Below are 72,089 nucleotides of genomic sequence, written 5' to 3' on the forward strand. Positions count from 1 at the left end.
AATGCGGGGAAGAAACAAAAAACAAAAACTACATGGAATTCAGAGGTAGAAAGCTCAACTTCCATTTGATCCTTACTGTGTGACGTTAGAATAGTTATTGAAACTCACTGAGCTTCCTTAGTTTTAAGGTGGGAATGATATTACCACCCCGAGGGAGGATTAAAGCGCTCCATATATAAATAAAGCCATGCACAATTGTCAGGCATTACCATTATTTATTAAAAAATCACTTAAGGAGAATCTGTTATAAACCAACCAAGCATTATTAAGATGCTCTCAGCAATAGTAAGATGTGTGGGTCCCCACTCTCAAAGAACCTAGGGACACTCTAGTGGGAATTATAAATGAGAAAGTAGACAATGTTGATAGAATGGAATATACAAAATACAAAAGTTATTACCTAAATCATTTAAGGTGGTAACTATCTTTGTTTAGAAAAAATACCTTGAAAGGCACATAAGTCAGCAGGGGACTTTTCATGTAGCAAATACTTACTGGGAGCCGGCTATGTGCTAGATTCCCTTGGCTCTGGGGATCCATCAGTAAACAAAACCCAAGACTCTCATTCCCATGGAGTTTACAGTCTATTGAGAAGAGACAGACCACCATAAGCAATGATTTAAAGGGCAAAGTGCTGGAAGAGGGTGAGGAAATCAGCTATGTAACCATTTGGGAAACAGTGTTCAGGGTGGAAGCAGCAGCCACCACAAATGCCTAAGATGGGAACATGCCTGCATCTCCTAAGAGCAGCAAAAAGGCCTGAATGAGCAGAGTGGAGGGAACGTCTGAGAGAGTGGTGGGAGATGAGGTTGAGACTTGACCTCATAGGTTTCTACAGGCTTATCCAAGGCCAATAAGGACTTGATTGTTATGCCGAGTGAGACTTTTGCAGGCCTATCAGGGGCTAACGAAGGACTTGACTGTTGAGACGTTGAGTTTTGAGTAGATGGAACCATGACTTGTGTGTGGAAAGGATTACACTGGCGACCAAATCATCCTGAAAAGAAAAGAAAAAGAAAGAAAAGAAAAGAAAAGAAAAGAAAAGAAAAGAAAAGAAAAGAAAAGAAAAGAAGGAAGGGAAAGGAAGGAAATGGAGGAAGGGAAGAAAGAAAGAGAGAAAGAGGAAGGAAGGAAGGAAGGAAGGAAGGAAAGAAGGAAGAGAGAGAGAAGGAAGGAAAGAAAGGGAGAGAGAAGAAAAGGAAAGGAAAGAAATAGAGAAAGAAAGAAAGAAAGAAAGAAAGAAAGAAAGAAAGAAAGAAAGAAAGAGAAAGAAAGAAAGAAAGAAAGAAAGAAAGAAAGAAAGAAACGGAGAGAGGAAGGGATAGAGAGAGAGGTAGGAAAGAAGGAAAGGGAAGAAAATAAAAGATGGAACGGTGGACTTGGGAGGGGAAAGAAGCACAATGTGGAGAGGGCAGGGTGAGTGAAAGCAGACAGACTCCATGGAAGGAAGCTGGAACTGCCAAGAAAAGTGAGAAATTCCCAGCAGGGGGCTGGGTGCCAAAGGACATTTAATCCGGGGATGTTCAATGTTTGGTTCCACAGGTGGTTTCTGTGGCCGTGATATAAATTTCTAACACCTCTGCAAATCCTCAGTAAATTCAGGTACTCATACACCCTAATATGATAGTTTCGTGAGGAATAAAGACTTATGCCTTACCTTATGATCCCTCCCATCTCGGTGCCAGTGCAAGGGAGAGGCATCTTGTCATAGGGAAGAGTGGTCCAGGGTTTCAGGAGATGAACAGCAGCGGAGCTAAGCATGGAACAGAGAAACAGCTATAGAGGGAGGCAGCCTGAGAAGGAGGGGATGTGGCCCACTAACAGGTACTACAACTGACAGAGTCTCAGGGTGCGGAGGGAGCACCACATGATGGTTACCTCCTCGCATAGTCAGGAAAAACATCTGATGAGAAGTGACTTCTAAGGGAAGACCTAAGAGAAGGTAGAGTGGGGGCTGAGCTATGACACTGTAGGGTTCATGCGGAGGGGCTAGCCTGCACTCGGACCTAGGTATAACTACAAACATGGACATAGGAGAGCCCCTGGTAGTTCACAGTGTGGCTGGGGACTAAAGGTGAGGGAAAGTAACAGGAGAGAGGACCTGGGCCAACTGAGATGGATTCTTTAACCATGCCCGAGCTTCTACTGTATCCTCATGACCGAAGGAAGCCACTGACATGATTAAGCAGGGTGTTGACAATCATTTAGAAAGTTCACCCTGGCTAAAAACAGTGTCTTATTGAGGTTTGAGATCAACAGAAACACTATGTACCTTAGAAGGCAACTTGGCATTATTCTAGTAGGCTCAGGGGGGAGGTACTCTTAATTCTGATAATTATTTAAAAAAAAAAAAGAAAAAGACAGATGGTATTGCACAAGTTATTCTAATGGCATAAAAAAAAAAAAGCCTGAAAAACTAATAAGTGCTTCCCCAGTGCACTCCCTTCTATGGCTAAAAGAATGGTCTAGTAACAGCTTTTACCACTTGATTAATCTGTAATATTGCTACTTATATCTACCAAATTATCGAGTATATGCTAGGTGGCAATAAATACAAACGATTCCAGCTTATTCCAGGTCATCATTGGGAGTGAGACAAATTCATCAAATTCTCAATATGATCTTCAGATGTCTTAATGTGACAGTGACACTGAATAAATTGCTAATGTCAATAACTGACACATTTCCTCCTATTCCAAATAAAATATTATGTCATAGTAATCATTCTTTTGAATTAACTCAAAATCCATTCCTGGACCACTGGGCTTCTTTAAAACCTATCAGCCTCCGTAATATTTCTTTAACTGTGGCACCTGGAGGGGACTGTTGGAGAACTTGGTCTGGTGGCCAGAAAGGGAAAGAACAGAAAAGAGAGACAATCTGAGGTAGGAATTGAGAAAAGATCAAGTGGGAAAAGAGATACATTCATCTGCAAAGGGAATTTTGCTCAGGACAGAGAGAATTTAATTTGGTCCAAGCCAGGGAGAATAGTTGCTCTGTGATTGTTATTACATCTGATTGTGGAGTTATTCTTCACAGGTCATACATTCATTTTCCAATGGAAAAAAAATATTTATTTCACCAGTCGCTCCATGGGACATGACTAATAAATAATAAATGGAAACAATAACTCCATTTGGTGCAATTTATTTCAGTGGGTCAAGGCACATTTTTATTGCTTGCTGTCAGGGACCTTGCGTTGGGACTGTGTTCATGTGTCTATTTATCAAGAGACAGGTACTGATATTGGCGGAAGACGGGGACCAACAGGAACTAATCAATTCCAACCTCGTGGTTTCTCTCGAGTTCTTCAGCTGCCAGTGCACAGGCTGTATTCAACATTCTAAGAGCCTAGGAAACCACAAGCCAGTAAAACCTGCTTTCCCCTCACAGTTATACATCCTGTAGAAGGACAGATTTCCCTGGTTTGGGGTGCACCGTGACATTCGGTGGTGAGAAGGAGGTGGGGGCCGACACTGGCCTTCACAGAAGGCCTGGCACTGTTGACTGTTGAGCCAGCTGTCTGGCGTCACATTACTTGGAAAACAACCCTTCATTTTTCACTCCCCTGAAGCTGGAGGGCGGTAATTCTTGGGCTCATTACCCTTGTCTGTAAAATAGAGGAATGTGAGAATGTGCTGGAGTAGGTTTCAAAGCCGTCGGACTTTGTGGTCTTGATATCTACTTGGGTGCCCAGCTTTGCATTTTATAAAACCATCGCCTTGTGTGCGTTGTGGGCATCATGCTGGATAAGCACTTTTCTGCTGCCAGCACTCGGAGGACCTGGAGTGAGAAGACCAGTGTACTGCCTGTCATTAAAACACTTATTGCATAGCAGTATTTCTAGGCTACGGATTGTGAAATTAAAAAACAAACGGTCACCAAAGATAGACAGATCCGTATGTGTAATACATCTGATATGTAATATCCCGAGGGGAAAACCTGGAAAGCTCTAAACAGCGATGTTACAAACAGTTCCTTCTGAGTAGTGAGATTTGGGTTCGTTTTTCAAGGGTTCGTTGCCTATATTCCGTACCATTTTAAGAGAGAAGACTCTATCTAGGCTTGCTTTCTGCCTCCACTACTCCAGAGCCAGGTGATTACAGATGCTATCAACTCCTCTAAATTTCCGCGTCTCCATTTGTACAAATGAAAAGAATAAGTGTCCACTATTAAATGAAATGAGGTTTGATATATGCAAAGCTTAGTTCAGGTCCGGGCTCACAGGAAGCACCCAATAAATGTTACTTATTGCTCATACAATACTCTTCTAGTACCGCTGTTATTGACGTACTATATGTATTTGGTGAAACTAACAGAAGCATTTCCAGACCTGTGATTACCTGCTCATGTGAGTGTCACTCATAGACCCTAACGGTCAGGGTTGTCTCAGCAGCACTTTCCAAGAAGGGTGGGACTGGTGAGTTCCAAGCCCACCCACACCACTCACCAAACTGCTTTGGTCCATACTTTAAGAAAATCACATATTCATGTTTGTGCCTTAACTAAAAAGGAAATAATGCTCAGACCATGGCTTCTCACGGGGATCCTTTGAGCTCTCTGAAACCATTAGGGTTGTACTGAATGCCACAGGCAAAGTAATTAAGAGTCTCGTGAGAGAATTCCAGAGTGAGCATCCCACTCTTGTCATCAAGTCTCTCATCTTTGTGAGGCAAGAAGAAATAGACTCTAGTGCATGGTCCTTGTAGACTCAAAGACCCTGAAAAGAATTAGATGACACGTTAAGAATTGCATACTCGGAAATTGTGTTTAGTTAGGATGCTGAATCCTTATGCTTTCATATGCATCAAAGCTGAGACCTTTGGTGGGGGGGGGGTGTTGAAAATTTGGACTGGCCTCCAAGTATTTTAAGTGTCTCTGCTGGTTTAAGATATTTTACCTGATTCTCCTTTCTATAAAGCCATGTAGATGAAACTATGTGTATGTGCATTTTTAAATGAAATTTATTGTCAAATTGTTTCCATACAACACCCAGTGCTCATTCCAACAGGTGTCCCCCTCAATGCCCATCACCCACTTTCCCCTCCCCCCACTCCCCATCAACCCTCAGTTTGTTCTCAGTATTTAAGAGTCTCTTATGGTTTGCCTCCTTCCCTCTCTGTAACTTTTTCCCCCTTCCCCTCTCCCATGGTCTTCTGTTAAGTTTTTCAGCATCCACATATGAGTGAAAACATATGGTATCTGTCTTTCTCTGCCTGACTTATTTCACTTAGCATAACACTCTCCAGTTCCATCCACATTGCTACAAAAGGCCATATTTCATTCTTTCTCCTTGCCAAGTAGTATTCCATTATATATATAAACCACATCTTCTTTATCCATTTGTCAGTCAATGGACATTTAGGCTCTTTCCATAATTTGGCTATTGTTGAAAGTGCTGCTATAAACATTGGGTACAAGTTCCCCTATGCATCAGTACTCCTGTATCCCTTGGGTAAATTCCTTGCAGGCTACTGCCGGGTCATAGGGTAGATCTATCTTTAATTTTTTGAGGAACCTCCACACTGTTTTCCAGAGTGGCTGCACCAATTTGCATTCCCACCAACAGTGCAAGAGGGTTCCCATTTCTCCACATCCTCTCCAGCATCTTTAGTCTCCTGATTTGATCATTTTAGCCACTCTGACTGGCATGAGGTGGTATCTCAGTGTGGTTTTGATTTGTATTTCCCTGATGAGGAGCGACGTTGAGCATCTTTTCATGTGCCTGTTGGCCATCTGGATGTCTTCTTTAGAGAAGTGTCTATTCATGTCTTCTGCCCATTTCTTCACTGGATTATTTGTTTTTCAGGTGTGGAGTTTGGTGAGTTCTTTATGGATTTTGGATACTAGCCCTTTATCCAATATGTCATTTGCAAATATCTTTTCCCATTCCATCGGTTGCCTTTTAGTTTTGTTGATTGTTTCCTTTGCAGTGCAGAAGCTTTTTATCTCAATGAGGTTCCAATAGTTCATTGTTGCTTTTAATTCCCTTGCCTTTGGAGATATGTCAAGTAAGAAATTGCTGCGGCTGAGATCAGAGAGGTTTTTTCCTGCTTTCTCCTCTAGGGTTTTGATGGTTTCCTGTCTCACATTCAGGTCCTTCATCCATTTTGAGTTTATCTTTGAGAATGGTGTATGAAAGTGGTCTAGTTTCATCCTTCTGCATGTTGCTGTCCAGTTCTCCCAGCACCATTTGTTAAAGAGACTGTCTTTTTTCCATCACATATTCTTTCCTGCTTTGTCAAAGATTAGTTGGCCATATGTGCATTTTTTTACAAAGAGAACCTATCTTATGCAGGAGCACCCGCCTACTGATGGGATTTCAAAAACCTCAAAAAGTCATGGCTTCCAAAAAATAGTTGCCCTACACATCTGCCAGGATGTTGCCCTCCCCACCTCTAAATGGTTCTGAAACTCCCCAGTGGAATTGTTTGCCTGGATGAGCCATTGACACTAGAAAACTGGCATTTTGATGGTAATGGGTTAGGATTCTAGCTTGAAAAGCACCCTCAGCTTATCCTCTCCCCACAGGCCTTCTGGCCTAGGTAAGCCTGCTCGATGAGCACCTTCTATCTGCATAACACTCCGTGCTTTCCAAAATGCTTTTAGCAAGCTGAGCCCTGCACACATTGACAGATGCAGAGAGCAGGAGGAAGTAAGTGCAGCCAAGGCTGATTAGGTTTAGTGAAGGCAGAAAAAGTGAACTTGGCTTGGCTTAGGCAGTGAGAGTGTGAGTGAGGAGTTGTAGGGGAGGAGCAGAGGAAAAAATAGGCTGGGACTGTCATGGGGGAAGTACCCCAAAGGGATTGGGGAGCACCAAAGTGTGTCCAAGGTGACTGTCCTATTTTTGTCTCAGTCGATTCTGCACTGTAATTATGTTACTAGCACAGGAAACTTTAGAGATCATCCCGTCCAATGGCTCTTGATGTATTGTGTGCATCAAGAAAGGCCTGGGGAGCCAGTAAAAATTCAGTCTCCCAGCCCACTCCTGGATCCTCTGATTGGCATATCAGAGTGAAGGCCAGAAATCGGCCTTATAACAAACATTGTGAAACTTCTGATGCAGGTTATTTGTGAAGCATGCTTTGAAAAACTCTTCGAACCATCTCATTTTATGAATGAGGAGATGGGAGCCCAGAGAGGTCACATGACTTAGCTCTGTAACACATTGATAATCTGCAGTCAGACTAAGCTGGAATCTAGGTATCACTTATTCACAAACCTGCTGTGTGCCAGAGACTTTTCTAGTTTCATGCCAGGCTTCCCCCCTCCCATGAAAGTAATGGTCTCCATTTCCTAGAATGTGAATTTTCTTCCCGGCACCTGGAGAGTTCTTGGAATCCCTTGTATGTTAATGGCAGGTCAAAACTTTGTGTCCAACAAAATATGTCAGAACTGACATTCAAAGGACACTGGACACCAACTGGCCACATAGCTACAGACTGTGTAACTATAGATTCCCCAGCTCCAATCCTGCATAATCAATGCCACATAAACAGAAGGCCCAGATGCTCTGAAATTCAGTCTCACAGACCCAATCCAGGACCGGGTGGAGACAGGGAAATAATTCTCCAATTGTACAACCATAAGAGCAAGAATCCACAGTCACCTCTCGTCCTGTGTCCTTTTCTCCTGGGACAGCCACCTTTATTTACCACGGAGGTGACCTGAGCATCCTGTTCTCAGGGAACAAGTCATGACAAGATCACTTCTCAAAGTCACCCATCATCCAACTCAGAAACCTCATTTTCAGCTTCTCTCTGGGATAGAAGCTTAGATGATATAACTCTACAGATCCTCTATTTAAAACTAAATTATGGTGGAAAACACCATAATCTTTGGATAAAGCCATTTGGACATTAGTTTTAAGTTCTCAGATACTCCCAAACCTCCCAGTGTGACCTTCCATCAGGTTGGTCGGTGCATTGGCCTTGGTTCCACTGATGCCACCCAGCAACTTCAAGGCCTGAGCTGTCCTGTGGGAAAGGGCCTCAAGATCCACAGGGAGGGCAAGATGTGATGCTCAATGACTGATGGTAGAGGGCTCAACTGAGCCTCAACTCAGAACAACTGAGTTGTTCTTCAACTGAGAGGTCTTGAGGGTACAGTTGAGCAACCTGTACTGTTCTGGGATCTTGACCTCCCCAAAGCCAGCAACATCCTGTGTCTGTGGTCATTGTTCAGTTCAATCCTTTCAATCTTCAGATCCTTAGATTTGACTCAGTAGAGGTCAGGGTGGCAGGACATGGTTGGAAGCTTCATTTTTTCACTTCTCTGGCTCTTGAATGAAAACCCACAGTGATAATTATGCAAATTAGAGGCTGACATAATAAGACAAATGTGATTTAACAAATATTTTACATGGAGAAACTTGCTCTGATAATGAATCAAGCAGTTAAATGAAGCACTCCACATGAAGTCTCTCTCTCACACACAAACACACACTCACACACAAATGCACAGAGAATTGCATCATATCAGAACATCAGACTTTTGAAAAAAGGCCATATACTGGAAAAAGAACAAGTAAGCCCAGAGCAGCTGAATTGTGATTTGAACATTGGAAAAATATTGGAAGATGTTATAAAAACACAAAGTGAGTATTTCTGCTCGCATATTTTGACATCTTGGCAGCCAATGCTATCATTCTGAACTTTGCCATATAGGTCTATACAGTTAAAACTGAGCTCCTAATCTGGCTTTTCTTCGTCGTTTGCCCTTCATTACAAAAATGTTCCAGAATATAGAGAAACCACGTCGCTCAGAGAGATTTAATCATAAAGCACCACTACAAATAGAAGATGGAGGTATCTGACTCATGGAGGGTGGCAAAGTTCCTCCATCCATTCCTTCATGCACTGCATTCTTTCGTTCTTAGGCAAGTATTCTTTCACTTGTTACCCGAGATTTACGTGCTGAGTTCCACCCCAAGACGATCTCATCCTCCTTCTTTACACTAGCCTCTTCTCCAATGTTGACTCTCTCTGGTAATGGCATTTTTATGCTCTCCTCCTCTTGTTTCCTCACTTCCCACACCTTTCTCACCACTATGACAAACATCCTTGAAAATCTAAGCGATGACAAAATTATCTTCCCCCTCACCTCCAATCAGGGATTCTCTGATTTCTCTTTGAGTTCCCCATATGCGGCAGGTACCTAGTCAGAGCAGGTGTTTAATAAAACTGGAATGAATGAATGAGTGAATGATTCATCCTATAATTTCTCTGACATCCATATTCTCTTTCTGCCACGAAAGTTATAACTCAGGTATATTCAGAGGTAACGCCTCTGAATAAACCATGGAAGTCACTTGCTCACACAGGCTCCCATTCCTATTTTCTCCCTACCTCCGTTTCCTGAAGTGTTCCCTCAAGCAAGTTCTGATCTCATAACTCCTCGCAAAGTCTAAAGTCCTTAACCTGGTGTTCAAAGCCCTCCACACTCTAGCTCCGATTTCTTTTCAGTGCTACCTCATGCTGTACCCCATCCTGAAATCCCCATTCTAACCAGTCCAGACCGCACATGTGGTCTTGCCAATTTCTGAACCCTTCTCTCCAAAACGTTCCTGCTTGTATGCCATGCTCCTACATCTCATCTTAATCAAATTCTACCCACTTTGAAGGCTCATCTGTACAGAGACTCCATTGGTATTTTTCTCCGTACCCTCAGGGTAAATTTTACTTCTAGCACTCATCACATTCTTTCTTATATTTTGGATATTTATAAGCATATCTTATCTTCCACTACCAGGTAACAGTCTCATGATGGGGAGAATTTGTGTCTCATTTATCTTTCCCGCACAGTAGCTAACAAATGCCTTCTACATTTTAGGCACCCTATAAATGACTTGCATGGAATTGAGTTGAAGACAAAAATACACTATCGTCCTTACTATTGAAAAAACCAGGGAGAAAAATACATCAAAGAACATGATAAAGAGAGTCATCAGCTTTTTTGCCTCAGAGATATTTTACTACCAGCCAGATAATGTCGATTTATGCCATGTGCGATCACTGTCTCTTATGTGCCTGGCACTAATTCTATAGGAATCTCTCCACCCCAATACCCCCGGCCAAATCAGGAGATTAGCAACAAAAAGTTAGACACACATACAAATTGGCCTTTTCAATTGATAGCAGACTTAGTGATCTCTTCTAAATCTCCCATTTCAAATATGAGGAAGTTGAACGAAGTCCAAGGAGGTTAATAATGTCCTTGTACATTTTTTATGTGCCAGATGCTGCGCTAGATACTTTATATGCAATTCACCTTGAATCCCTAGCACCCTATGAAGTGGGCACAGTTATTAGGTCCACATTTCATAGGCAAGGAATCCGAGGCTTGGATGCAGAATCAGGGATACAACCCACATTACTATGACCCGACCGTGTTCTTTATTATGCAGTTAAGTAAAGGTTTTCATGATCTTTCAGTAAGTTAGAGATGGGTTTGAGATGACAACTCCAAACTTCTGACATCTTTTCCAGGTCTCCTTCATTCGCCATGTTCATTCAGATTTTGCTAATAGGACAAGTTAGCAAGTGCTTAGAAATAATGCAAATTAAATCTAATAGAATTTGCTCCATACAGCCAAGTGGTGGGTACTTTTCTTTATCTCTTCCAATGTCTCCCGTGCTTTTCTCTATGTTTGAAATTTGCTATAATTTTAAAAAAGGCCTACATCAAGAAAAAAAATGAAACAAAACAGGATTTGTTATTCTGTAATAAGAGAATGATTCTCCGGGGAAGGGCCATGTCCAGAGCTCCCTGGAAGACTTCATTTTACCAAAATTACTTCTTTTCAAGAAGATTGTCTACCAAGACTCATCTAACACCACAATTTGACACTTTGGTAATGAATTTTCGGAAAAGATGTATCAGAAAGAAGACGGAAAAAGATCAGAGTATTTTTGAGATCTCCGAAGGGGGGGCATCGGAGTCTTATTAAGAATCTTATTCCTTTTACAGGCGTAGGCTGCCCTCTGCTGGAAAAAATAAGCTTCTACAGCCTCCCGTCTGATTCAACAGCACAATTCTTGCATCAGATGTGCTACACAAAAGGGGACTGTGAGGGGCAACATTTATGCTCATTATGTGATAAGCTTATTGCCTTGAATCTGAAAAGCAGAATCTGGAGATTCAGGCAGGTGAGTTAAGTCAGTAAGATGATTTTCATGTGAGCCTCAAAAATGACCGTTTTGGTTTTATAATGATAGCTTGAATGACCAAATCTTATGTAACGAGAGGTCAGAGCCACTAGCCAGAGCATCGCTCTTACTCTCCTGTCAGAAGAAAGAACCAACCGGCGAGACAAGCACCCACCACAGGACTCAGATCCCAATTAAATGACACCTGCAAAGCACCAAAACCTGGCACGTAGTAATTGTTCCGCAAATAGTTTTCCTCATTCGCTTTTTCTTCATCACAACCATATCAAGAAGAGTATATTAATCTGGTAGCGTTGTCACCACAGAATATCACAGACTGGGCAGCTTACGCAACAGGACTTTATTTTCTCACATTTCTGGAGTCTGGAAGTCCAAGAACAAGGTGCCAGTAGGTTTGGTTTTTGGAAAGGCCTCTCTTCTTGGCTATGTCCTCACACGGACTTTCCTCCATGTGTACATGAAGAGAGAACACTCTGGTGTGTCTGTTCTTCTTGTAAAGACACCAGCCCTATTGGATTAGGTCCCACCCTGTGACCTCATGTAACTCTAATTACCCCCAGAAAGTCCTTATCTCCAAGTGTAGTCACATTGAGGGTTAGGGTTTTAACATCTGAACTCTGGGGGGACACAAGTTCACTCCATAACAGGGAGAAGAACCATCTCCCGGCACATCTTGAATTGCACAGACAGCCGATTGCCTTCCTTTCACCACGTAGGTCTGCAACTCGGTAAAATGAGCATCCGGGTGTGATCAGATGACTCTCAAGCACTGTGCAATTCGTCTATACCTCCTAACATGGATTTCACAAGGCTGGCCCTGCACATTTCAGGAAGATTTTTAATGAGGGCTAAAACAATTTATATTTAACGCAGAGCCTTAGTTTAAGCCGGAAATTTAACAAGAAAACCCTGTCCTCAAAGCCATCCCATTAACAAAAGTTTTACTCTTATTTTTCAATGATTTCATCTCACATCTCAAAGCCAGAACAGATTCCAGGGCTGATAAACAAGATGAATAATGAGTCTGTCCTTGCTGATGCCAACACCCCAGGAGAATCAGTGGCTCATGGTCCTTGGTGGGAGGTCACTTTGTATGGGCAACTAATATTATGCTGCGCTCACAGGAGTACTTTTTAGCCTGCAAAATTGTGATTTCATTTGCAAGCTATTTAGGATCCAATGCACTCTCTGGTATAAGGTAGTAACTACAGTAGAAACAGTGCCAGTGCTAAAATCTTTGTGGGTTTAGTGATGATAATAATAATAATAATAGTTTAACAAAATAAAAAAAAAAATATGAGGGATTGGGCCGGAACATCAACTCTCACCAGGCTGGCCGCAATATCCCTTTCCAAGGAACAATTCAGGAAAACAAGATGACACATCAACATCGTTCCTACTTGGCTTGCTTGACGTATAAATTTTTCTTGTATTTCTTAGGGGTGAGAAGTCAAATAGGGAAAGAGAACAAATTCATACAGAGAAGAATACGATGAATCTACCCCATTTAGAACAATGAGTGTCTGGACTTCCACGTCCTCCTTCCTTTACTATGGAAAATATGTCATCCTTTGACAAGTAGTCAAAACTTGTTGCCAGAGAGCGCTTTCCTTTCGGAAAATAATAATCTTTGTGGTTTTAGAAATCTTCTCTGTTAACCCAAAACTATTCCCATCAGTGTTCCGACATGTAGCAGACACTTTTGTAACTTCATTCACTCTGGGATCACTCTGGGATCCGAAACTCCTTGACAACACTTCCCCGGGCTAATCAGACAAGAATGAAACTTCTTAGCAAGGCCCCATAAAACTTTTGAGGATCCAGCCTCAGGCCCCCTTTCCAGACACAACTTTTCCTCACTTTCTCCTCCTTCCAACCAACCAATTCACTGATCCCTAAACACACTTTAATTATTCCCTTCAATCTCCATGCCTTTGTAGAAGCCGTTGGTCCTGTCCAGAATACATCTCCAATGGCATCTTGCCTGCCTGTCAAACTTGCAATCATTTATGTTTTAGAACAAACCTTCTGACACAGGAATGTCTTCATGATCATGACAGAATTCACTTTCCTAAAACTTACCTCTGTTAGAGCACTTCTTATAATGAAAAGCAACCATTTCTTTATATAATAATAATAGCTGACATGTTTTGAGTACCTATAACATGGTAGGAGTTCTGTTGTATATTTTTGTGCATTATTTTTACTCCTATTAGCCACGAAATTGCATAGATGTGGGAAGTGAGGGTTAGGGGAATTAAATGGTTTGCCCATCATGACACAGCTTGTGTGTTTGGAGCTCCTATATAAATCCATTTCTTTTCAGGCCATACCCATACTATCTGTTGCCACCTTACACTGCCATTCCATCCACCATGCCCACTAGATGATGAGTTCCTTTATGCCATGTACATGGTCAGTTTCTTTCGGTATTCCTAATGTCAAGCATGGTACCCTACATCTAACTATTATGTCAAAATGCATGATGAATGAAGAAATCAGTGACTCATTGCAAAACTTTCTTGAAATAAAGATCAAATAGTAAGAACTCCATTTTCAAAGATTGAGAGAGGAGGTCCTCAGAAGGAGTCAACATGATTACTCTTGGTCCAGCCCCATAACCTCCCCTCCCATTTACTTCCCTGATTTTCTCTGTCCCCTGTACTGTGGTCTAATAGGGATGTTTAATGGACATTCACAAAATCACAAGTGCAGCTGCCCAGGAGGCAGCAAACATTCTCACTCGTCTCTCTCCTTACTTGCCAAGCCCTTTCTCTTTTTCATCCATGCAGCTTGTGAAATCCAAACTACTTGACAATACTTCCCTGGGCTAATCAGACAAGGGGTAATTACAAATAAGAAATGCTGTAGAGTGCCAACCCATGAGGGGCAGCAGTGTGGAATGGTCAGCCCAGAGGGCTCTGGAGTCAGACCACTTGAGTTCATTCCATGGTGCTGCCACTTACTTGCTTCATCACTTTGGGAAAGTCTCTACACAGCCATCTTTTCAAGTGCACCCATCTCCTGAGAACTCATGCCTCCAAAGCTCAGGATTTGGTACAACATAACTCTCAAGGAATGTTAGCGAATACTATTAACAAAACAGAAAATATAAAGAAAATTTAACTTTTGTAGATGAGTTATCAAGCAAAATGAGAAGGGAGGAATGGCTTCCAACCTCTCTCCAGATTTCAAACCCAACTTTCAGTGATCTTACAAAAAAACAAAAACAAAACATAATGCCTAAGCTACATACATGGCTGCAGCCATTGTCTGTGAGTCTTCCTGTGAAAACACATTGGATGGGGATGGTAGTCCTCCATCCATTAAATCACGTAACAACTACATACTCTGTGATTTGGGGCAAGGAGATTGATTGAAGGGCAACCATTCAGAGAAAACAAGCCATTTCCTATTTCTTTGGAAATTGCTCATAAACACTTGGGATGTAGTCTTTGAACTAAAGCATGGCAGGTCTCCAGTGACTAACGTTCATAAAATTATTAATTGCAAAGCAGGGACACTTAACAAGTGTTGAGTCCCAAAATTGATGATTTCTTCAGTGGTGCAAAGAGGGAGCAAGGGGAGAGGCAAGAGGAAGCAGGCTCCAATAAGCAGCAGGGATCCATAGAGAGACAAGTGGGAAGACACATTGCCCCGCTGACTTGCTTCTTTTTCTAGTGAGCCACGGACTTCCTTTACCCCTTTGGCCATAGATTTCCCTACAACTTCTTTGACAAGTAAATGTGACATTTTCTCTTCCCTAATGTTCCTTTGAACTAAAGGCTATGCACAAAAACAAAGCTTCCTAAGGGAGAAAATCTTTGAAGAAATCAATAGAATGTGGTAGTCAAAGCATGGGTTTGAAAGTAAGGTAGTCCCGGGTTTAAATCCCAACTGTGTCACTCAGTAGTTATGTGACCTTGGACATTTTATTTAACTTTTCTGAATCTTGGATCTTTTCACTGTAATAATGAGGATAACTAATTCCACTTCAGAAAATTATTGCAAGGATTCAATGAAAATACTTATGAAACATCCCTAGCACAAAGCTAGCATGCAGTATTTGCTAACCATTATTATTTTAATCATTATATATGTGTGTATATGCTTGACAAAATATTCGTAAACAACCAAAATTATATTTGTAGTATACTGTCAAGGCCCTATGATAATATATCTATTTAAAATGCTAAACAGAATGTCCATTTGGACATTCTATAGATCAGAGAAAGTCCATTTCTGGTCCATCCATTTCCAAAGTCATTTTGCCACTCTAGGAAACCATGAAAGCTGTACCGATGTGTCAGGTCATGCCATATTTTTCACCTTAGGGTGTGTTCCAGTTTGGTTATAAAAATGGGAAAATCCACCTCATTTTTCCTGGGTTCAAGCCATTTAACCAGGTTAAAGCTGAGTACGATTTGCTCAATGAGCAATTTAAGCTACATCTGAAGAGTAAAGGCGCCCGTGTAGAATTTCTAGAGGTAGCGTCACACTTCAGATTCCCACCCTCCCTGATGTGGAAACATTGCAGGTCACACACTCGTCATCGGGCAAGCACCTGACTGCACTTGAGAACTATCCAACTATCCTGTTATAAGAGTTGGCATTGGCTTCTCAGTCATAATCTGAGGTAAGGAGGGAAGGTATTGACAAAAACAACAACAACAAGAATAAAATCAGTTCAATTCAGCATTTCTGCCTTATAGGAATTACTGTATGATTTATAAGTTTGCTTATATTAAAATTCAAAACTTCTAATCATCAAAAGGTACGAATCCTAAAAGCAGAAAGAGCAATCTTCAGATGGGGATGAGATATTTGTAAAACTCAAAACTAAGAAAGAATCATCATCTAGAAACTAGACTCACAATTTATGTCAGATTACGACTTGAATCCACAGCACTCACTTTTCAGGCTGCAGCCTATGATGCTCCAGATGATGATGTCATCAGCATTGGATCTGCACAGCCTTCCTGTCACTATATAGTTGCTCAGTAACGTGAACAGATCAGACACTGAGATCAAGTTCAGATAGTTTGTTTGGAGACCACCCAGAAAATGTGTTGTCTGTGCGAAGAAATCTGACGTCTCCAACCACAGCCAGATTAGGCAAGCTGGATGATACGAAGAAAAGAAAAACTGTGGGGTAACTTCTGGTGACTGATGACCTTATAAAGGAAGCTTAAAGGTAAGATTAAAAAGCCAACTGAAGTAACAACGAGAGTTCTTGGTATCATAGAACTTGAGGGCAGAGGATGGCCCAGTGTCACGGGTTCAGTGGTGCCACCCCCAAAGATATGTCCATATTCTACTCCCTGGAACCTGCAAATGTGACCTTATTTGAGAGAAGGGTCTTTGCAGACGTAACTAAAGATCTCGAGATGAAAGCATCCTGGATTATCCAGGTGGGCCCTAAATCCAATTATAAGTACCCCAGAAGAGACAAAAGAGAAGCCATAGAAGAGAAGAAATCATGTATGTGTTAATGGAGGCAGAGACAGGAAGATATGGCCGCAAGCCAAGGATTGCCTGGAGCCACTGGAAACTTGAAGAGACAAGGAAGTATTCACCTATGAGGCCTTCAGGGGAAGCACGGCCCCACTGACACCTTGAGTTTGAATTCTAGCCGGTAGAGCTGTGACAGATGAATCGATTTTTGTTTTTTGAGGCCACTAAGTTTGTCATCTGTAATAGCCCTGGGAAACTCAAATACCCTTATTCTATCAAAAAGCCATCTAGGGGTACCTGGGTGGCTAAGGCTATTAAGCATCCAACTCTTGGTTTCAGCTTAGGTCACGATCTCAGTTTGTGATTTTGAGAACCATATCGGGCTCTGCACCGACAGTGCAAAGCCTGCTTGGGATTCTCTCTCTCCCTCTCTCTCTGCCCCTCCTCTGCTTGCTTGTATGCTCTCTCTCTCAAAAGAAACAAAAAAAAATTTTTTAAGCCAACTATATTCTCATTGCCTAGCTTTTTTTTTTTTTTTTTTTTTTTTTTTTAAGTAGGCCATTTCAAATATTTAAAGTATTGTATACTTGGCCTCCTCTGTTCTCTGTTAATCTTTAGACCGGCTGAGCTATCTGAGTCTTTCATGGGAACATTGTCTTTCAGTCTCCCAAATAGGGAAACAAATTCAAGAAATTAATAAAATCTCATACCCAACGACTGGATACTCCAACACCAATCTATTTAGGGCCCACAACTGAATAACTTACAAGCTAATTTTAATTTCGCTAGTTTAATGTTAAAGGGATACACATGCAGAGTTATGAATTAAGGATAAGAAGATACAACTGTACAGGTAGAGATTAAACAGGTTATCAGTAGAACATGTGAAAAACAATGAAGCTAAATCAGTAACAATGGAAAGCCATGCGCTCGTCTGCAGAAACAATCCTGGGCTGCCTTAATGAACAGAGCAGACAAGACAGCGGGCTTGGGTCTACCCTGCCTGATACCATTCCTGGAACCCACTGCACGCTGACAGCAACATATGCGAACTTGAACCCACCCAAGGGAGGAAAACTATGACTCCAGACTGTGGGTGTGATGACAAATAAAGGGCAAATGAAAGGCTTAATGATTCTTAGCTTAGTGAAAACCTTTAGAATGAATGTGATGAACTCTTCATGCCTTCCAGTGCTCATTATAGGAATTAAATTGGGCTCCTGGTAGCAGCAGGGAGAAAAAGGTAGGAGACGGTGAGCCTGCAAAACAGATGAACAGGAAGTGGCCAAGGGGGAGGGAGAAATGCCAGGAGCACGTTGTGTCTTAGAAGTCCAAGGAGAACTATGGCCTGGCGATGTTGTGGGAAAGATACCCACAGCGCCCTGCGGTCTGCTCATCACCACGATGGTGCAAACTGAGGTATAAAGAGGGAGAAACCTTTGAATACTCCCACATTTACACTCTGGATGCTGCCACATATCCATGTGCTCTTAATTTTGGCAAGCGTGGAAAATAACCCAATTCACCTGGTCTCTGCCTTCACTCAGTGGTTTCTAAATGGTCACCCACGGCTGCGGACCACCTGAGGGGAAAGTTCCTGATGGCCATCAAAGTGAGAGGAAAATACAAACAGGGCAGTAAGTTTTCCCAACTGGCAGCACTGCCCTTCCCTTTGAATTAATATCCTTGATACATGTTTCCTGAGCGTTAAAATGCTCTTGCTGTTTTTATTTATTTATTTTTTAAATGTTTATTTATTGATGTGTTTGTTTTTGCCCTTGCTGTTTTGCAGTCATGACGACAGTTCAAAACTGGCTTTTTAAAATGTCTGATCAGGTGAAATTAAAATTGGCAATCCCATTTGTGAATTTAAAAAACAACATCTGTGAAGTCCAAAATCTGGGAAGTCCAAAAATCTGTGAGCCGGCACTCCAGATTACAATAGAAGGAAAAATAAAATTATTTTTTTTTAATTCAAAGACAGAAACCTCAATATTATTATTGAAGAATTCTTTTTCCTAAGAAATCAGCAATAAGAAAACACAATGTTTAGATGTGTTACTTCTGGCTTCAAAGGGCCTTAAAATCCACAGGATGTGTGCGTTTTCGCATAGCATCAGGTAAATTAGAATACGGTTTGGACTAATTCAGTTACAAGCTTTGACGTTTAGTGTTTTAGTTGAGGCTACTACGGGCTGGCAGATGAGGGCATTGACTCCTTTGTGCTTACCTCCAGCCAGGCACGGGGCACTTTTCCTGCTTCATCCGCTCACAGCAACTCTCTCAGGGAAACCCTCACATTCCGTTTTATGGGAGTGGAATCTGAAAGTGTAGAGACCAGAAGCCACAACGAAAGAATTAAATGCTGTGCCACTGTAGTCACAACCAGAGCACAAGCAGATTCCCCAAACAAATTGCATTTCTTTGCCTCCGGCTCACCCGCATTCCTGTGACAACTCCCATTGACCACCAGGGGGAAGTATAGACTCAGATTTGAAAGGGTGTTCATTTTCGGAGACCACAATTTCACCTAGTCCCATGGAACAGTTCAAAGTGTAATACTGTACGTTAACAATTTTCTCTGTGCTTCTTTTTTCATCTATAATATTATTATCTGGCCTGAGGGAAGAGCCAAGCTGAAAAAAGCGGACAGAACTCAGAATTGCTGTAGAATGTGTGTTCTCTGAAAACAGAAAACTGGAGATAATGATCATTTTTCCCACTTACCTCACACAGGCCAGTTGGAGATTCCAATGAAATGATCAGCTTTGGCTCTTCCTTGAACTAACTACTTCCCCCCTAAAGTCTTTTAAGAATTGTAACGTTGCTTGCAAATATGAGACAGTGAATGACAAGGCACCGGAGCTAGCTATACATTTGATAAATAAAACAGTTGTGGCTCACTTCCCAGAGCTACTTTCTAGAATAGCTGTAGCGGTGATAGTGTTGTTGCAGAATTGCTACAAGGGATCCGAGAATCCATAGATGGCCCACAGACAGAAGAAGTGGCGGCCCTGGTGGGCGGGGGAGGCGGGGGTTGCCTGACGTTGATACGTGCACAGGTAAACTTGGGATTCCTTTCCGCAAGGTTATGTCTCTAGAAAGACCTCTTTGCACCAGCTGCTTTCTTGAAGGCTGCAGAGAAAAAGGCTCCATCTCCAAGGAAGTGAATTTTTGCACTGGACCCTGAGGCCAGGAGGGAATCACAGCGTAAGGGGCGGGAGCGCGACGTTTTCTAGGCTGGCGGGGACCGCAGAGGAGGGCTGGGGTCGCCCCCCAGGTGGTGCCTAATGCACGCGTAGAGAAGACTCTTCATGGGGGCCCCGCTCTAAGGAAAAGGAGACGGGGAAGGCGGGGAATTCTCTCTGCCGCTCCCCAGGACACCCCTCCCCCCCGCCGGGCACCACCACCACCACCACCACCACGTAGGAACCCTGCAATTCCTGCCGCCTCTCTGAGGCCGTCCTGCTGGTCGCAAAGCTGTGGCCAGCGTGGGCAAGCGCCCCCTGATGTTTGCTCTCGCTCCTTCCCTGCCTCCACCACCCATTTCCCTCTAATAGGGTGTTAGCCGGAAAGCTTTCTGCTTCTCCTCGGGCACGTCAAATAAGGCAGAGTTATTTGTTATTTTAGAACTTGAGGTCTTCAAGAAAGCGTTAACCTTGATCCTTGTATTCATGACCAGTGACCACAAGCACCTGAGCTTAAAGAAAAGGCAGAAATTAACCTCAAGGGTTAATATGCACAGGCTCAGGGCTTGCTGCCACTTGTATGCTGACCACCAGATGGCGCGCTAGTCACGTTCTTTCAGGACTGGGACGGGTTGCCTGGAGCTGAGACCATTGGCCTCCCTCCAATCGATTATTTTTATGATTGAATCCTGTGGTAAGAACTGGAGCCGCAGAAACTTCCCCAAATAGCAGAAATAGTGGTTATGTAAGCAAATAATATAGCGTGGAAACGTCCATTGACAAATGTATTTACTGCCCTTAGCGGTGGGTTTCAAATCACTCTGCTTTTCTTATAGTGGGTAACATATATTACTGTCTCTTTTAAATCATTTTTTGAGGTGAAATTCACATGATATAAAATGACCCATTTTCAAATGAATAATTTAATGGCATTTAGTACATTGGCAACGTTTTGCAACCACCATTGCTACCTCCTTCCGAAACATTTCCATCATTCCAAACGAAAACCCCTCTTAAGAAGTTTCTCCAATTTCTCCTCTCCCCAGCCCCTGGCAACCAACCAATCTGCTTTTCGTCCTGATGGATTTATCTCTTCTGGATATTTCGTATAAATTGAATCATGCAGTATGTGTGTTTGTGTGTGTGCCTGGTTTCTTTCACTTAGCGTAATGTTTTCGTGGTTCATACACATTGGGACATTCACTCCTTTTTACGGTTGAATAATATTCTGCTGGATGGACATACTACAATTAGTTTATTCACTGAGGACATTTGGGGTGTTCCCATCTTTGGGATATTGTGACTAGTGCTGCTATAAACATTTGTCTTCAATTCCTAGTGGAATTGGTGGGTCCTGTGGTAATTCTATGTTTAATTTTTTAAGAAATCGCAAAACTATTTTCTACAGAAGCTGAACCATTTCACATTCTCAGCAGCAGTGTGAGGACGTTACAATTTCTTCACTTTCTTGCCAATACTTGTATAGCTATTATTATTATCACTATTATTATTACCATCCTAGTGGGTGCGAAGTGATACCTCATTGTGGTTTTGATTTGGATTTTCCTAATAACTTAATGATGTTGAGCATCCGTTCATGTGCTCGTTGGTCATTTGTATATCATCTTGGTAGAAATGTCTATTCAAAAGCTTTGCCCATTCTTAAAAATATTTTCTCCCGTTCTGTAGGTTATCTTTTCACTTTCTTAATAATATCGCTTGATGTACAAAAGTTCGTAATTTTGATGAAGCTGAATATATCTATTTTATCTTTTTTGCCCTTGCTTTAGATGTTACATTCTCTGTCAAATCCAATGTCATGAAGATTTACCCTTATGTTCTCTTCTAAGAGTTTAACAGTTTTCCCTCTTATATTTAAGTCATTCACATATTTGAGTTAATTTTTATATATGGTGGAAGGTAGGGGTCCAACTTCATTTTTTTGCATGTGAATATCCAGTTGTCCGTTGGGACATTCTTCCGCATTGAATGGTCTTGGCATCCTTGTCAAAATCAATCGGCTATAGAGTATAGGCTTATTTCTGGATTGTCAATTCTAATCCATTGGTCCATAAGTTTGTCCTCATACCAATACTATACTGATTGCTGTATCTTTGTGGTAAGTTTTGAAATTGGAAAATGTAAATCCTCCCACTTTGTTCTTCTTTTGAAGATTGTTTGGCCAGTCAGGGTCCCTTGCAATTTCATGTGAACTTAAGGATTGGCTTTCCGATATTTGCAAATGTCATATCCAATTAAGGGTTAGTACCTAAAATATATAAAGAACTTATACAACTCAATACCCGAAAACAAATAACCCAATTAAAAAATGAGCAGAAGGTATAAACAGGCATTTCTCCAAAGAAGATATACAGATGGCCAACAAACACATGAAAATATATTCAACATCATTATCAGGCAAATAGAAATCAAAACTACAGCGAGATGCCACCTCACACCTGTCAGAATGGCTAAAATCAACACAAGAAACAACAAGTGTTGGAGAGGACGTGGAGAAAAAGTAACCCTCGTGCACTGTTGGTGGGAATGCCAACTGGTGCAGTCACTGAGGAAAACGGTGTGGTGGTTCCTCAAAAAGTTAGTAATAGAACTACCCTATGACTCAGCAGCTCCACTACTGGGTATTTACCCAAAGAATATTAAGATACTGATGCAAAGGGATATATGCACTCCTAGGTTTATAGCAGCATTATTTACAATAGCCAAGATGTGGTTTTAGCCCAAGTGTCTGTCCATCGATTGATGAATGGATAAGAAGAGGTGGTGTATATATACATGGAATATGACTCAGCCATAAAAAGAATGAAATCTTGCCATTTGCAACAGCATGGACGGAGCTACAGAGTATTATGCTAAGTGAAATAGGTCAGAGAAAGACAAATACCATATGATTTCACCCATATGTGGAATTTAAGAAACAAAACAAAGGAGCAAAGGGGAAAAAAAGAAGCAAATCAAGAAACAGACTCTTCATTGTAGGGAATGCACTGATGGTTATCAGAGGGGAAGGAGGTGGGAAGGATGGGTTAAATAGGTGTCAGGGATTAAGGAGTGCACTTGTTGTAATGAGGACTGGGTGTTCTATGGAAGTGTTGAATCACTATATTGTACACCTGAAACTAACACTGTATGTTAACTGTACTGAAATTAAAATAACAACTTAAAAAAATACAAAAATAAAAATAAAAAAGGATTGGCCTTTCCATTTCTGCACCAAAGTTCACTGGAATTTTTATGTAGATCACATTGAATTTGTAGATTACTTCATGTTGTACTGATAGCTTAACAGTATTAAGTCTTGTAGTCCATGGACACAGGATGTCTTTCCATTTATTTAGTTGTTCTTTAATTGCTTTATGCGATGTTTTATAGTTTTCAGCTTACACGTCTTTCTCCTTAGTTGAATTTATTCCTAGGTGTTTCACACTTTTAGACAATATTGTAAACGGAAAGCAGAAAAACAGGTTTCTTGATTCTCTTTTCAGAGTATTCATTGCTCGTGTACAGAAACACAACCGATGTTTGCGTGTTGATCTTGTGCCTTGCAACTTTGCTGAATTCACTTATTAGCTCTTGTAGCTTTTTGTGGATTCTTGTTGATTCTTTCATCTACATAGGTATATAGAATCATGTAATCTACAAATAGAGATAGTGTTAATTCTTCTTCATTAATTTAAATGCTTTTTACGTGCTTTTCTTATCTAATTCCTCTAGCTAGAACTTTCAGTACAATGGTGCATAGCAGAGGTAAAAGTGGCAACTTTGTCCCTTCCTGATCTCAGGGGGAAACTCAGAAAGCTCGGTCTTTCATCATTAAATTTGAGGTTTGCTATGGATTCTTCATAAATACCCTTCATGACGTTGTGGTAGTTCCCTTCTTTTCTAGTTTTCTGAATGTTGTTGCGTTTTGTTTTGTTTTTATCATGAAAGGGTATTGGCTTTTGTCAATGGCTTTTTCAGTGTTAATTGAGATGATCATGTGAATTTTTGCCCTTGATTCTTATACTGTAATGTATTACATTAATTGATTTGCTTATGTGAAAATCACTTTCCATTCCTAGGCATCTATTTTTAACACTTTTTTTTTAATGAAGACATATATAAAGTTCTGTAAGAACGTAAATGAAGTAGAATTGATTCTGCAGGTCAGAAAAGAAGGCATTGGGAGGGTGAAAGGGACGAGGAGGAAGATAAGCCAGCAAATGACAGATAGCAAATGACCTTGAATGATAAGGATGAAAGCCAAACTTACAAGCAGTCTTTTTCTAATCCTTGATAGATGAGAAGCCATATCCAATTTCCAAAGATCCACCTTCACTTTCCTTATGTGTATAACGAATATATTATCTTGGTTTTGACTCTCGTTATTCTAATTTTTTATCATGCTCATATCATAAACCTTTCCAGTGGAGTTATGCAGTTTGCAGGCTATAAATTTTAATTGTCGCATAGCAGCCCATAGACAGGTAATCACAGTATGCATTTAGATTCGTCTTTCTTTTTCATTATTATTAGCATACTCTGATGAGAACAAAGTAGATTATTTATGAGACGCCTTCTAGATCTAACATGTTGTGGCTTTCTAAATCTATGAAATCTATGCCACTGGTTCCTTCTTAATTCTACAAAGTCCTAGTCCCTAATCCCGGGTCGTGAGGAAAACTCCCTATCAGGCAATTTCATTAAACATACCTTAATTCTTGTATGACTGAATTCATACTGTCTCTTGCTCTGTCCTTGCAGAGATGGAAAATAGTGAATTACCTGTTCCTAGTGCAAAGTTGTGTCTTTCTCAACTCACTCACACAAGTATCCATTATGCACATCTAAAACTGATTGGCTATTCCAGTCAGAGGAGGGAAACCACGGCAGGACACTTGTGAGAAAGTGCCACAGTCACAGCTTTTCGGGTTCTCCCCACCTCAGTTTTTCCCCTTCAGCTTTTTTTTTCTCTGATCTTCACAATGGCCGCTTCCTGCCTCCATTGCAGGGCCCTCCCAGAGTGTGTAATCCTGTGAGCTAAAAATCCCAGGTGAGGGTAGATCTAGCCTCTTTTCAGCTCAGCATACATACATTCGACATTCTGCAAATCATCTTCATTAGAAGCTAAAGAGGAAAACAAGACCAAAAAGAAAAGATCTCTTTATAGATGAGTGCCTCTCTCTGGGTGGTTTTTGGCTAGCATTGCTGGCCAGGTATGCAGAGCCCGGCCCCTTTCTTCACTCCCATACTATTTTAAGCACTCAGAACTGGGTATAACTCTGTGGTTCATCTACTGTCCCAAGTTAACACCCGAAGCTAAAGTAACCTTGTTGGTGAGCACCATTTTCCCACCAGCTTCCTTTCCATCTGGGAGAAGTATTTGGGGAGGCAATAGGATACGATTGGTTAAGGGATCAGATTCTGAGCTAGAGAGAACCAGGTTTAAACTCTGACTCTACCAATTATTCCCCATGTGGCTCTCCGCAAGTTATTAAAGCTTTGCGAGCCTGTGTTTCTTTCTGTAAATTAAAAGAATAACATACTACTGATGGTCTAACGAGAAATTTAAAGGGGGCACCTGGGTGGCTCTGTCGGTTAAACATCTGGCTCTTGATTTCAGCTCAGGTCACGATGTCATGGTTCGAGAGTTCAAGCCTGGCTTTGGGCTCTGCACTGACAGTGTGGAGCCTGCTTGGGATTCTCTCTCTCTCTCTTCTCTCTCTCTCTGCTCCTTCCTGCCTCAAAATAAATAAATAAACTTAAAAAGAAGAATATTATCTGTAAAGTATACAGCACGAGATTTAGCATGTTGACGGTATTAATTCGTCTCTTTCGATTTTAAAGCTTTTGCCTTTTATTGTACTCATTCAAGTTTCCTTCCCGTCTGAGGGATCCTGAGAACCACCAGATCATGTACAGAGCTGGTGTGTTTCATGAGGAGCAGGAATTAGCATAACTCATAAAGCAGTAATGACTAATGATACCAGTGTCCTGGTTGTCCGTGATGACTATGCATCTCAGGTGGCTCCAGAGAATGGACTTTCCCAAATCGTCATCCTTTCACAACAGAAAAATGAGTTCAGCCAAAGAGTAGCAGGAACTATTTTCTGTTGCGAATAATGTATTAAATGTTTACTGAGTACTCGCTTTTGTACCAGACAGATGGGGGTTATACTTTCATAAAGATACAAAATGAAAACCCGTGATTCCTGTTCTGAAGACATTTACAATCCAGTGACAGAAAAAAAAAAAAAAAGAAAATCCTGCTCATGTAGAACCCAGGCAAGGGCATAGTTTCCTGACTTTGTGTCTCTGTAGTCAAATCGTCCTTGTCTCTCTTTAAGCTTTTAGTTGTTGGTGTTCCCCCCTTCGAATCTGAATCCCTACAACAGGACCAAATTTGATAAGAACCCCCTTAGGCCAAAGGGCAGTGTTCCCAAATGAATGGCATGGTTTCTAAATTCTGTACTCTTTTAAACTCGCCCTTTTAAACTTTCATGATATATGATGACTCACGATGACTTTGCTGTTCACTGTCTGGCCCAAGTTAGAAACCCTGTAGTCAACGTTAATTTCTTCCTGTCTCTCCCCACCCACATCCAGTGTATAAACCAGTCAATTTGATTCTAGCAGTAAAGTGTCTCTAGAATGCACCCCTTGGGTCCCCACCTCCACTCTCAACCTGGGATCTCTGTCTGTCTTGCATGTCCTGTCTAGTTCCTACTTCCTTCAGTCCATCCCACACACAACCAGCCAGTGAGTCTTCTAAAAACCTTCTAAAAACCTAGGCTCAGATGAATCACTTCTCAAAGTATGAAAAAGGCATAAAGGTGTGAGTCTAAGGTACCAACAGTATTTCTGAGAAGTCGTGGAGAAAGGTAATGAGTGCCGCAGGACAGTGGTGGGAAAACATCCTACCGAAAAGAGGGAAAAACTTGCTAGATTCTTGAAACAATAGACCGCATTTTGGTATTTCCCAGGCTTCTAGGCATTTAAAAAAAGTCATCTTTTTTTTTTTCTGAAGATTCTTTTAGTTGCATGTGATGTTTTCCAACTATAATCTTTATTTGGGTCAAATCAAACACGATCGTAGAATGCTTACTAAAAGTTCTGACAAATCTCGTTTTATCATTTTTTAATACTAGTGAATATCTGCCTTTAGAAGGAAATAGCTTAAATACCACAACTGCTGTGCTTATTTGATTTCTCTAGCATACTGAAGAAGCCTTTTTGTACACTGGTGAGATGAGTACTTATAATAGAAATGGAGGGTCTGTAAGTCTGTAGTGAAGTTTATGGTCAACACTCGAATCACATAGAAACAGCACAGTTCTGTGTAATAAGTCATAGGACACCTGAGGGGCTTGAGCTCATCTCAGACGCTTAAAAGCAGGTTGACTTTGTCCATCTGCTCAGGCTTTAAGCCTCCGTATTTGTAACATACACTGCGGGCGTCCGAATCGATGCTGTTCAAAAGGCCCATAAGAAAGAGAACATTTTAGCAATGTAAAGGACTTAAGGCTCCATCTAGCTCAGGTGGCTCGTTTTCGGTGAGAAACTGAAGCTGGAAAAGCAAGTGATTGCCCAGGGCCACCCAACAAGTCAGGTCCTCAGAACAGTCTACTTGTCACCCCAGGCAGACTCCCCAGTGCTTGGCTGGGGCGCATCGAAAGCAGCTGCAGAAAATAGCTGTCATAGTGCCAAATTCTTATCTGCTGGTGTCCTTCAGATTGGGTGGGCTGCATGCCAAGGGGAAACTCAGAGTCTATGAATTCTAATCCTGGACAGTTCTGGTCACAGGGTCTTAAATTTCCCTCCAGAGCAGAAGTTCTGGGACAGATCACAGGGGAATGAAAAGCATGAATGCATCCTGTGGATGCATCTGAATCAGTGCATGCTGTGGGTGCTAGTTTTAACCCCGACTTCTTATTGTGGCCATATCATCAATCTGCACATCTTCCATCCAGCTGTCCTGACCACGCGGATACATATTTTACCAATCTATTCTCACACTCCAATAGGAGCTAGATGTATGGCTTGTCGTTTACTTCAGTACCTTGAAGATTTAAAAATTCTGAGCTTGCCTAACTTTAGAAGACAACTGAAACAGAATCGTAGGTAAAGTCTCAGATTTAAGGAAGAGGAAGGGACTCTGCATCATCAGGGCTATGTTCCCACCTTCTCAAAGCATGCCAAGGGGACACGCAGATCACCTCAATGTGATGCCCATGTGGATGCTGATACTAACAGAGCAGCATTTGTTGGCTAATTACTATGCCAGACCCTGGGCTAAGCGTTTGACATCCACCATCACCTATAATCTTTACCAGCCCATCAGGTAGGTTCTATTATATCTTCATTCTACAAGTGAGGAAGCTGAGGCTCAGTGATTTTAAGTCATTTATGAAAGTCCACGCTCTTGACCACCATACTAGACATTAGCCCCGGTCGCCAGACTGGTGTCACTTATGCTTTCTTTCTGGTAAGCCCTAGTCTTGTCTTGACCAGTGCCCACCTCACCTGTCAGCATCATGGGAAACCTTCTATGCCTCTCCAAGGAGGTGTATTTTGTGCCCCTCTGCCCAGAACACCACCTTCTGTCATAGCACTTGGCACATTGTATTTCAATTATTGGTGCATTTGTCCATTTCCTCCTTTAGAGCACTTTGAGGCAAGATGACTTCATTTTATCCAACACTGTGCTGGCTCATAGCGGATGATCAGTGTGTTCCTTGGATAAATAGCTGAGGTGAAAATTTACCTGATAAGATGTTTTTGTTATTTATTGCTGAGGAACGACAACAACAACAACAGCAAGCTAAATTCAGTAGCTTAAAACAACAAAAATGTTATCATCTCTCAAGATTCTGAGGGTCAGGAATTAGGACAGGGCCTAGTGAGGATGGCTCACCCTTGCTAGCTGTCCTCAGTAGCTTCTTCACTCTCCACTAAGACACCTCCACAGTTGGCTGTAATGGCTCCCCTGCGATCAGCCCAGCCATCTGGGGCCTCAGGCCTCACTGTCAGCTGGGATCCCAGTTCCCCTGAGCGTAGTCTCAGGGCTTTCCTCTCATGTGGTATCTTCTGGGTTATTGGACTTCTTACATGGAAGCTCAGAGTCTCAAATAAGTAAAAACAGAAGCTTCTAGTCCTTAAGGCTTAGACCTGGACCCATCAGTCCTGCCAGTCACTTCTGCCACCTACCATTAGTTGGAGCAAATCACTGGATGGGCAATACACACACGTGTGGATAATGGAAGCCTTGTTCCTCGAAGGCCATCTTTGATATCTAAGTCCCTCTACTTCAGTAGAGGCAACTCCATCCCTGCCCATGTCTGCAAAGAAATGGATGGCTCGGAGGATGACTGAGTCAGGAAAGAGAATAGCTCAGCCTATGCCTTCACCACAATTTGAGGGAAAACTTGTAATTAAAGCATATAAAAGTTGGAGATTCCCAGGGATGTTTGTGCACATAAACAGCCAGTGATCTAGGGGCAGGTAAGAGACACCTAAACCGTTCTTTTTAGAAAATTACATATAGCCGATGTCTAGCAACACACGGGAATCAATATGTATTATAACTAGGGTCTTTCCTCCCTGTACAGCTCTCTCTGTTCTCTGCATGTGTGGTTTAACCACCTTGTCCCCTCAAGCCCCTGATGCCTTGGCTTCCAACTCTTAGAGCACTGCTCTTTGTGATTTAGATGTTCCTTAATTGGATTTAGCTAGAAGAGTTTCTGTTATTTTTTTATTTTTATTTTTTTTACATTTATTCATTTTTGAGAGACACAGAGAGACAGAGCGTGAATGAGGAAGGGAAGAGAGACAGGGAGACACAGAATCTGAAGTAGGATCCAGGCTCTGAGCTGTCAGCACAGAGCGCCATGTGGGGTTTGAACTCACCAACGGTGAGATCATGACCTGAGCTGATGTCGGAGGCTTAACCGACTGAGCCACCCAGGTGCCCTGAGTTTCTGTTATTTTTGCACAATGATAGATAGTCCCTCCCTACTCCTTGGCTCTTGGAACAGTTTTCCTTAAGGATCATCCAAATCCCTTGGACCTCATGTGGCTGAGCTTTTTATTTTATGGGATCCTTTGCACTTGAAGAAGTTTGCTTCCAAAGCCTTTGAGTTTTTGTTATTGTGTGTTTGCTTGTTTTTGTTTCTCTTGTACTCAGGTTTTGCATGTCAAGGCATTTAGTTACTTCAGTGATGCGTCCTGTATAAGCTAGTCAATATCACAAATAAATATATTTGCCTGCCACTTGGCAAACTTACAGATAGAAAAAAAAAAAACCTCTTTGTTGAGGATCAGTGGAAATGATTCCCACGTTTCCTTAAATAAATTTCTTCATCAGGACAACACAATGCTACGATTCTAACATAGCCCTCAGAGAATATTAATATATGGGCAAAAGAAATGGGATTTTGCAGTCACGAGTTTGGGGCATCACTTTCCCTCTCAGCTGAAAGCCAGATCCAGCCCTGAGACTAGAAAGGCTTAAAACACAAAGACCTAAAGAGCTGGGAATGGGGCAGATAGTGGGAAACATTTCAGAAATCCTTCAGAAAGCAACCTATATGACACAGGCTCAGGCACCGGCCCTGCTCTGCTGATTTGCCTGGCAAGATTAAGGCAGTATTGCACAGGGAAAGTCTGCCCCATCTAAGTGTACAACTTACCTGCTCTAACAAATCTTTCTGATCCCGTGTTTGCTCCTATATCTAACCTAGACGTGGTCTACTTGTTCTTATCCTGCTAAGATTGCCTCACCGTCAAGAAAACATGGAATCCTATCTACGAAAAGGGCCTTAGGAATTACCTAGGTCAGTGGTTCCCAATTTTTTCATGTCTCTGGTCTCCTCACATTTTTAAAAATTATTAAAGACCCTGAAAAGCTTTTGTTTATGTGGTTTGTATCTGCTGATATTTACTGGGTTTGGAATCAAAGCTGAGAGAAAAATTTTTTCATTCATTTGAAAATAATGATAAGCTAATTACACGTAAACATGACAAACATATTTTTATAAGCTTATTTATTTGTTTTGAGAGAGAGAGAGAGAGAGAGAGAGAGAGTGAGCAGGGGAGGGGCAGAGAGGGAGGGAGAGAGAGAATCCCAAGCAGGCTCTGTGCTGTCAGCGTGGAGCTGAACACCAGGCTCAAACTCACAAACATGAGACCTGAGCGGAGACCAAGAGCCGGATGCTTAACCAACAGCCGCCCAGTTTGTTATAGGCACCAATTTGTTATAGGTGCTCCGTAACAAACACATTTTTAATGAAAAATAACTATATCTTCCAACACATTTTCATGGGAAGAGTGGCATAGTGTTATATTTTTGCAGATGTCTTTAACATCTGACTTAAAAGAAGACGGCTGGATTCCCATTTCTGCCTTCTACATGATTCAGCTGTGATACACTGTCTTGGTCAAAGTATATGAAGCCTCACACAGATACGTAGTTGTAAAGAGAAGACGTATATTAATGGTCATTTCAGGTTAACGTGGATATTCTTTGACACCACACCAAGACTCCACCAGTGTAGTTTCTGAAAGGTGGGATGCAGTGTGAAATCTGAAGTCGTATCAATGAGCTTTTTGTATTCTATTGCATCAAATCCATTGGTCTACCTTGCACAACTACCTGAGTCTGTTTCTTACACCACTGGTGATTTTTGACGCTGAGTGTGAGCATCTTTATTTTTCAAGAGGAAACTAAAGAAAAATTTCTTCTTAGTGGCCAAAAAAGAAAGATCCATTAGTTTAGGAAAATTACATGTGGACTAAAACAAGCAAGGTGATAACAGTGGCAAAGGGATGATGGGAAATTTTTCAGATGAGGAATAAGGACACCTGAACTACTGTTAGAGGAAAGAAAATGAAGAATACAATTTTTTTTAAATTAGCATTTATGGAGCATTTCTCAAGTGCCTTATAGAATTATCTCATTTAATCCATTTTCTGTGGGGTAAGATATATTGTTCTTGCCTCAGGAAGTGGCAAAGTACCCAAAGAAGCAGAGCTACAAAATTGTGGGATTAGACTGGAACCAGCTACATTTAATACGGTGGTTTGTAATCTTTTAAAAATATTTTAAAAGAAAAAAAAGATCCAAAAAGTATATAAATCTTTTAACAAACTAGGAATGGTCAAAGACAAAAAAGCCTCTTGCTTCTTGCTCCCCACCCCTCCCCATTTCTACTGCTAATAGTAATAGTCAATGCAAGATACCGTATTTTTACCAAACGGAAAGTCACTGCTCTTAACTGCTCCATGATCCTCTTTACCACAAGCAATGAAGGACCCCAAAGTTGGTCCATAACCTATCTTGATAATAGAACTAACAAGGGCTGAGATCATTGGAGATAACCACTACAGTAGTGCTAATTGTGTTTACACAATTACATGTGGATTTCAGGTTTCTGGCGACTTTCTAGACCTTCTTAGTGTCATAGACTCACCTTTCACTGTTGTGGGAGAGAGAAGAAAGATAATACAGAGGGCAGATGGAATATAAAAGGAGATTAATGGTGAGTGCAAACAAGTAACCAGTGGCATCGTGGGGGGCCAGGCGCATGGGAGGGGGGGGAACCGCCCTCAGGGGGTAAGCAGAACTGCCCAGTGAAAGGAAAGTAGCCAGGTTCTCTGTTATAAAGGGATGCAATCCATACATTCTAGTGAATTTTCCCAGAAGTTAGGTCTTTGGCAGTGAGAAGACAATTATTAAATTATCTATTTTTTGCTCTTCCAAACATAACTAAAATGACTTTCTCAGTTATTGTTTTTTCAAAATCAGTAGCCAAGCTATTTACCTATTGCCTATTAAAATAGGATGTGTATTAGTTCTTTTTATGGAGGGGAATATCTTTTAAAAAAACTTATTAAGCATTTATCAAACGTGGGGGGAAACTGTACCTATAAAAAAATCTCCTTTGTAAATTGCGATGGTCAATGTCACTATCTGTTGAAGGAGCCATCAGACTAAAGTGAAGTTGTAACTTGAAGTCCAGGGCAAAAGAATACGCATAAAATCAATTCAACATCCACAACCAAGAGAGACGCCTAGGTGTTTCAAGATTACAGTGCCGAAAGCATTTCTTTTAAAATATTCATCTTAGGAAGAGCCTGTGAAAGGGGATTTTTTGTTCTCTTTGATTGAGTCAGTATCACTAATAATAATGCTTTGGTCTCTCAAAAAGCCCCCTGAAGACTATTTTTCAATTTACTCATTTTTATTTGCTATTCAGTACTTTTTGCATTATAGTCTTTACAGCTTTTTCTCTCAACTCTTCTCACACAGCAGCAGAATCGAATTGAAATAATCCTTCAGAGAGACGTTCTTCTTTTTTTCTTAATCTTCTCCATAGCCAGCCTCAACTCCTATTTCTTCAACCCAAATTCCTAAAGGAAAATAAAGGGAAAAGAGAATAAGGAAGGCTTTGGGCTCCCTTTTTACTACTCAGAGTGCACAATGGTCATGGTCCATCAATAAAAGACTGTTCCAAGGTGCTTAAGGCCTCTCCTACAGCCACTGTTGTCCAAGAAGCTTGAGCAATTGATACAGATTCACTGAGACTTACTAGAAATTGGTCTCTTTCCTTCTTCTTCTTTTTAAATAACATAATTCTTGGCATTGGACTTTTTAAAGAAACCGTGGAGCAAAAATAATTCTTTTTTTTTTTAACGTTTATTTATTTTTGAGGTGGGGTGAGAGGGGCAGAGAGAGAGGGAGACACAGAATCTGAAGCAGGCTCTAGACTCTGAGTTGTCAGCACAGAGCCCAAAGCAGGGCTAGAACTTACAAATTTGAGATCATGACCCAAGCAGAAGTTGGATGCTTAACCAACGGAGCCCCCAAAAATAATTCTGAAGATTTTTTTTCTTCCCTGTAAAGTGGCAACAGAAATGAGTTTGCATGGTATGACAGTCTGGACACATGAATCAGTGAAGAAGGCCACTTCAGTGTGGGGAGTGGTGATAGAGGAAGGGCAGGAAATCTGTGAGTTTACCCCTGAACTGCCCAGAGAGAATATAATTATAGACACAAATATTTAAATTTTGTTTATGAAAATTTGCCCAAATATTTTGTTTATTCAAATGCTTCTTCTTTTCTGTATTTACTACAAACACACCCTTTCTTTCTTTCTTTCTTTCTTTTTCTTTTCTTTTTTTTTTTTTTTTTAACTTTTTCTGTTTCTGCTTTTGTGGGACACTTCTGTTTTATGGTTGTAATCCAGGCATTTTAAAGCTGGGCCACGAATATTAAAGACTGGAATCCTGAAATGCCCCACCTGTTTAAAGTGTCCCCTTTGCCAAAGCATGTCTCCCCACTTTTTTAAGGAGTCATTTAGGGTGCTGCTCACTGCTTATTAGAAGGGTTGTGTAAATATTTTCACATTTATTTCTGATGGCACTCTTCCTAGGTAGGCACTGTTATTATCACCATTTTGTAGGTGATAAAACGGAGGCTTAGAGGGGTTGCATATGGTCACTATTCTGTGGGTGGCAGAGCTTCAATTTCTACTTGGGTTCTGTGGACATTCAAGGTCACCTCAACAACATACCACACTGCCCCCTTCCCTTAAAACGGATCGAATGTGATGGAAACTTTGGAAAAGACACTAACAGCTGGCCTCCAGGAGACACCCCACCCCCAAGAAGCAGGCCACCCAGAACTTATCAGGGGGCCTAAGTGCCTTTAAACCACGATACTAGGGTTTCCCGTCACTAGTTAGCAAACCTGAGTTTGCTTTTACCAGAGAGCCCTAATGCCACAGAAACCAAGTAGTGTAATCCTGTGCCAACTTCTGGTGTTGTGACAGATTAGATCCTGAGGGCCAGGTCCCTCTCCCTGTGAATAAAACCCAAGAAAATCGTCTCCGAAAGCGGTTATCCAGAGTTTTGGTTTAGTTTAGTTCAAAACAGGAAATCATGCTCCCCAGCTCCCTCTCACCTCCTAAACCCCAGCTGTATTTTCTCTTTCTGGTCAAGAAAACTGCCTTTCGATTTTATTAAATAACGAACATACTCCAAATCAGGTAGTTGTTTAGGTAGTTTTCTCCTTCACACTTTTCCAAATTTTCTAAATGTTCTACAACGAGAATGCAGCTTTAAAACAGACGAGCGTTAAAAAATAAATAAAATAGAATAAAATAAAATAAAATAAAAAGACTGGCGTTTGAAAAACCATATGATGGTATTCCAGGTTATTACTTCTTGAGAATATTGCAGTGAATATGAAAGAAAATAACACGGAAAATGAGGTGGTGTACATTAAAAGCACTGTATAAACATTATTTAGGGGAAGAAAGAAAAGCTCTAACTGAAACACAACTTGGCGCCTTGTATTATGGTTTTATTCTGCCAATTAGACCTGAGACCTACTCCCCACTCCAGTGTGTGGGCTGTAGGGGTTTAAGCTGGAGAAAGCATCCTGTGTGTGTGTGTGTGTGTGTGTGTGTGTAAGTGTAAGAAGTGTACCTATATTACCCTGTTTGTATACCTTTCAAAGTGGCCCTGGCCCCAAAGACTCTTCTGGTGTAACGAGCCTCTGGTTCTTGTCTTCCAGTAACCTCGGCCTCCAGAAGAATCAAATCATAGAAAGTAATGAGAGTTCCATTTGTAAGCGCAGTAATTTAAATGTGATCACCACCCGTTCTGCAGAGAAAGAACCAATCCCAGCGCAGGGAGCCAAGAAAGCACCTTTAAATGAACTTCCGGACCAACCTAGGTAAAAGGCAACAAAGACCACATTCTGCCGCGCCCACGGCCACTCGGTTTTCACAACGCGTTTTATTATTCATAAAAAAATAAATTTATTTACATTTGCTAGTTGCTGTGGTAGTGCAGCCTCGAGACAGCGGCGCATTTCCCCTGAGCGGGGTCACTGGGTACGTACAGCCTCAGCGGACCACCCAGCGCACTCCTCCCGCGAGGCAGAGCCTGGACGGTGGGCCGGGGGAGGCGACCAGAGCCCGGAGGCGGCAGGCCCGCTGGGGATGGTCAGGGGCCGGAGGAGGGGTGCTGCAAGGAGGCGTGGGAGGAAGGACTGGACGGAGGCCTGAAGGGGACGCGAGCCTGGTGGGGTGTGGGGTGCGGGGTGCGGGGTGCGGGGTGCGGGGGTGGGAGGCTCTAGTTTAGACGGGAGGCGGGTGGAGACAGAAGCCTGGCTGGGAAGCAGCTGGAGCCTGGGGGGAGTGAAGGGCTTGACTGCAGCCCGGAGGCAGAAGCGCCGGGAGCGCCCCGGGCCAACCCGGGTCAGGTGGTCTGGGAAAGGGCGCCTCCGTCTTTCCCTAGGCGGAGCGGGCGTGCCCCTGCCTCCCGGAGGCTGGGGTCCCGTGGGGGTACAAACCTGGCCCAGGTGTGCCACTCCCCTCTCTTTGCAACTTAAAAACATGCCCCGATGTTGGTCTCGCGTGAAGACTGCTGTCTGTAAAGCCACTCATCCAGAGCACGTTCTAACCACTGCCTCACCGTAACAAGCTTGTGCTGGGCAGGGCCCCGCCATCGTATACGTCTATCTGGCTCAGTCGGGAAACTAACTCGTAGGCGGTTTGGCACGACAGCGCGGGGGTCACTCTACACTGCTAAAGCCCGAGGCTGGATCTGGTTGCGCGTTGTAGAGACAGAAGGAAGGTCTTTGGAAAAGAAAACTGTCGTCGCCAGGATCCCCAGCAGCCGCAGCCCTTGGCGCCCTGCGATGACGGCCACACGGCCAGCCCTCAGGCTCTGTCCCCAACGCCCGCCTCACGTCCTGCTCACAGTTCGGGTGGGTGGGGGGTGTCGAGGAGGATTTAGCAGAGTCCGATGGCACTTTTCCCCATTCTCTGGGGGTTCTCATGCTCCCTTCTCTCCGTGGCCCCCAAACACACGCGCTTGAACAGTAACTCCAGCAAGTGACTTCGATCTAAGCGGTGGTCCCACATAATCTGTTGGCTGCGGAAACTTCTTTGGTGTCGGTGTCAGGTCGTCCTGAGACCACGAACGGCCATGTCTGTAAAGTCAAAAGAGAATCAGACATCGAAGGAAAAAAAAATACCATCTCAAAGCGAAACCGCTCTCTTAAATGAACCCTGGAATACCCCTGGCTTTGAGTAGCTCAGATTTTATCCGTGTTCTGGGAATTTGGGTATCTTCTCTCCAAAGTGGGATTTTAATTTTACTGGATTTTGATTGCGTGAGACGTTAAGACTTCCGTCCACGCTTCCTCCTGGACTTTGCCCTCAAGATGATTTGGTGAAACTTGCAAAAGTTTGGGATTTTGTGTTTAATTCCCTTCCCCCAGGACGCGCGCGCGCGCGCACACACACACACACACACACACACACCCCATCATCAGCCCTCCACTCTAAGTAGGAACTGGAATAGGTTCTTTCTCAAGCCTGGAAAGTTGGCAGGTTAGAAAGGGACTTTCCAGACAAATCCCTTTTGGGGAAACCTCTGCTATTCTGCAAGAACTTTTTAACATCCAAAGGCTGATTAAATAGAGCTCGGCCTTCCCTCCTTCCTTTCAGTAAGTAGGGCTCCTTAAATGGAACCTGTCTGACTCTTAGATGGAAAAGCTTGGGCGACAGAGACTTGCCATTGAATCTGCAACCGGGTGGTGGACGCAGATGGCGTCGAGATTCACCCCGGAAGTAGGATTTAAGCCAACTGCTGTCACAGGGCAAAGTACCAGGTACAAAGATCAGAATGAAGAAGCACTGAAGGGTGCACGGTTCTTCCCCAGGAAAACGGCCTGGCCCCTCCCTTGACTGGGAGAAACTAAACTGGACTCCTCACCACCCATTCCAGCACCCCCCCCCTTTCGGGTTCTTGCCAGGGGGCTGACCCTGCCTGGCACGCGGGAGCTCCCTGAGCATTTCCCGGCCGCTCGCCCCGAGCCTCGCGTGCGGCGCCCCTACCAGGTTCACCGGGTGCACGTAGCCGTTCTCGTAGCGGTCCTCCTGCAGCAGCTGCCGCAGGTGCGCGATGTAACTGGAAGCCAGCCGGAGCGTGTCGAGCTTCGAAAGCTTAGTGTCTGGGGGCACCCAAGGCAGACTGGTCTTGAGCCTGGAGAAGGCTTTGCTCAGCACGCGCATCCGGGCGCGCTCGCGGGCGTTGGCGGCGTTGCGCTGCGACTGCTTGCAGTCGGCCGCCGAGCCCTTGGGCGGGAGGGGCTTCTTGCCGCCGCCGCCCCCAGCCACGCGCGGCCGTTTCCTCTTGCAGCCCTCCGCGCCGCCGGCCGCGCCCAGCGCGCACCGCTCTTCCTCGCCGTCGGGGTCTTCCTCCTCCGCCGAGGAGTTGTCACTGGGCGAGATGTAGCTGCGCTCGGCGCCGCGGAGGGGCGGCCTCTTGGAGGCGGGGACCGGGTACCCCCGCTGCAGCCCCCGCAGCTCCATCTCCTCGGGGTCGCTCACCGAGCCGGTGGACATCACCGCGTCCCCCACGCCCACGCGCGGCCGCCTTCCTGCCCCAGGCCAGCCTCGCGGTGTCGGCCTTCCGCTCCCTCTGGCGGAGGCGGGGGGCCAGGCAGCGTTCGGAGCGAAACTGGAGACCCGGGTAGGCAGCCCCGCCGGGGAGCGAGCCGTGCCGCGGACCCGGGAGAGCGCGGGCCGAGGAGTCCGCGCCCCCGCCCAGGCCCCGCGCGCACTAGCGCTAGCTGCGCCTTTTGACAGGACTATTTATTTGTACTCCTCGGGACAAACCACCCGGGCAAAGACGAGGGGGTTGGAAAGGGGAGCAAGAGGTGGGGCGGGGGCGTGGAAGGGGTGGGGACCGTTTTTCTGCGCTCAGGATCTGCTGTTGGGGGCAGGGAAGGGGAAGTCTCCGCTGAGCCGCGATTTGGGGCCCCGGGTCCGTGGGACCCTCAGATTGTCAGTGAGAGATGTGTGTCGGGCAAGTGAAGGAGGGGACCTTGTTCGTACCCACCCCACTTCCACGCCCAACTAGTCTTAGCGATGGCGGAGATTGCCAGACGCTTCAAAGAAAGCCCTAGGATCGCGACCTCTGCTTCTCTCCCGGACTTTTCAGCGGAACTGTTTCCCAAGTTCATAACGCATCATGTAGGACTGCCTATCCTGGGCTTGCCCGACCACAGCTTAAGAGCAAAGCAAGCACAACACTGACAACAGTTAACCTCTCCCTTTTCCGTCCTCCTTTTCCCCTAACGTGGCTTTATGATTTACAAAGCACTTTTAGTACATTGGTTCGGTTCGTTCCATTTTCAAACATCTGTGACTTAAACGTTATCTCCACTTTGCAGAACTTCAAGCTAAGCCACAGAGATAGAGATTTAAGTAAAGGACCCCAATCACCGGGCTGGTAAGTAGAATACGGACGGAGATCCGTGTCTAGCATCCCCGGCCCCTCGGTCTTCAGTCGCTAACCCGCCTCCCTCACCACACATCACAAGCCGTTATATCCACTGTTTTCCACTGTCTTGAGAATTTGATGCTTCGTTTTGTTTGTAATACCACAATGCATAAGACAGAAGCTCTTGCCCCAACTCTTTGCGTTGTAGTCTAAGGAATCGATTCCTATTTTAGATTGTGTATTGAAGAGCACACTCCGACAGAACAGCATCCAGAATTATGGTGTTCAATGCCAACCAAAAATAAGCCCTCTGCCCACTCCCCTCCCCCAAAGAAAACAAAACAAAACCGTGGCCTCATTATTTTCTAACTCAAAGGACCTTTGCAGTAGGTAGGTGCTCTTGGAATGGGTACTTCACTTTGGAAGGAGGCACCTATGGCCAGCTACTGAGTGCCTGCTGTGCGCCAGTCACTGGGCTGGGCGCCATACGACTGCCGACAGGAATTAAAAGAAAACAACAAAACAACAAAATGATTAAACCACTGCGAGGTTGGGGTATGGTAACTCCGTTTAGCAATGAGGAAACCTAGGCTTCAAACCGGAGTTAGGTGTTTACTTGTCCTTTCCCTAAAAGCTCACAGGCTCCCAAACGGAGCCAAGTGCGAGGAAAGAAATGTGCAGTCAGCCCAGGACAGAGTGGGCAGAAGCCATGGGGCTAGCCTCCCTCCACCAGCAACTCCGCAGAACAAATGCTCCCGGCTTCGTGCCTGAAGTGCCACAACAGGTGGCTGGCCTGGGCTGACTTCATCACTCAGGCATCGTCCACCTTCGTATCCCAGGCCAGGCCTCCCTGGTGGGGGATGTTTCACACAAGCCCTCCTGGTCGCCCTCATTTGTAGAGGTTTTCTCCCTATACATTTTGTCATTTTGTTAAGGGATGGGGCAGGGGCTCCTCTGGGGATCATTTGAGTGAAAATATCGCTCATTTTCCGTTCTCTCTGGGCTGGGAAAAGGCAGAGAGTATCCACAGAATGTAGAGTTCTTCATAGGGGTGCTCGAACTTGAACTTGACTTTAGGTGCCACGGGCCAAGGAGGGAAGAAAAAGTGAGAAGGAGCGAAGGATGTAAAAAGGAGATCGTAAGCTAGATTTCTGCATCACCTATTGGTGACTTGAATCTATCAGTATAAATACATAGTCTCACACATTAGAGGCAGGCATATAGGTTTTAAAAATCTGGATTGTTTATACAGGTGCAGAACAAAGTCTTTCTTTAGAAAAGATTAATGGTGGGCAAAGTGCTAGTTTTTCTCTAAACAGTCGCAAAAATCTGTACCCAGTCTCAAAGCTAAGCAGGTCATGGCCAGTTTCTCTTGCTTGTAGGAACTGACTGACCCCAAATGTTTCTGCTTATTTTTTTCATAGCTCTTTCCTTTCTGTTTCTCTTCTCTTCTTTGTGCCTCTTTATCTTTCCGTCTTTCCATTCTTTTTTCCTTCTTCTTTATCTCTGTTCCTTCTTCCCTCCCTTCCTGTGTTCTCTTTCAAGAAAGGCGGCTATTTTCATCTTCTTTCATTATTCCTTTCCCTCCCTTTCTTTCTAGTAATATTTTTCTTTTACTCTTTTTTTTTTCAAGTTGCAGACTCCCAATAAAGATCAGGAAGTGTATCTTCAAATGCATTTCATATTAGTGTATAACTGCAGTTTGCTTTAAGCATGTTTGTAATATATGACGTCTGTCACCTCTTTACACTTTGAATATGCTTTTACTTTCCCTTCTCTCTCAATACAACAGCCCCATGAGCTGAACAGTGCAAGTATAATTATTCTTTTGAAAGTTCAGCTATTCTAATGTTTTGGCAAGTTGTACACTGCAAATGAATCGTAAAGACTTTATTTTTGTATTTTAAAAAAAGCATATTGAAAATAATTCCTATCTGCCCCTGCTTTGCAACATGTTTTCTTTAATTTTTTTTTAAAGTTTATTTATTTATTTTCAGAGACACAGAGAGAGTGCAAGTGGGGGAGGGGCAGGGAGAGAGGGAGAATCTGCTGCAGGCTCAGCACAGAGCATCACCTGGGGCTGGAACTCATGAACCATGAGATCATGATCTCAGCTGAAATCAAGTCCAGTGCTTTTCCAACTGAGCCACCCAGGCACCCTGCTTTGCAACCTTTTAGATTTGTGGCCTGAATATACAGATATTTATGGTATATATTAATCGTCTTGAAATTCTTTAAGATGTCCTTTTTAAGTAGGCAAGGGAGGCTGGGTGGGCTAAAAGTTACATTATAAAACAAACATTAATACATTTAATAATGTTTTCTAATCCTGGTTTTCCTGCTTATTGGCTATATGACCTTTGGCAATTTCCTTTTTCTGAGGCCCAGTTTCCTGATCTATAAAATGAACTATCTGTCTCATAAGGGAGAGGAAGGGTATGAGCAAATGCCTGGGCCAGAGCCTGATACATGGAAGAAGTTCAATAAATGCGAGTTATTTTCATCACTATTAATTGCTTTGTCCAATGTCATATAGCTGATAAGTATCAGGTCAGGAACTGACCCAGGTTTTGTACTCCAGGACTTGTTCTGGGTTTTCGATGGCCCCAGGATGCCATTTGCTTTAACCGCAAGCTTCTAGGGTTTGAAGTACGTGATCCCATTTCCCATAGATCTTGTAGGAGACTTCACTGAGGGAAAATGGATGGGCCTACATTTCTTTCTCCAGGTTCTCTTCCCGTAAAGTCACAGCACTTCTCCAATCCTCACTCTCCTTATTTAAAAACTGGAATAACATTCCTAAATCAGAGTTATTGAAAGGTTTACGTGAAATTGTGGTGTATGTGAAAGCACACTCAGATGTAACATGGAAAAGGCACTTAATATATTAAAATATTTTTAAATGCAATATTTAAATATTTTAAATGGTTTAAAACATTAAAAATATCTAGGGGTGCTTTGGTGGCTCAGTTGGTTAAACATCTACCTCTTGGTTTTGGTTCAGGTCCTGAGCTCATGGTCTTAAGATTGAGCCCTGTATAAGACTCCCTGCTGAGCTTGGAACCTGCTTGAGATTCTCCCTCTCCCTCTCGCCCTCCCTCTCTCTCTCGCTGCCCCTCTCCCACTCGTATGTACATGTGCATGAGCTCTCTCTCTCTCAAAATAAATATTTAAAAATGTATTAAAAATATCTAAAACTTAGGTTTTCTAAAAAGGTAGACCAAGGTAGGTTAATAATTAGAGACCACAGAAAATAGGCCATTTATGGCCACTGCCCCTTCTAACTCTGTTGGAAGACTAGATGCGAAAGTCTGAATTTGGGCTGGTCAGGTGGGTTTAGGGTTTTGGGAGAGGAGCGGTTGCATCTACGTTCTGGGAACACCAGGCCAAAACATTAGTAAGTAAATGCTTAAGAAATGATTGGCGTGACAATGCATTTGAATGGAAAGAGCCCTCCCCACATGACCTTCCTGGTGGTATCTTCCTAAAGTCTCCTGATATTCTGAGCCATCTGGATGGCTGAAGAAATTGCCATATCTTTGATCTACAAAAACAGAGTCTCCAATTGGCCAATATGGAAGCCACTAGCCACAGAAGGCTATTGAGGACTTGAGCTGTGGCTAGTCATGTACAGTAGAGTAAAACACACACCAGATATTGAAGACAAAATGAATAAGATCATGTAAAATACATCATGAATATGTTTCCAAAATTATGTCTAACAATGATGGCATTTTGGATATATCGGGTTGAAAAAAATGTGATTAAAATTATTTTCACTTGTTTCTTTTTGGTTTGATAATGCAGCTACTAAACATTTTGATTTATATATGCGGCTCAGATTATTTTCTTTTGGATAATGTAGGGATTAACTATGCTACTATAGATGGAGTGTATAAGGTTCACTGTGAGACCAACTCCCACCTACTCAGGACACACTCTCGTGGGAAAAAGCATGATCATTCGGGAAGCACACATGACATCACGTATCTTGTCCCTCATCCCTGTCATCTCCCCCCTGCACCTCACCACGCGTCCTCAACCTCACATAATCCACCTGACCCTAGAACATGCTGAGAAACACTCTGCCCTACTATGTAACGGAAGCCTTAGCCCTGGAGAAGCATTGAGCTTGATCCCCCCCAGGCATAACGGACACTCTGCAGACATCAGCCAGAGCTCCATGGCCCAGTTCATTAGGCTTTCAGTGCTTAAGGAGCAGGACACCTAGGCCAGTGAGGTGAAAGATCTGGGGAACGCTGTGCACGGGTCACGTGGACTGCTAGTCACATGGTGTGCCGGTCACACGGGGAGCAGGTCGGTTGGAGGCACAGTTAGGCCAGCCTCACCCCAGGCCCTGTCTCTTCTTTCTTCGACTACACGAAGCCACGTGCCCAGCTCTAGGTCCCCTGCAGCCTCCATCCCGGGTCGTCCAGGATGTCCCCTCCACCCCCACTCCCAGCCCAGGAAGGAAAGGGACTCCTGGCGTTTGGGCGCCACCAAGGAAGTGGCCAAGCACCTGTGGGGACACTCGGAATGGACAAGAGGAGTTCTCTGTCATCTACGACACAACCAGTCGTCCACTGCTGGCTTCTTATCCAGAAGTTGTGCCAAGATTTTTGCTTCTTTGGAGCCCCAACAGGCCTCAGTGCGTAGACAGGCCAGTGCCTGGACACATCAGGTCTGCGGAGGCTCGAGGGCGAAAAAGTCTGAGTATGTTTCAGAGACCTGATTTTCTCTGCCATCAAGAGGGAAGGAAAAAGTCTTCACTGACTGTCTTGACAAGTAAAAATGCAGGTGGCTTTGGGAAAAGATTTTTTTTAAAGCAGTATCTGCGGATTGAAACCGTAAACTCTTCTGCCCCTGGCATGCTGTGTATCTCCTGAAAATGACTTTGACTGCTCCACTAGCAGAGTGAAGCACACCAGCTCTCAGGGAGAAAAAGCCCTGCGGTGAAGGCCTCCGAAGGAGGCCTGTTTGAAGAATCTCTGGACCTCATTGATTTGGGGGCATCCTGAAGAGTGAGCTAGTCTGAGTGCAGTCTTATTTTTTAAAGAATCTCTTGGGGCGCCTGGGTGGGTCAGTCAGTGAAGCGTCCGACTTCGGCTCAGGTCATGATCTCACCGTTCGTGGGTTTGAGCCCCGCGTCGAGCTCTGTGCTGACAGCTCGGAGCCTGGAGCCTGCTTCGGATTCTGTGTCTCCCTCCCTCTCTGATCCTCCCCTGCTCATGCTCTGTCTGTCTGTCTCTCTCAAAAAATAAACATTAAAAAAATTTTTTTTAATCTCTTGAGACAGACTTCCACTTTTGGGCAGAAGCTAAGAAACTTCTGTGCCAGGAGATTTTTAGTGTTTATCGGCAGTACTTTGGAAGTGTGAAAATATTTCATTATCAAAACACCCCTTGAAATGTAGCACACTGCTCTGGTCTCCAATATGTGGTCCCAAGCCTTGTTAATTGTGGAGTTAACCTGGGAGAGAATGACATCCTGCCATGTGGCTCCTCCCGGAGAGAGCCCCCTTTGCTGTGGACTTTAGAAGATTTCTGCATTCGTCAGCTGAGTGGTCTTGGGACACTTGCTCACCTTCTTGGACTTGTTTCTCTGTGGATAGCCCACCTCCCAGAGACTTCCCAGCGTTCAGGCACCCCTGGACAATGTAGGGCATTGCACAAGGTTAGTTCTTATGTTATTGTCTCCATCCTCTCTCCTAGGGTCCCATTCTTTTTGTACCCCTGGAGCAAAAGAGTCATTCCCCTGCTGAGAGTTGCTTTCATTTTAGCAGCCGTCCAATCCTCCACGACCCCCGCCCCACCCAGTGCCTCATCCCCTACAGAACACCCAAGTGAAAACTAAATGCCTCCTGGCGCCAGAAGGAAGTTCTCATGTAATAGATACTTTGTGGTGTCAGAGAGCAGGGATTCTGTGCACTTTGTCCACCAGGCCCTTAATCAGCTCTTCTGTAAAAGAGGGGCCTGGCTTATTTACATGCAAACTTTGTTTCTCCAGCCCCAAGCCCCTCTGACCTCCAATTTTAAAATGAGCTCTCATAGATGATCAGGAAACAGGGAAGTGTTTTGGGAAATGTGCCCACTTTTTCTTGATTTTCCCCCCTTTGGCTTATCTGTGCGGCTCTGCCCAATTAGCAAGGAAAGTGAGCCAATTAACTTGCAGCGGGGGAGAAAAATCCACTCTGTTACATTCCTCTTAAGGTCTGATTCTCAAGCAGAGCTCCTTGAGGATGTTGCAAACATCCTACCTAAGGAACCCTCACGCCTGGTTACATCGCCCTGCTCCCATCCCTTCTTAGACTGCCACATTCTGGCAGCTTCCTTTAGGGAAGAGAGGGGCAGAATTAAAAAACAAACACAACAACAAAAAAAACAACGAAAGACTTAACTGTAAACTCAATGAAGGCAGAGACTGTGTCTTGTTCATCTGGGTATCCTCAGTGGCTAGCAGCTTAAGAAGGCACTGCCGAAATATGTGGTGATTGAAAACATTCACAAACACATGAGCACAATCCGGCCTTCACCCATAATTAATGGAAGGTGCACACTCAACCCGTAATTTGCCCTTCATTTAACCAACTCAGTTTATTCCTATGTACTCTACCCTACTATCAATACTTACAGAGACCCAATTACATTTCTCACTAACTGAACGGACTTTTAAGAGTTATTTCCTGTTTTCAAATGTAGCTTATGTATCCGTCTACTTTTCATATGATATACTTGCCACAGTCCCAGGGTTCATTCCTACTAGCAGAAGGATTACATTTATTATGAACATCCCAGCAGCAAGATCTCTTCTTATAAAAATGAACTCTAGCTTTAAATACCATTTGTAACTTTTTATTCCTGATTGAAAAAAAAAATCAGAATTTTTATAAAGTTGCAGAGGATCACAGACCTACAAAACCTCAGATTACTCTTTTTCTCATAGAATGAGGAGAGAATGGGACCCTTGAAAGTTTCATGGGTTAGCAGAGAAGGAGGACTCAGAAAGACAGGAATCTGTGAGGTGAGAGGAAAACCAAAAGTGAGTAGTGTCATTGAAAACAGGGGAGGAGTTTCAGGAAATCATGGGTGGGGACTTCCAGTTGAGATGCTATGGTAAGATCACGTTTTGAAGCTTCCCTTGTGCTCCAAACACATGGTAATAAGAGTTAAGATGTAGAAATAGAAAACTAAAAAGACATAGTCATGTTCAAAAGCAAGAAAAAGTACCTCTGTGCACCAGGACTGGAACAGAAACAGAATGTTGAGTAGGGTTGAAGTTCCTGGTGGGTCCTCAGCGTCTCCTTCAGGCAGGAGTACTCCAGAATTGAGAACCTTTGCAGAGAAGAGGAGCCTAGCTGTCCCCTGTGAGGACGGAGACTCCCCTGGGTCACTCCTTAAATTAGGATGCTGGAACAAGGTGCTTGCAGCCGCTAAGGAAACACACAGAAGCAGGCCTAGCCAGTGTATTGGCTCTGCGACTGGGTCATTTTCAATTGTTTTAGTCTCTTAATTATGGGTCACATTTTTCTGCTTCTTCACATGCCTGGCAACTTTTGTTTGGGTGCCAGACATTATAAATGTTGTCTGTTGGGTTCTGGATATCTCTGTATTCCTGTAAATACTGTTGATCTTTGCTCTGGGATTCAGTTAAGTTACTTGGAAATGGTGTAATCCTTTTTGGTCTTCCTTTGGAGGTTGGTAGAAGGAATCAGAGCAGGGCTCATTTAGGGGAAATCATTCCCCTACCAAGGTACGAGTCCTATGAGCACTCAACCCAATGCCCTGTGAATTCTGAGATTTTCCAACCCAGCTGGAGCGGGTATTATTCCTGGCCCCGTGTGAGTACCTAGCACTGCTCCCTTTGATCTCTTTTGGTGGTTCTTCCTTCAGCCTCTGGTAGTTATTGATCAGCTGAACACCCCAGGGGGCCCTCTGCAGGTCTCTGAGTTCTGTCCCTGGGTAGCTCCCTGCTTTCTGGTACCCTGCTCTGTGAATTCTAACTGCCTTGTTCTCTGCAGTCTCTCAGCTCTGTTCTCTCCATTCAGGGAGTCTGCCTGGGTTCTCCCTTTCTGCTCCTTAGCTTGGAATGTTCTGGCATGGCAATAGCTGGAGAAACTATAGCGATTTTAGGGCTTGCATTATTTGTTTCCCTTCTCTTAGAGTCCACTAACCACTACCTCATGCTTTGAGAGTTTTGAGAGTTTTGAGAGTTTTGAGAGTCTCTATTTCTTATATTTTGTTTGTTTTGTGGTTGTTTCAGGTGGAAAGGTAAGTCTTATCTATTTTGGCCACAAGTGCAAGTCTTTGGACTTCTACCTTAGTGGGAAACTAATTTTTCCTTTTTTTTTTTAAGGATGAGAGTTGCTTAAACATGGTTGTATTTTGATGAAGAGATTAAAGATATTAACAAATATGAGAAACAGAAAGGAATAGTGATGGGCTAACTTCTCAGAGGAGGTGGAAAGAATAGGGACGGGGTTGGCTTTGAAAAACAAGAAATATACCTCTCTGCCTAAAATGAGATGAAAATAACGTGGGTTGCCAGTGTAGATCAGCAGAGGTTTGTAACAGGAAGTTTGAGAGGTAAGCTCCCGATGGTCTCTGTTTTCTCAATAGAGTATAAATTCAGGTTACTGACTTCAGATAGGAGAGTAGGCATGAGGTATCCAGATTTTAAACCGTGAGAAATGTGAGAAGTAACCATTTTAGAGACTATAAGAAAGGTCTGATGAGGTGTAAGGAAAATTATTTGAAAGAAGTGTTAAGGGCTCTGATGAGGTTGACTGATTAGCATTTAGAGCCATTAACAACTGTGAAGTAATCTAGCATAGTGGCTGATACGTAGTGATTTTCAGTTAGAAATAGCTGAATCTTGGTAATAAGATTGCCTGTTTACATCCTTGGTAACAAGAACTGGCAAGAATGAGCCATTAGTGGGTGAGTTAGGTTTTGATGAGGTTAGAGAGGCAATTTAGGAACATGATGTCTAGGGGAGACACTCACAGAGATTTAGATGAAGCCTCTATAGTTGGAGACCCCTGATATGCAAGAAAAAGACAAAACGAAGGCATACTTACATATTACATATATATATATATATATATATACATATATATATATTTATATATGTATATACATACATGTATATATATATGTATAATTTTATTTGGGGGTTAAGTGAAGAGGGAAGGATTTGGAGAGAGGCGGTAACACTATGTTGCACAAGACTTGAGGGTGCCATTGACATAGAGTACAATGTGAAAGAATCGGTATATTTCTTCTATTTTTTCCGTTGTGCTTTGTCTATATAAAAGACAAAAAATCTATAAATGCAGGCATACATGCATATATAAACACAAACTATTCTTCAAAATTTAGGTTGAGAGTATTAGCAGATTTCTCTCAATACGTCCCACAGCCACCTAGGTCACAGCAAATAGTGGGTATTTTACATCAATACTAAACCTCTGATTTCTTAATATTAGCCATAGGGTATGGACTGGCATGTGATGTATAATTTAATGGAGATAAAAGGTGAAATAGGTCAGATTGTCTGTCCCGCCATGGACCTTATTTCCTTATTCTGCATACTAAATTTCAGTATCTCCTCACATTTTACAATAAACGTATTGAGGTTAACAGAGGCAAAGTCCCTTGCTGAGAATCATGGAGATAGTTGAAGGGGAATTCAGAGTCCCGGGATAGGAGTCTAGCACTCTTGTTACCATATCATGCCCATGATGGCTAATTTTATGTGTCAGTTTGGCTATGATACAATATCCAGATATTTGGCCAGACATTATTCTAGATGTTTTCATGAAGGTGTGTTGTTGTTGTCGTTTTTGTTGTTGTTGTTGTTTGTTTTGGGTTTTTTTTTTTTTTTAGATGAGCTTAGCATTTAAATCAGTAGACTTTGATTAAAACAGATTATCCGCTGTAATGTGAGTGGGCCTTATCCAATCGGTTGACTATCTTAATAGAAAAAGACTGACCTCCCCAGAGGAAGTGTAAATTCTGCCAGGAGACTGCCTTCAGACTTGAACTCAACTCCTTCCCTCCATCTCTAGCCTGCTGGCCTACCCTGTATCTACTGTTCTTGGACAAAGTATGCTAATCCTAGACAATTTAGTAAGCAGGATAATATGTAATGCTATGCACTCTGTGCTTAAATTGGGAAAATTAAAATTATGAAGGGATATTGAATCTCATAGTTCTTGAAATTTAGTCCTTATTTTCAATGTCATGGAAAAATTTTTCTATCCAGGGAGGAAAATGTTCCAAGTAACTATAAAATATCAAAACATTGACTTTTCATATTTCTTTCAATATTATCATGCTACTTTGTCAAAAAATATAAATTTTAATTAGAAATTTTTCTTCATGTCGCTTGGATGGATATAGCCATCTTTCTTTTAATAGAATTATCATTTTTCAAATCACAAAATTCACCCTTTACAAATATGCAGTTCATTGGTTTTTAGTCTATTAACAGGTTGTACAACCATTATCATTATGTATTTCCCAGACATTTATGTCATCCCAAAATGAACTCCTATACCAATTAGCAGTCAGTCCATGCCTCTTGGAAAGCACTAATGTTTCTGTTTCTCTTTTTTTTTTTTTTTTATAGTTCTTTTTTTCAACGTTTTATTTATTTTTGGGACAGAGAGAGACAGAGCATGAACGGGGGAGGGACAGAGAGAGAGGGAGACACAGAATCGGAAACAGGCTCCAGGCTCTGAGCCATCAGCCCAGAGCCTGACGCGGGGCTCGAACTCACGGACCGTGAGATCGTGACCTGGCTGCAGTCGGACGCTTAACCGACTGCGCCACCCAGGCGCCCCTAATCTTTCTGTTTCTGTGTGTTTGTCTATTCTGGACACTATTACATAAATGGAATCATCTAATTGCATTTATAGGCCATTCATATTATAAGTCACAGACCTTTTGTGCCTGATTTACTTCACTAAATATGATGGGTTTTTTTTTTCAAGGTTTACCCATGCTTTTCATGTAATAGCACTTCATTTTTATATGGCTAGATAATATTCCATTGTTTTTACATACCAAATTTTGTTTATCCATTCATCAATTGATGGATGTTTGGTTTGTTTCCACTTTTTGGCTATTGGGAATAATGATGTTATGAATATTTGTATACGGTGTTTTGTAGAACATATGTTTTCAAGTTTCTTGGGTATATATCTAGGAATGGAAATGCTGAGTCATATAGTAAGCTTATATTTAACTTTTTGAGAATCTATCAAAATATTTTCCAAGGCAGGTATACCATTTTATATTTACAGAAGCAATGTAGAAAGTTTCCAATTTCTCTCCATTCTCACCAGTACTTTTTATTGTTTTTCGTTTGTTTGTTTTGATTATAGTCCTCCTAGTGAGTATGAAGTGATGATGTTTCATTGTGCTTTGGTTTGCATTTTCCTAATACCTAGTGATGTTCAACATCTTTTTGTGTCCTTGTTGACCATTTGTGTATTTTCGGAGAAATGTCTATTCCAGTTCTTTGTCCATTTTTAAATTGGATTGTTTGTCTTCTTGTTGTTGAATTATAAGTATGCTTTATTTATTCTGGATAAATACATGATTTGCAAATATTTTCTCCTGTTCTGTGAGTTGTCTTTTCGTGTGATTCTTTCCTTTAAAGCACAAGAGTTTTTGACTGTGACAAAGTCTAATTATCTGGTATTTTCTTTGATTGTTTAGGTTTTGGGTATTGTCTAGGAAATGATTGTCTAATCTATGGTCACAAAGATTCACTTCTGTGTCAGCAGTAATGTTCTCCCTTTAATTCCTGATTTTAGTAATTTGAGTGCCGTATCTTCATTTTGGTCATTCTAGTTAAATGTTTAATTAAGTTGACTATTCTTTATTTCTTATTCTCAGTTTTATTTCTACAGTAATCATTGTTTTGTCCCTTTTGCTTATATTTGGTATGGTTTATTACTCTCTTTTCTAGTTTCTTAAGGTAGAAGGTTAGGTTATTGGTTTGAAGTCTTTTTTTTATTCTTTTTTAATATAGGCATTTATTATAAGCATGGTGGATAATTTTATATGTCAGTTTAGACCAAAGCGTGCTCAGATAGCTGGGAAAACATTTCTTCTGGATGTTTCTGGGAAGGTGTCTCCAGAAGATTAATATTTGAATCATTAGAGTGCATTAAAAAATACTGCCTTTACCAACGTAGACGGGTGTCATCCAATTCCTTGAGGATGTGAATGGAACAAAAAGGTGGAGTAAGGGCAAATTCACTCTCTCTGCTTGAGTTGAGGTATCTGTCTTCTGCCTTTGGACATCAGCTGGGCTATTTCTTAGGCCTTCAGACTCAATCTGAATCACACAACCAACTTTTCTGGTTCTCTAGCTTGCGGATGGCAGATGTGGGGACTTCGCAGCCTCCCTAATCTTATAAACCAATTCCTATAATAAATCTTCTCTTATATATATATACTGTTGATTTTGTTTCTCTGGAGAATCCTGACTAATACAACAGCTATAAATTTCCCTCAAGCACTGTTTGGGTTGTATTCCTTAAGTTTGGTTTGTTGTGTCTTTAGTTTTTTTCATAAGTATTTTTAATGTGTTGTATGTATCACACCATACCTAAGTATAACATTTTCTTTTCAAAGTATTTTCTGATTTCCTTTGTGATTTCTTCTTTGACTCTTTTTTTTTTTAAAGGAGTGTTGCTTACTTTCCACATATTTTTGAATTCCCAAATGTCCTTCTATTACTGGACAAATACTTTGTATTATTTCAATCCTTTTAAATTTATTGAGACTTCTTTCACGATGTAACATACATTCTATCCTGGGGAATGTTCCATGTGCACTTGAGAAGAATGTGTATTCCACTGCTGTTACATGCAGAGTTCTATAGATATCTGTAAGGGCTACATGGTTTATAGTATTGGTCAAGTATTCTGTGTCTTTGTTGACTTTCTTTCTAGTTCTGTCCATTACTGCAAATGAGGTATTGAAGTTCCAACTTCAATTATTGTTGAATTTGCTAATTATTCCTTTACTTCTTAGAAATTCTGTTTCGTGTATTTTGGGGCCCTGTTGTTAGGTTCTTCTGGCTGCTCAACTATCCTGTTGAAACCCCTTTAGTGAACTTTTCATTAAGTTTAGATATTTTTCAATTCCAGAATATCTTTTGGGTTCTTTTTAGAATTTTTTTAGTCCTTAGACATGGTTTTCTCTTAAAAGCTCTTTGCACATATTTAAAATAGCTAATTTAGGGGCACCTGGGTGGCTCAGTTTGTTAAGCATCTGACTTCAGCTCAGGTCATGATCTCGCAGTTCGTGAGTTCGAGCCCTGCATCAGGCTCTGTGCTGACAGCTCAGATCCTGGAGCCTGCTTCAGATTCTGTGTCTCCCTCTCTCTCTGCCCCTCTCATACTTGCACTCTGTCTCTCTCCCTCTCAAAAATAAATAAACATTAAGAAAATAAAAATAAAATAAAATGGCTAATTTAAAGTACATGTATAGTAAATCCAGTGTCTGGACTTCCTTAGGGATAGTTTCCTATTGGTTGCTTTTCTCCTCCTCCTGAATGGGTCATACTTTTATTGTTTGTTTGCATGCCTCATGATTTCTTTGTAGATAACTGGATGTTCAAAATAACATAATGTGGCAATTCTGGAAATCAAATTCGTCCTCTTTCCCAGGGTTTGCTGTTGTGTGTTGTTGTTTCTGTTTAATGACTTTTCTGCATCAATTCTGTGAAGTCCGTACTCTATGTCAGGTGTGGCCACCGAAGTTTTTACTTGGTTAGCATAGTGGTCCACTAATGATTGGACAGAGGTTTCCTTAAATTTCTGAACTGCTAAATCTCTCAGTCTTCACTGAGGGGCTTTCTCTGTGTGTTGGGGCACTACTTCAATGCTTGGTCAAATAATTTACAATTTTGCCTTAGCCTTCACTTCCTGCTTGCACAGAACCTCAAGGTCAGCCAGAGGTGAGAGTTTAGGGCCTTTCAGGTCTTTCTTAATCATATGCACAGTTCTGGGAAGGTGCACAGACCTACCTGCGTTTGTGACTTTCTCAATCCCCAGGAGCATCTCAGAGCTTTTCAAAGCCTCTATGGAATTCTCATTCCCCAGAGTTTTCCTTTTAAATTTTTGATTAGCCTATTATTTCCCCCAACTGTTATTTACCTCTTTAGGCTGCTTCAAAGTTAAACAATTGCATATAATGGCTTCTGATAATGTGCCTGGGGAATAGATATTTTTTGCACTGAATGAGCTCTGAGTCAGGTTAAATAAAGACATCTTTACAAGTAGGGTCTTCCAGGAACTAACAGGTCAAATAATGACAATTCTCTTGGAGTGAACTTTCATAGGAGTGCCATTTTCTACCTTCCAGTGGCTTCAAGGCTGCTGGGTTTCACTGTGATTTTGAGCTGTCCATTTTCAAGGCTACTGTGGCGTCAGAGAGGAGGTATGGGAATAGGGTAAGTTAAAATGCCACAAATCACACAGTCCTTTTCAAGATTCAGATGTTTTTCTTAAAAAAAAAAATACTACCCAGGTTGCTGGAAGCCTTTGGTTAATTTCTAGCATTCTGAAAATATTGATTCTGACAATTTTGGTGAGTTTTCTTATTGCTTTTATGGAGAAAAGACTTTTTGGAGGTCCTTAATCTGCCATTTTTGCTGACATCATCCCTTTTCCCACTGAATCTTGATATATATTATGTATGTCATTAGATCTAATCATAAGGGCAATAAATTAAGTGCCAATTCTCCTGTTCACCTGTAGGAAGGAGAATGTTAAGAGGTCCCCCATATGTTGAGGAATTCGTGTTCAGTCTTTTCTGAAGTTTTTAACTTCCCTTGATGCAAGAATCAGGCAGACCAGTGGAACCAAGGAACAGCTAGCTGCAGGGATTTGAAATGCTTGTTTAACACATTCTCATAGGTAAACACTCTCCTGTGCATTTGTGTTTTAGCCTCTTCATCTTCTGAATAGCTTGTCTGCGGTGAGACTTTCCCTGGCGGGGGCTGAAACATTCTCTTGAGAGAAGTGGGTGTAGGAACAGCTGCGACTCAAAGGCTTTCCCTCCAGATACGAGAGGAAAAGCTACTTAGAGGAAGAGGTGGGCTTAACTATTTGCATCTATGCTTATACAACTTGATATTCTCTGATACTTTTACAAAACAGTCCCTAGGTGAATAAAAATAAACAAAAAGTATTAGCTTCTTTTATTCTTATCTCCCAGCTATGTTCACGTACAAGCACAAGTCTGTCGCTACTCCCGAGTGGTGGCAATTCTGGAAATCAGTAGTCATTCCAACTCTGGAAATGACAATAGTCATTTAACATGTATTCAATCAATACATTCTGTGATGAACCCAGTTAAATGAAGTTCACTCTTTCAGCAAAGACATGGTGAGCATCTACTATGGACTAGGCATGTGATTACCTTTGGCCATCATTCTCCAAGAATTCCAGAATTCTATTTCTTCTATATCTTGGTTGCAAACATGGACTATGGAATTGACTGTATTTTTACTGCCCCTTCTTTTAGTATAAACACAGCACAGAGTGATCCAATGTCACACAAAATATTCAAGATTGTTGTGTTTCCTCCTCTCACGCACAGACGCGCGCACACACACACGTGTGCATGTACCCACACACAAAGTGAAATAGAAAAACTACCTATAAAACCAAGGGATGTTAAGTGAAAATAGTTTCTTAACCTCATACCACTTCCTAGTATGAGACAAGGAATACTAGAGAACGGGTCATCAGTTAGTTCTTTTTTCCTCTGGTGTTGCTCAACATGCAGAGACATACTTCGATATTAATTTGAGACAATGAGATTGTGGGAAAATTTTCCTCTTGAAGGATTCCACCTCTACACCAAATATGTTCAGGGTACCATTTCCAAAGAGATCTCATTACTTTGTCTGGTTTAGTATTCGGAGCGGCGAGATTGCCAAGGCTTTCCTGTTTACTGGCTGTCACCTTGTGTCCTCTCTGTCCACCAGCAGACACAGTTTGCATGTGGCTTGATACTCCCAGTTATGTGGGGGAGGGTGGGAACACTGACAGCTGCCAGAACGGCTGTGGTGGTGGACGGCTGGATGCAGGTGCATATGCTGCCTCAATTTGACAGGCTTTCAGGCTTGCATTATCTCTAGTGATATCCAATATCCTATCCAATAATGTCCTTAAAAACAACAGAAGCAGCACACTTAGCGTATTCACCAGGGCGTAGAGTTCCATAACGTTCACTCAGATCTGCACGGATAAAACATCTGCAATGTGTTATTTTTGTGATCTGCCTGGTCACAGTGTCACAGTAGCTTAGAAATTAAATCATGCACCTGACATTATGATACTTTGTTATCTGAACGATTTTCTTTTTGCCTACATCCTCTGTAGTACATAAGGATTCGACCTCTTAAGGTTTTATAACAGTTCCTTGCCAGAGTTGTACAAGGGATAGGTAGTCACCGCTGACCGAGTTACTCTTCTCGTGGAACGTTAGTGTGCCCCTGACTTTGAGATTCTGTTCCAGTGTCCGATCACTTCAGTTTAGTCCCCCTCTGCCACGAACTCACTAGGCTGTGGTTGAGTCTCTTAACTTTCTAAATCTCTATTTTCTTGGCTGTAAATTAAAATGAATAATCCCTGCCTGGCAGTACCACAAGGCAGGCGGAAAATGAAATGATGAGGACTAAGGTGCAAGTAGTTTGGAGATGGCTGTCAGAGGTAGACCAGAGCCAAAAATTACCTCTCCTCTCTGTCAGGTTCTCACCCATAAGAGAGGAATCACTAGCCAAACGGGGGTCCAAAGGATCATCATTTTAGGCAAAGAAGTTGCGAATAAAATTCTCGGCCCTGGGAAGTCGAGATTGGAAAATGTGGCTTAAACCTGAGGCCCAGATCGGGTTTCCTCTCACCCAACCCAAAGAAAAACCTCTGTATTTACAAAGAGAGCCCAGTCTGCTGTGCAGCCTTCCAGTCCCACTTACTTGAAGTTCAGAGACGGCTTCTGGAGGGCAGGAGGAACTGGAATGCAGAGAGAACGGCAAGCATCCCTGCCGACTGGAGTAGGTTCTCCCAACATGGGCTAGTACTCAGAGACATGAAGCAGAATGGCTGGCACCAGAGTAGGAGAGGGAACTCACTGCCTTAGCACAGATCTGTCAAAGGGAACTAGATGCCGGCCCACAGGTGAGCACAGGCTCTAGTGGAAGCCAGGCTCCCACCAAACAGATTAGCACCTCTCCCCGCTGAAGGGGTGAACAAGCAAAGGGAGAAAGAGGTTGGGAGTGTTGGCATCGCCTCTCTCCAGAGTGAGGAAGAGACCGTACGTCTGCTCCTCTGTGGATTTATGACGGGGAACGAGAGTCTCTCCCTCTCATCCGACCATGGCAATGAGATGTGCACATGGCTTAGGGTTTGCTTTTATAGCGTTTGCCTCAGTGAAAAGTCTGAGGAAATTGTTTATATAAGGTACATTAGAGGCTACTTACACAGTCCCCTAATTTTACAGTAAGAAGGGGCCAAGAACAGGTTGGTGACCGGCTCAACTAGTTGATGGCAGTCGTCTAGTTCTTAGGAAGAAGATTAGATCCGGAAAACAGGGCACTCACCAGGGAAGGTGAGAGGACTTTGGTGAGAGGATGTGGGTTGCCATCGTGAGAGCAGCGGGGTACCCCGGGGAGCAAGGGAATGTGTTCTCATACAGGAGAGGGAAGAGGGAAATGGATGTGAAGGAGATGAAGGTCATAAGTTTGTTTAAAGCAATTTTATGCAAATGTTAAGTTGTAGCTATAATGGAGATAACCAAGTTAAGCCGTTAGCATGATTTTCATTATGTGAGGAAGGAATAAGTACTTCCTTCTCACTGCCCTTTGGAAGGTGCATTTTCTTCTCGGTAGTATTTATCCTTCAGTCCTTATGATGGAAAAAGTACGCAGGATTCCTCTGGGAAGTGGGATTCTCAGTCCACCTGGTAAAAGTGGGGCTGGCCTACTCCCAATGCTAATGGGCCGTGTGCCGACTTAGACCTGGGCAGTCAGAACATTTCCTTTCTCTACCTTGGGAACTGGTTCCAGGAAGGGCATGTGACCCAGTCCGGGCAAATGACAATCGTTTCCTGAACCTCTTACAAATGAAAATTCCCTTTGCTGGAGAGTTTGCAGCTGAGGTCGTGTAATATAAACAAAGAGCTACTGTTGACCGTCTTGTCACCATGAGGAAGGAGTCGCTTTGAGAATGAAGGCAGCCCAGAGAAAAATGAAGCTGCAAGATGGGGAGAAACCTATGTTTTATTATATCTTTGAGCGTCTTAATCGGACATATCCAAGGACAACATCCCACTACAGTTTTCGGTTACATGGGCCAATACGTTCCATACATGCCTTTGTTTTGGTTTAAAGCACTTTAATTAAGATTTCCGTCACTTCAAGTCAAAAGAATCCTAATTCACTTTGTCTTTGGTACCTCTCAGAATGTTATATGAGGGCATCTTTTTTTCTCCTCTTCTTTCTTTTTCCTCTTTATTCATCCAGGTATATCTCAACCTGAATAATAAAGCAAAGAATCAAATCCTGTTTTTTAAAGGTCAGGAGAATGTTCCATTTTTCAACAATATTAGGCTATGTCTTTACCCAAGACTGTCTTCGGGTTCACAGCATGGTTATATCAGAAAAGAAAGCTTTTTGTAGTTATTTACTGCTGCATCACCCACCACCCCAAAACTTTGTGTTTATAGCAACAATCATTGTATCATATTTGGTGATTTCGTCTGTCAGGAATTTGTCTAAGGATCAGCCAGGCGATTTTTCTTCTCCACATGGTATCTACTGGGGTCACTTGGAGATGTTCAACTGATGGCTGGCCTGGCTGAGACAGGCCAGGATGGCTTATGCCTGACATCTTGGTGAGGATGGCTGGAAAGCTGGGTTCAACTGGGGATCCTTCCCATTTAGCCTCAGGGCTTCTTCACATGTTCTTTCACGGTGGCTCAGGACTTCGTGAGTGATTGTCCCAAGTGGTCCTGGGTGTCAGCTGCGAGACCTCTTGTAACCTAGACTCAAAAGTCAAAAGATGTCATTTTCACTTCATTCTGTTGGTCAAGCAAGTTACTCAGGCCAAACTAGCTTCAAGGAGGAAAGGAATTAGATAATTAAACTCCATCTTTCAGTGACAAAAGTCGCAAGTTGTCTGTTGCCATCTTTAATCTACCACAGGGTGGGGTAGCAGTGAGAAGAGCTTGAGCTTTGGGCTTGGACAAACCTGTCTAAGCAGAGCTTCATCATTCCCTAGCTGTGATTATGGAGATTACCTGTAAAATAGGGAATACTAAAACATCATGTTGAGAACCAAGTGAAACAATTTGTGTCAAGTGTCCCAGGACAGTGCTTGCTACCTAGTAGTCATTCAGTAGGTTGTATTTGGATTTCTTTAGAGAGATCTAAAGCCTTGATTATATGTTTTCTTTCTGCCACTTTGTGGAGGGGCTCATGAACTCTAGGGGCCTCTTCTTGGTTCCAGAGCTGACAATGTTGCAGATTGTTGCAGATACTATCAGTCTGCCTGGGGCCAGGATCATTTACTTCCCTAGACGAATGGTGTCAGCAGAAGGTAACAAATTCAGCATCTTTCTGCGGGACTGCAGTTCCTCTGCAGCATGGGCTTTCTCACCTCACTGTAGCCCTGGCCACAAGCTAGACTCAGATCAGGTCTGAGTACAGCTCAGCATGTGCTGACATTGAAGGGCATTAGAAAAGTCAGTTGAGGGGCCCCTGAGTGGCTCAGTCGGTTGAGCGTCCGACTTCAGCTCAGTTCACAATCTAATAGCTTGTGAGTTTGAGCCCCGCGTTGGGCTCTGTGCTGACAGCTCGGAGCCTGGAGCCTGCTTCGGATTCTGTGTCTCCCTCTCTGCCCCTCCCCTGCTCACGCTGTGTTTCTCTGTCTCTCGATAATGAATAAACATTTAAAAAAATTAAAAAAAAAAAAAAAAAAGGAAAAGCCAGTTGAGAGCTCAGCAGTTCATCTGTGTAGAAATCTCATCTGTGACATCTGGGATCCCCGTCAGCCTCAGAATTCCCTTGATATTGACGTCAGTGTTCTACATTCGTGAAGTCCCTTCATCTCGAGCCACCACCCCCCTCCTCTCTTTATGTCATCGTAATCATAACAAATTGGCTGTACATACTGGCTGTCTGGGAGGGAAATAAATTTTATGGTTCTAGTATAATGGGAAGAAAGGAGAGACACGCATAATGCTTGTACTTGGAATTACTAAACTCTGGGAGCCGTTATTATCATCCCCACAGCTGAGTCTGTGGGTTCGCATTTGGTATATAAATTCCTAAGGGCTACTGCTGAAAGTTATGTGCGGAAGGGTGTTACTGATGAATGAGGAGTCTTCTGTATGATAAAGCTTAATATTTTATTCGGTGTTTGCATAAAATTAGTGAAGTGTCATGAGTATATGGATGTTGCCATGATTTTTCAGTGGGTTGAGAAAAATAGTGCCTTTTAAATGAGGCTCCCCCTTTAAAGTTTTGTAAAATAGCGATTTGATTATCATTGACTGTCTCAAGATATTTGTGTTGTCACTTCTTTAAGTCATCTCGTGTTGCAACATTGAGGCAATCTGGAACGTGGGTTTGCAGTTTCTGTTCTGAGGAGCAGGCCAGCTGGGAGCCCCACACAGATAATATGCTCCGCTGCTGTGGGAAAATAGAAACCTCGCTCATCACTTAATGACCCCTATAGATTCAATAATTTTTTTAAGTATATTTTAAAATAGCGGTTATTGAAAAATCTCTATTTTTTAATAAGGATATTTCAACTCAAATATTTGAAAGAAAGATGATCAATTATTATATATTTTTTAAATTGATTGGAATGTCAACCAGGTCAACAATGGATTTTTTTTTTTTTTTTTTAGTATTTATTTATTTTTGAGAGAGAGAAACAGAGCACAAGAGGGGGAGGGGCAGAGAGAGAGGGAGACACAGAATCCAAAGCAGGCTCCAGGCCGTGACATCTGGGGCTCGAACTCACGGACTGTGAGATCGTGACCTGAGCTGAGGTCGAAAGCTTAACTGACTGAGCCACCCAGGTGCCCCAACAATGGATTCTTAAACAAGGTATTATATATCTTATCTATCTTACTTTAAATTTTAAGGTCACATTAGCTAAGGATATAATTTTAAGAGGATATATATTGGGTTGAAAATTACAGTCAGCCAATGGTGTATTACCACATTATTTTTCTGACAATTCAGGCATCAAACTCAGTTTATGGGAGGGAAAATAATCCGAGTTTTGTTCTTCCTCATTAAGTACTTCATTGATGCTATCAAGCCATTTGAGCTGTGTTTGCTCCAGTAAACTATGGACACAGCAAGACCTCTTTTATTCTCTTAAATGGAAGTGTTCATTGGGTAATATTTGTGTAGTGGTTTGAATTCCTCAAAATATACACATTGTTCCCTAAATTCAATTGTATGTGCTAAATGTCTCATAAAACACACAAAATCATTTCCCACTATAATTACTTTAAAACAATACAATTTTTGAATATATAATGAGGCCTGTTAACTAGAATATCTACTTCCCTTTCACTTTAGCAGCATTCCCAAGACCTACCTATTGTCTCTGTCTGAGTACATTTTATCATACAGACAAAATAAGTATCTCTCCACTAGTGGAAAACCAGTCATACTGAACCAATTAAAGCAAGCAAAGGAAAGAATTAGCCGAGAAAATCTGTGGTGCTTTACGGATGAGATGGCCTATACAATATCGTACCTCACATTATCATAACTCACAGACTTCTTACTTTCTTAATGAGTGACAATAGCAAATCTGGAAAACATCTGCCTTGGAAAAGAACACTAACTGCTCTCTGCTTAAAAAATGTTGCTCGGCTATGACCGTACAGCAGCCATGCGTATCATATTGTGGTATGAGATGTCTTGGTTGTGAGAAATTAATATTTTCATGTTTGATTTCAAATGGTCTAGACCAGAATTCTGGCATAATTCAAATCGATGTAAAGCGATAGTTCGAATAAAGAACATGATTTACTATTAGCAAAACTTCAACACTGCTACCTAGTTCCCAGCGATCGTTATGACTTGGGGGAAGGAAACTTAGCAAACTTTTGTGATTTTGTGCCATCTAAACAGAAAGTCTGCCATATAAAAAGAAAATCTCAAAGTAACCTCTCATTTATATAGCTGACCATTTCAACTGGTAAACATCTTTTGGCTGCACAAGTAAAATATATTTTTTAAGAATCTCATTACCCCCCCATAAAAACCTCTGCCATCAGAATAAGTTTATGAACATTCCCACCTGTGTTTTCATCATGGGCAAGAGTATCCTTCCTTTCTTCTCAGTACCAATTGATAAGTGTTTGGAAGATCAAAGAATAACACTTTTGGAAGAAGGAACAAGAAACAATTCTTTTGGAAGAAGGAACGAGAAACAATTAATTCTCGTATCGGTCTGTGTTTTGCATGACCTCCCGAATTTTTCCAAGTTATTGTCAAGTGGGTCTGCAACTTAAAAGTAACTGCTCATTTATTTTTATTCCTCCTTATAGTGAGAGGTAAGATCACAGTAGTAAACTGCTTTCACACTTTGGATACATGTTCTCATTGCACGAATACTACACCGTCAATTTGTAAACTGCTGCAGAATCATGGGAGTTTGGAAAAATGATAACTAATTCTTTTCTGGCTTAGAAGATAAATTCAGTCATGGAAAAGAATTCATTTTCAGACCATCTCAGATATGTGTCATCTTTTTTTTTCATTTCAATAGCAATGCATTATTACTACGAAGTGTGAAAAATTTCATTCAAGAGTGACTTTATCCAAGACATTATCTAATAGAACAGCTGGTACTCTTGTTCACATTGACCCTGAACCGTAGAAAAGTTCACAATTTTTGCAGACCTTTCACTTGCCCTTGTTATAAGGCAAAGCAGGGTCTAAGTTACTTGTATTATTTATTTAGCTCATAGTCTATTATTACATTTGATGACATCATACACAGGAACTGAAGACAGAGTTTTCCATGTGCCATTTGAGTCTTAAATTACATAGTTAATTTAATCTCATTTTTAACTACTGAAAATACTCCCAAATTGTGCGGTTAACATTTTTAATATATCTGTGTACATATAAAAATACATGTATATGGTTTCAGGTAATTCTACTTTTGGCCCAAAAAGCAGATTTGAAGTTCTAATCTTGTTAGTTGCAGAAGACAAACCTAGCAGTGTAGAGAGAAGACTGAGTTGAGTTTGGTGGTAGCTTGTGAATATTTCTGACTCTAAACAGAATCATATGCTATTTACAGTTGTCTTTTGGATGCAGGTGCATTGTGGGAAAGTAACCCACCACTGAAGTCACACAAATCCTTTGCTTCAAGTCTTTTAGTCACATAGTAAGAAATTAACAATGCTGTATTTGTTTTCTTTTTAATATTTCTCATATTTCTTATTCTCATTCTGTAGGAATGCATTCTAATCCAAGGACACATTCTCATGCATTCATTAATCCTTGTGCTCCAAAACGATTCACATGAAAATTCAAAATCAGATGGTTTCATGTGTTCCAACTTAGCTTTTGCTAAAACAGGGTCATCCTTGAACTTGTCATCTGCTGAGGTATTGAATTCCCTATTTGACTCAATTACATGATCTTAAGAATGTGGCCATTTGCCATTTCTGTCTCAACTCTGAACACATGTTTTTGCATCTAACTGTTCAGCTTTAGGAATCCCTCAATTATAAATGACCTACTGAAAAAAAAAAGAGTAAATCATTTAAGGAGCTACCTAAGTAATACATAAAAATGCTTCTGTTTAAAGATAAAGTATTATTAATGTAATTTTCCGGTGATGACAAGTTTTAACTCTTTAATGTCTGAGTTTAATTTTAATTTAATTTAATACTACAATGTCTGAGTTACAAATAGTTTATAGAGTAAAATATTTCTTTCATTGTAAGAAGAATTTTTATGCATTTAATGAAGTTGTAATCAAGGCAATATTTTGTGAGAAAAGTAGTTGTCATTTTCTTCTAATTTAAAACAGTATCCTAATGTGGAATAATTTAATTGTAAAAAAATATTTTGATATGTATTTATTGTGTTACTCAGTTTTCTTTTTTTATTATTTTGAGAGAGACAGAAAGACAGAGAGAGAGAGACAGAGAGAGACAAAGAGAGGGGGAGAGACAAAGAGAGAATGAGTGGAGGAGGGGCAAAGAGAGAGAGAGAGAGAGAGAGAGAGAGAGGGAGAGAGAGAGATTGAGAATATTCCAAGCAGGCTCTGCACTGTCAGCACAGAGCCTGACATGGGGCTTGATATCACCAACAGTGAGATCATGACCTGAGCCAAAATCAAGAGTTGGACACAACCTACTGAGCCACTCAGGAGCCCCTACTCAGTTTTCCTCTAAAATGAAGTAGACTGATAGTGATTGAATCAAATTAAACATGTATTTGTCTTCTCTGCTGGACTAAAAACTCTTGAGGGCACAGATTATGTCCTGTTCATTCCTCAGATGAATAGTTGACTAGGACAGAGTTTGGCGGATAGTAGGCACTCAATAATGTTGAACTGATCTGAATGAACCTTTATGTGGCCAGATGTAAACACCTATTTTCTAACCCCTATTGAATATATATATATATATATATGTATATGTATATATATATATATATATATATATATATATATATATGTGATCTTGAACTAAAGAATCAAAGATAAGCTCATACTTTGCACTTATTTTAAATGTATATATATATAATTTTTTTGGCTTTTCAGATCACTTTCACATGGTTATATCATTTGAACCTTTTGGGGTGGTGGGCCTAAGAAATTAGTCCATTTTTCTTTTTTTCTTTTTTTTAAGTTTATTTTTGAGAGAGAGAGAGGGAGAGAGAATCCCAAGCAGGCTCCACACTGTCAGTGCAGAGCCTGACCCAGGGCTGGAACTCACGAACTGTGAAGATTGTGACCTAAGCCGAAATCAAGAGTCTGCAGCTTAACCTATTGAGCCACCAGGTGCCCCAGTCCATTTCTCTTGTTTGAAGTCATACTCCTGGTTAATTTCATAGCAGGAACTGGAAACCAGTTTTTGTTTTTGTTTTTTTTTCCGTTTAAAAACTTGTAGTTTCTTTACCCTATTCTTACCCTTTTATGAGAAATATGCAAGGTGGGTCAAATTGCCTCTTTGCAAAAAAAAAAGGCTTGTTAATTCAGCTTGCAGAGGAAGAGTGTTGAACAAACTCTCACTCCTACCCACACAACAGGAAAAAAAAAAGTTGAGAAGCTGGAAACTAATGACTTTTCTTGTACCCATGAGAGAATCGAGATTGCAGGGCAACAGCTCTCCTGAGATGTGGGGAGAGACAAGCGCTTGCAAAGAAAGATGTTGTCAAAGTCCAAATAAGCCAAAAAGAAGACCCAACGAGGTATTTTTAATGAATTGCTAAAGGCTGAGTGGGAATGTAAAGTTCCTGGAGGCTGAAGACATGTGTGTATATAGGAAGTCTCACTCTTGAAGGATTTTCCTCTAGGAATTCACAGGGAAAGTTGGGGAGAAGCCCAAGAAAACATCCCCCGTGATACTGGCTGAAGCAGGGGAAAGAACAGAAGCCGCTACCAACTTGCAGCCAGACTCCTCTTCGCTATCATCTCCGAGGAACAAGATCCTTAACATGCAGGGAAAAGGGAACAAAAGTGTAGACAGAGGTCCTTGGGAGGGGGGTGGGACTCTGTGTCGGCCCATTATAACCTCTGGAGAAGGAGCAAGAATACTTGAGAATGTCCCAGAAGCAAGACCACAATGGCTGCCTACATCTGAGGCTTCTTAAGAATGCCTTCTTCTGCCGTCCTCCTTCTTCAACACAGTTGAGACTAGTGGCAACACAGTTAAGAGTGGAATACAGCTAGGAGAGCTGGAAGAGCCAAATTCTGTCTCTGTTGTGCAAAGGAGAATGCCAAAGCCCCTGGGAGATCCAAAGCCAGTAAGGAAGCAAGCTTCAAACCCAGACCACCTTCTGACTAGATTAAAATGAGCACCTACACTAACAATTCAGCGGAAGGAAAGGTGTGCTCATCTCCAAGCATAACAATTCTTTATCTCCACATATATCGTCTTGTATAATAAGTCCAACTTTCAACAAAAAAACGTATGAGGCGTACAAAGAAGGAAGACAAAACACAGCTTAAAATGGCAAAGAAGTTAACAGAGCCAGACTCAGATGTGACCTACCTGTTGAAGCTATCAGATGGGGAATTTAAAATAGCTATGGTTAATATGTTAAAGGCTCTAGTGGAAAAGGTACACAACATGCATGGTCAGGTAGATAACGTTGAGCAGAGACCCGGAAACTAAAAAAGAATAATTCAGTAACAGAGATGAAGAATGCCTTCAACAAATCAAAAACATAGCTTTGACATAGCTGAGGAAAGAGCAAGTGAGCTTGAACATGTAGATCAATAGAAATTGTCCAAAGTGAAACACAAGAGAAAAAAAAATGTAGAAAAATGGAACACAGCATCCAAAAGCTGTGGGACAATATCAAGTGATACAGCCCAGACATAAATGGAAATGCCAGGAGAACAAAGAGAGAAGAGGGCATGAAAAATATTTGAAGAAATAATGAGTAAGAATTTTCCAAAAACCCAGCCCCGGTGAACATCATATTCAGACTTCTGAAAGCCAAAGACAGAAAACCTTAAAGGCAACTGGAGGAAAAAATGATACTACATCAGGGTAACAAGGATAGTAATTACAGTGGACCTCTCAGTAGAAACCCTGCAGACAAGAAGACGATGGAATGGTGTCTGTAAAGTGCTATAAAGGAGGAAAAAAACTGACTTAAAAATATATTTCAAAGGTGAAGCAGACACTTTTCTCAGACAAATAAAATGTCAAACAAACCTTTCAAATAACAAGTCTTTCTCAGACAAAGACAAAGAAAACTTAATGTAATTTAATAACCACAGATCTGCTCTATAAAGAATGTTAAAAGAAGTTCTTCAGGTAGACGAGGTATGATATGATTAAAAAAATACTTGGATTTATGCAAAGAATGCAGAGTGGAGGTCAACAGAATATTTTTTTCTTATATTTAATTGCTCCACAAGCTAACTATTTAAAACAAGAAGTTGTATTAATGTGTTTATCCTAGTGAGAAAAGAGCAGTGCATGACAACAGTGGTACAAGGAGAGGAGAATTGGGGAATGTATCGTTACATTGTGTATGAAGTGGCATAATGTTATTTGCAGATAGACTCACAGACCATTAAAAAGTTAAATGTTAAAGAAGAGGTATCAGTCCTCTGTGGAGAAGACACTGAGGCCAGCTCCTGACTCACCACTTTTCCTTCTTGCTCAGGAAATCATGCTGCAGCCGTGGGGCAGTCATGGCTCTCAAGGATGCCGGAAAGACTGGTGGAATCGGAGGGAGGCAGTTCACGGAGTTAGAATCACCCAAACCATCCACAATGTAAAATCCCTGGAGGTGTGCACTGACTGGACCAGAGGTGCAAAGGGAAAGAACCTTCAAATGAAAGGACTGGCTGGGATGCCTACCAAGACTGAGAATCACCATGAGAAAATTTGGTGGTGAAGGATCCAGATATGGCAGCATTTCTAGATGCAGATCATTGACTTGTGCCATCCTTCCAAGAATGATAACCACATTACTTCCATCGGCATTGAGCCGGGGGTAGAGATTGAGGTGATTATTGCAGATGCTTAAATCAACTATTTTAATAATTATCCACTGTTAAAAAAAGAGGCATAAATAACTAAGAGGCATAAATAGCTATTAAAATGGAATAATGAAAATCTCACTAATTTAGAGAAGGCAGAAAGTGAACCAAATAAATAAATAAATAAATAAATAAGTAAAACAAGAAAAAATAGAGCATATAGAAAACAGCTAGCAAGATCATAGGTTTTAATCCAACCATCACAATAATCAGTTAAAAGGCAAAGATTGTTAGATTGGGTATAGAAATAAGACTCAGTTACATGTTGCTACGGGAGACTTACTTTAAATATAGACATAAACAGGTTAAAAGTAAAAGCATATACCATGCTAACAGTGTTACTCCTCTCTCCCACAAAACAAAACAAAAAAAAAAAAAAAAAAAAAAGAAAAAAAGAAAGAAAAGAAGGAAAGAAAAAAGAAAAAAAAAACAAACCTGGAGTAGCTGTGTTAAATTTAGTCAAAGCAGACTTCAGAGCAAGAAACATTGTCGGATATAAAGTAGACCATTACGTAATGATAAAAGGATAAGCTCTCCGAAAGCACCTAACAGTCCTGAAGGTGAACGTATGTAATAGCAGCGTTTCACAATACACGAGGCAAAAACTGGTGAATCTGAGAGGACATACAGACAAATCCGTAATTATCACTGGGGACTGCAGCACTTTTTTTATACTTGCTCACAGAATAAATAGTCAAAAAATCAGTAAGGATATAAATGATCTGAACAGCACTATCAATCAACTTGACTTAAGTGGCATCACTACACCAAAGAACTTCAGAATACACGTTCTTGTTAAGCGCACATAGAACATTCACCAACATAGACCATATTCTGGGTCACAAAACAAATACATTTAAAAGAACAGACATGATACCAAGTGTGTTCTCAGATTATTACAGAATTATATTAGAAATCAAAAAAAGAAAGATATCTGGAAGATCTCTAAATATTTGGAAATTAAACAATGTATATTTCTAAATAATCAATGAGGCCAAAAGGAAGTAAGCCTCAGGGGAATTCTAAAATATTTTGAACCGTCAACAATAGGAAAGCAAGCAACCCAATTAAAACAGGACAAATGATCTTAACAGAGACCTCACCAAAGAAATAGACAGCTGCAAATAAGCACATGAAAGATACTCAACATCATTTGTAACTGGGAAATTTCACATTAAAGCAACAATGAGACACCACTATCCACCTATTAGAGTGGAGATAATAATAATAATAATAATAACAATAATAAAATAAAATAAAATAAAAATCTGACAATGCTAATTGCTGGCAAGGATATTTAACAACAGGAACTCTCATCGCTTGTGGAAATGAAAAATGATACAGCTACTTTAAAAGACAATTTGGCAATTTCCTACAAAGCTAAACATAGTCTTATCTTTCAATTCCAAAATCACACTCCTACATATTTATCCAATTGATTTTAAAACATGTCCACACAAAAGCTTACACATGAATGTTTGTAGCAGCTTTGCTTATAATTGCCCCACAAAAAGTCTTAAATGGATATTGGTAAGTGAAAGAAGCCACTTTGAAAAGGCTCTATATTGCATGATTACAATTATATGACATTCTGGAAAAGTCCAAAGTATAGAAACCATAAAATGATTAGTGTTTTCCAGGAGTTCAAGGGTAAGGAGAAAGGAATGAATGGTTGAAGCACTGGGAATTTTTAGGGCATCAAAATTATTCTGCATTCCACTGGGGATCTTGTGATAGATGTGAGACATTATGCATCTGTCAAATTCACAGAACTTTACGGCACAAAAAGTGAAGTTAAATGTACGCAAAGTTAGAAAAAAAATCTTATAGGAGGTTGGGGGAACCCAGGATGGAATACAGAATGGGACAAGACAGTCCAACTGCTTTACAAATGTATGAAGGGGGAAAGGTGTGTAGGGGGAAAGATACTGAACTATGTAATTTTGGAAATGAGTGGAATATGTAAGACTGTACTTGAGTTGATAAAGTTGTTGACCATAGGGGTGTAGTTTAATAATTATGATACCACTATAATGTATCCTGGGATTGAACAACTAAGCAAATGGATGGCAATGGTGGGAGATAGGTTTTTCACTGCTGACAAAGGAGTTTAGAGACGAGCAAGAGGAATAGACTAAAATGATCCATGGGGTCTAATTTATATTAGAGTTGGGGACATCAGTATGAACTTACATTTAGCATAGTGTAGATACAGATGGTGACGTATAGAAATGCACACATACAGCTTAGGATACACACACATATTTTCTTGCTCTGTTAGCTGAGGGCCTGAAACAATGAAAACCCTAGTAGCAACAAGTATAACTACCCAGATCTGGGCTTGTAAAATTGTTTTCTAGTAAAAGGAACAGGGCTTCTTAGAGAAATGGCTGATTCTAGGATTGGGCAGGAAATATAGAAGATGAGTCTGGAGCATCTTATAGTGGCATAAGCTAAAAAACAAATAAAACCAACAATGATGGGATGTGTGAAAGAGACACAAAAGTCAACCAAAAGAGCTTCCAGTGGCCAGAGCTAGAGCAAGTTGAGCAACAGAATAAATTGTATTGGATTATAACCCAAAACATAAAATGAATATTCATGAGTCACACTGATAAATGAATTAGTGAATAAGTGAAGAAATAAATGAGGTAGAATAGACAAATCCTCATACAGAAGAATTCTAAATAATGTATACAGGTATTCCACTCTCAAGGAGATGGTACATGACTTTCCACTCCTTAAGGGTGGACTTTGTAAACTTTGTAAACTTTCTTCCCAAATATACAGTATGGAGAGGGGAGAGAAGAGTAAAAGAGTGAGTCTTCTGTGGAGACACATCACAAACACTACCTCAGCCAGGTGACCAAGATTAATATCAACAATGATAAGTCATGTTCACACTATATACCCTTGAGAAGATGTAGTGAAATTTTTACTTTATCCTATGGTCTTCCTCCTCAGAACTTAGAGCGGCAATCAATTAAACTGGAAACAGAAAAAGCTAAAGAAAATCAATGGAGCTTAAAGCTGATTCTTCGAAGAGATCCTAAAATTGATATGCTTCTAGTCAGGCTTAATCAAGAAAAAGAGAAGACAGAAATTACCGATATCAAGAAGAAAATAAGAGATATCATTAATGGTCCCACAGAATTTAAGGTATAATAAAGCAGATATGAACAACGTTAAGTTTCTGATTTTAACTATTTACATGTAATTAACCAATTCCTTGAAGACACATCAAATTCCTTAAAGAAACTATAAAAACTCACTCAAGAAGCACAGATAACCTGAATAATCTCATAACTATGAAAGAAATTGGATTTGTAGTTAAAAACCTTCCAAGAAAGAAAACTCCAGGCCCAAACAGTTTCCCTAACAAATTCTATCAAATATTCAAAGGAAGAAATAATACCAAATTCCTCAAAATGTCTTCCAGAAAACGGAAGAGGGACACTTACTAATTCATTCCACAAGACCAGCATTACTCTAACACCAAAACCAGAGAAAGAAACTACAGAACGGTATCTCATGAATATAGACCAGAATTCCTCAATAAAATATTTTTAAATTGCATCCAGCAATATATAAAAAGTATAATGTATCATGATTAAGAGAGGTTGGTTTAACATTGGATAACCAGTTAATATAATTTGATGCATTGACAGACTATAGAGAGAATACCATCTCAATAGAAGCAGCAAAAGCATTTAATAAATTTCTACGTTCTTCCATGATAACAGCATTTAGGAAACTAGGAATAGAAAGGAATTTCCTTGACCTAATAAAGGGCATCTACAAAACCAAAACAAACAAACAAACAAACCCAAACCAAAAAACAAATCTACTTGCTTGTATCATATTGAATGATGAGACATTAAATTTTTCCCCTAAGATCAAGAAAGGCAAGTATGTCTCATCAGTCCTATTCAACCATGTATAATAAGGCAAGAAAAAGAAATGTGGTACATAGAGGTTAGAAAAGAAAAAAATAAAACTGTCTCAGTTCATGGTCAATGTGTCTATGTAGAAAGCTCAGGGGTTTATACAGAAGTGCCTGGAACTAAATAACACAAGTTAGCAAGGTTGTAAGATGAAAACTCGATATAAAACAGTCAATTGTATTCCTCTTCATTAGCAATAAAAAGAAGGGGGGAAAACTATTGATTCAACAATTCAGGTGTTGATTCACACAACAATATGGATGACGCTTATTTGCATTTTGTCGGGTGAAAAAAGCCAGACTCCAAAGTCCAAATATTTCATGATTACAATTCTATGATACTCTGGGAAAGGGAAAATTACTAGAATTGAAAGCAAACCAGTGGTTGTCACAGTTTCAGGAGGGAATAGGGGTTGGTTACAAAGTGTAAAAAAATTAACTAAGATGTTGGGGGATCCTAGGATGGAATGAAGACAGATTATAACTGCATTTCAAATGCATGACATAACCTCACTGAAGGGGTTAGAGAAAAGGGAACTGACCTAAATTACTTTAGAAATGAGTGTTTGGATATTCTAAGGATAAAGACAATAAAGAACTGTACATAGAAATTATATTCTAGTTGGTAAATTAGAGCCTCATGGGGTTAGCAATTCTGAAACTAACTTACATTTATGTGAGGGTTAAGCAAATACGTGAATTAACTGTATTAATAAGAATCAGATTTCTCACTGTCAGAGAAAGAAGTTCAACATAAGCAGGGGTGGGGAAGCTAACTCTGTTCCCTAAAAGGGCCTATAAGCCAGGAGCATACCTAGTGCCCAGATCTTAGTTCTAAATACCATTTGGGGAGAAAAAAAAAGGAAGTGAGAAAATGACTGTTTCTATGGCTATATTATAAGGTTGATGATACAGTGTGATGACAACACTATTGACCTTTGTGGTATTCTCCCCCAAATCTATATTCACTGTCTGATCATGAGAAAACATTAGGCCAATACAGATTGAGGGTCAGTCTACTAAAATCCCTGACCAGCACTCTGCCCAAGTATCAAGGTCATGGAAAAAAAAAAAAAAGATTCAAACAGTCACAGATGGGGTGAGACTAGGGAGAATTGATGAATAAATACATCTTGCTATACCAGATGGATCCTGGAACATAAAAGGGACTTTTAGTGGAAAAAACTGGTGAAATGTTTTGATAAATGTACTATACTTATGTAAAATGTTAACTT

General features: G+C 41.4%; 1 protein-coding gene and 1 long non-coding RNA gene across 2 annotated transcripts; one reads left to right on the forward strand and one right to left on the reverse strand.

The window, feature by feature from the left end:
• Positions 1-35,589: 35,589 nt before the first annotated feature.
• Positions 35,590-38,233, reverse strand: MSC (musculin). Its single transcript, XM_007084788.3, has 2 exons — positions 37,720-38,233; positions 35,590-36,809 (listed from the first exon to the last, which is right to left on the reverse strand). The coding sequence occupies exons 1-2, from the start codon at positions 38,227-38,229 to the stop codon at positions 36,723-36,725; spliced, it is 597 nt and encodes a 198-aa protein (XP_007084850.3). The 5' UTR covers positions 38,230-38,233; the 3' UTR covers positions 35,590-36,722.
• A 37-nt stretch (positions 38,234-38,270) lies between these two features.
• LOC122235055 lies at positions 38,271-43,718 on the forward strand. The gene is made up of 3 exons (XR_006213162.1): positions 38,271-38,356; positions 39,060-39,118; positions 43,496-43,718. It is a non-coding gene; the product is annotated as an uncharacterized LOC122235055 (long non-coding RNA).
• The last annotated feature ends 28,371 nt before the right edge of the window (positions 43,719-72,089 follow it).

Source organism: Panthera tigris, chromosome F2, assembly GCF_018350195.1.
Source record: "Panthera tigris isolate Pti1 chromosome F2, P.tigris_Pti1_mat1.1, whole genome shotgun sequence".
In the NCBI taxonomy this organism is placed as follows: Eukaryota; Metazoa; Chordata; class Mammalia; order Carnivora; family Felidae; genus Panthera; species Panthera tigris.

What these genes read in the sequence shown, in the direction of transcription:
- MSC (XM_007084788.3), bottom strand. Translation starts at nt 38,229, where the DNA reads ATGTCCACCGGCTCGGTGAGCGACCCCGAGGAGATGGAGCTGCGGGGG. An exon ending in ACGTGCACCCGGTGAACCTG is followed by an intron (nt 36,810 to 37,719) that starts GTAGGGGCGCCG and finishes TTGACTTTACAG; the next exon opens with ACATGGCCGTTCGTGGTCTC.